Source organism: Artemia sp. Qi Xiang Cuo, chromosome 17 (genome assembly GCF_049724085.1).
Source record: "Artemia sp. Qi Xiang Cuo chromosome 17, ASM4972408v1, whole genome shotgun sequence".
NCBI lineage: Eukaryota > Metazoa > Arthropoda > Branchiopoda > Anostraca > Artemiidae > Artemia > Artemia sp. Qi Xiang Cuo.
In genome coordinates this window covers 48,558,659-48,619,606 of record NC_142810.1, presented here as the reverse complement: position 1 = coordinate 48,619,606, position 60,948 = coordinate 48,558,659, and the positions used below count along the sequence as shown (strand labels likewise).

General features: G+C 34.6%; 1 protein-coding gene across 1 annotated transcript; it reads right to left on the bottom strand.

Moving 5' to 3' along the window:
- Window positions 1-3,854: 3,854 nt before the first annotated feature.
- inc (BTB/POZ domain-containing protein inc) lies at window positions 3,855-33,580 on the bottom strand. The gene is made up of 5 exons (XM_089102983.1): window positions 33,385-33,580; window positions 24,112-24,220; window positions 14,057-14,244; window positions 9,323-9,448; window positions 3,855-4,102 (listed from the first exon to the last, which is right to left on the bottom strand). Exons 1-5 carry the CDS (start codon window positions 33,556-33,558, stop codon window positions 4,073-4,075), a joined length of 627 nt encoding a protein of 208 aa, XP_088959109.1. The 5' UTR covers window positions 33,559-33,580; the 3' UTR covers window positions 3,855-4,072.
- Between the last annotated feature and the right edge of the window lie 27,368 nt (window positions 33,581-60,948).

Here is a 60,948-nt window from a genome sequence, read left to right as displayed (position 1 = left end):
TTTCCAGGGAGGAAGTTTTCATGGGGGAAGGGACACTGCTATGAAGGCGGCGCCGGATTTCCCAGCATTATTAAAAAAAAAGATCAGAAATTAAATAAAAAAATAAACAAGTGTTTCAACTGAAAGTAAGGAGCCACATCAAAACTTAAAGCGAACAGAAATTATTAAGTATATGATTGGGTTCGGTCCCTAGTCAATACCTCGCTCTTTAAGCCAAAGTTTTTTTTAGTACTTTCATAAGAGCTATTTATTCTAATTAACGGCCTTTGTGATTAAGGGGTTATTTTTAAAGATTTGGAAAATAATTCGAACTTTAGCGTAAAAAGCGAGGTATTGACTAGAGGGCGAACCCCCTAATATACGTATTAAAAATATATGAAAATAGAAGTTTGTTACGTAAGTTAATTCGTAAGTTATCTATGTTTATTACCAATAAAAACCTTCGTAAATAAAATTAAACAACTTTCGAGAAAGCCATTCAACCAAATAAACCTAAAATTAATATGCAAATTTGTTTTTATAATTATTCATGTACGGTGAGCCAAAATCAAACCATTAATTCAAAAACGTTCAAAAATTAAATTAAAAAAACAAGTTTTTTTTAACTGAAAGTAAGGAGACACATTAAAACTTAAAACGAACAGAAATTATTTCGTATATGAAAGGGGCTGTCCCCTCCTCAACGCCTCGCTCTTTACGCTAAAGTTAGACTTTCTGACAACTCAATTTTTTTAAACAATATAAAACTTTAGCGTAAAGAGCGAGGCGTTGAGGAGGGAAATCCCCTTTCATATACGGAATAATTTCTGCTCGTTTTAAATTTTAATGTTGCTCCTTACTTTCAGTTAAAAAAAACTTTTTTTTTTTTTTTTAATTTAAAGCAGAGACGGAGTTTGTAGAACATTATATGGCTGCTTTAAAAAAAAATACAAAAGAGACTGTGAAGGGAGGTGAGAGACTTTTACAAGAATATGACAGTTTGGTTGCTACCAGTAGCTAGCTACTAGGTGGAGTATCCTATGAAAGTGTACTGTCAATCAGTAGAGAAAGTAAATTTGTAAGTTTAAGCTGTGATTTGAGAAAGACTGATGAAAACATTAATGTTTTGCGGTCAATATTGGTCGTGCCGACGGCGCACCACCGCTGCTGTTTTTGGCCCCGCCACCACCAGTCTTCCCTCATCGGCGCTGCGCCGGGGTCTACCCCTCCCCCATCAAGTATCTTTGGACGTATCACCAAAAATTGCATTCCTCTTCAGTTAGAATTTCTGTTTCTATGTCCAAAGTACATAGGTGTAGGCACCCCTCTTCCCTAACTCTCTCAGACCATAAAAATGAAAAAAATGAGGGAGGGTTACGACAAGTTTGAGTAAAATCAAAAAGCTTTAGCAGATAAACCCCACAAACTCCCTATCAAGCATCCTTGGACGTATCACCGAAAATTGTATTCCTCTTCAGTTGGAATTTCCGTTTCTATGTTCAAAGTACATAGGTGTAACAACACCTCTTCCCTAACTCTCTCAGACCATAAAAATGAAAAAAATGAGGGAGGGTTACGACAAGTTAGAGTAAAATCAAAAAGCTTTAGCAGATAAGCCCTGCAAACCCCCTATCAAGCATCCTTGGACGTATCACCGAAAATTGTATTCCTCTTCAGTTGGAATTTCCGTTTCTATGTTCAGAGTACATAGGTGTAACTACACCTCTTCCCTAACTCTCTCAAACTATAAAAAAGAAAAATGAGGGAGGGTTCCGACAAGAGTAAAATCAAAAAGCTTTAGCAGATCAACCCCATCCCCTATCAAGTATCCTTGGACGTGTCACATTGGAAGAATTACGACAAGTTTGAGTAGAATCAAAAAGCTTTACTTAGCTCACCTGTTTTGTTTTAGAAAATTTAATTTGTGCACTAAAAATTACTAACATTACATTCTGAGCATAAAAGATCCAATTTAATTAGGACCGCTTGTTTAATTACGACCGGTCCAATATATAGGATTATAATGAGATATCTGAGAAATAAACATACCATTCAAATCAGAATTCAATAAACAGAATATTAAGAGTCTTTTACATTTATATTTTCTGCAGCCTAGTTAAGGAGTATTCCATTCCCAAAGGATACCGTGCTGTTTTTAGGTGGGTTTTGTGTTTTCAATAAAATATTACAGTATTTCCTCAAATGTAGGGAAATATGTTGAGTCAGTTTGCATGAGCTAGTTTTGCATAATCTGCGAGGCAATAATATTTGTTGGTTTTATGTCCCAACTTCACTCTACTATTAGAAAAACTTTTTTTTAATAAACCTAATCTTTAAATTGTTAATGTTTACCACTGTATAAAGATAATTAGAAGTAAGTTTACCGCAGATGATTTCTGGCTCTTCATTGTCGGTGCGAACAAACAGCTCCTCCCACATACTCTTTCATTAGCGTGCAAACAGCTCCTCTCATTTGATCTGCCATCAGCGGTCCAATTACCCTGGAACACGTATTTTGGCAGAAACTTTCTCAAAATACCTTTGAAACCAACTCGAGACTTCGAAACCTACTTTTAATTCCTAAAAACATCTAATAATAACATTGTCCTACTAATTACCGATTTTCATATATGTGATAGAATAAATTAATTTAAAATTAGATTCTTTAAAAGTAAGTGTTACAAATGTGAAGCCAAATTTTGCGTTCAAGAGAAATCTGACTTGTCTACCCGTGAAAAGATCTAATGTCGCTTATGTTTTTACGCTCTCCGGAGCACTCGTACTTCGGTCCGCATTTTTATAATGGGTGAGATAGGGGACGATCATACTGTCTAATACCTATATACTGTGATGTTTACTTACAATGCTATTTTACAATAGACCAAATTCAGTAAAAGCGTAGGATAAACTTAAATATGCCTTATTTTGCCGTCCAATCATCACAGAATGCTGTAAGCTCGCAGAAAAAGGTTTGTTAACTAACAGAACTTTGTGCTAGCGCTTTCTGAAAACGTATTAATCAGGAGAAAAATTTATCCCACAATTACCCCTATTAATTGGGGAAAATGAGACTTGTAAATGTAAAATAAAAAGAGACAAGTCCAATAGATTCCTCCTTGATGCTGTAAGTCTGTGTCGGTATTGCCTCGTGGATTGAGTCACTACCGGATCATACGAGGGAAAGAACCTATTTTGGGTATTTATAGACCCCCTACCTAAAGAAGAACAGAAAACAGCATTTCAAGCTTCAACTATAAAAATGCAATGCAAAACCCATTTCTCATCCACAGTTACTTCTTATATCTGTTTTCATATTGCTATTCCCTATAGCAAACTACCTTAAAGTATTCTCTAAGTCTAAAGTAAGCTACTCAGTGTAAGAATGTAAAATAGTCTACGATTGGCCAGCTGTAAATAATCCGCCAATCAGAATAAAGTTTATATTCTTACGGACCTTAAGTAAACTTCTCTTAAGGTCCGGCAAGTTAAAAGGACCTTAAGAGCGCAAGGTAAGTAAAAACCAATGATAATTGAAGAAATTTAGAAAAATTAGAATTTTATTGCAATTTTATTTTTATTCACCAATTATTTTTAACTTTAGGATCTAAATCCATTAGCAATTTCCTCCAACAACATTTCGATATCTGCTTACCATTCTTAGCAACAATTTTCTGTAAGCTCATAGAAACACAATTATTAGGAAAATTCGGTACTAAAAAACGTTTGTTGGGATGGTAGGAACAAACCTTTAGGAAAGTCCTATATTTTCACGAACCGAAACTACTCCCACAGACATATTAGTTGCAAAATATTATTCTTAGAGATTTTCCTTACATACTTTCGTATCCAAATCATTAAGCTTAGACAAGTTTTACACAAACACTTTATTAAAAAACAGAGATAAATAAAACGTCAACTTAAAAAAAAGGCATGAAAATGCATAGCCTCAGCAAAAAATTACTTTAAAATAAGAAATAAAATTGTCAAGAAAAAAAAAAGACTCGAAAGCCTGTCACAGACGAAAGCTCACTCAACACAACTACGTTCAAACATCATAAACCAACTTCAGCACTGTTGACAGACATTAGGTTGACTACATCCGTGATCCTTTTAGTTGCAAAATCTGGAAATAGAAATAAACTACTAAGCGAAAATATTCAGCTGAAGACTATATCAACCTCCAAAATGTATGGTGAACATTGGAGTAGAAAAATGGTTTATGGCTCAAAAGAAAGCCCCAGAACTGCAGCATAAACTGTGATTTTTCACGAGTTTTTCTTTTACAGCTTGAAGAAAAAAGAGGGGTGTCCCTGCTTATACAATTTGTCCCACTAAGTACCGGGGGGTGGTTAATCTTGGGACACGAGGTGGTATACTCTGGGACATATGGGATATAGTAAAAAGATTCATCTATTTGTAGAAAACTTTGACTATTCATCACATAAAAACTATATTAAAAATTCGACTAAAAAAGTAAAAATATCTTAGGCACAAGACTAGACTACCAGTCAGCAAACAAAAAGTATGACACTGCTCGATGGTCAGAGGCCTAAATTTACATTTCACTTACAATCTTTGGGGAGGGCGGGGGTCTTGGAAATGCCCCTAAGACCACCCTCTGGATCGGCCCCTGTTTCTAACAGGAATTTGATTGCATTTGAGTATGAAAAGGAAAATGGCATTTGTAATTATTTAATTTTTTCATCCTTTTCTTATCCAAAAATCTATCAAGTCTTTGGACTAATATCTGTTTATATTACTTCATCTAGTTATATTATTACATACTGGTATACTGGTATTTTACAATAATGTTTCATGATATTTTCTTACAATTAATCTTTAATTAAATTAGACATTAATCTATTTACGTTATTTCATCTAATTATAATATTACACCTAGTTATTCAATTATTTTATAAAAATGCGTCATCTTTTCTTGTTGTTTTAGTTACAAAATAATTAGATGTTTTATCTAGTTGTCAGGGACGGATCCAGGATTTTTCAGGGGGGGGGCAAAATAGGTTGATCCGATAAACTTGCGTTACAAGCAAGTTTAATCAATGCAAACTTGAGTTAATTAAGTAAATTACACTACTTTAGACTACGCTAGGGGGGATGCCCTCGCCCCCCCCCCCCTGGATCCACCCCTGCTAGTTGTATCAATAGATACCAGATGTTCTCTGTCAAAACATACACAAATCCAATTATAGTATAGCATGGACTTAACCAAATCTTGAGAAAAGGAGTCAATTGGTGCAGTCAGAATTTTTCTACAATCTCTACTTTCTGAGATATAACCTCAGAATACAGGAGTAAAGGAATCCTGTAGATACATAGTATCTACTAGATTAAACCAGTTTCACTGGTTTTCAATAACTTAAGCTACACATATCAAATTAATAAACTAAACATATTAATTTGCATATTAAATTAATTAATCATTTACTGATTAATTATTTATTACTTAAAAACTTAACTATGCAAATTGTCATTTACAATACACATATTAAACTATTAAAATACACATAATAATTACTTATATTAGGTTAATTAATTAATCAATTAATTATTTACAAATTAATTAATTAATAACATTGCAATTTACAATTACACGTATTAAATTACTACACTACACATACAAACAACATATATAACTTACTAATTAATTACTTAAGTTTATCAATTGTTAATTAGTTAACTATTTATAAATCAATTATCATTATTGTAATTTACAATTACATATATTATACTACAAAACTTAATATATCTACGTCCAGCAAAAACAAGAGTGGCAAAAACAAGAAGAAGACGGACTTAGAAAAAGTCTATTCGGAAAGTGGCAGCTGCACAAAGCTACCACTCATTTGCCATCTTCAAAAAGAATGCTAGAGAATTTCTAGCCAATAATTACGTAGTTTTTATCTCGAGTTGTTCGCAAATGAAAAAATATATTTATAAGATAATTCCTTGTCAAATGTGGGGAATTAAGAATGATTTTCTAACCCGTCTGTTTCAGACGGGTTAGAAAAGAGCGGATTAATTGATATGACTCGACCAGATAAATATGATGGTACTTATTCTTGGTTTCTATCACATTTATCTGGTCGAGTCATCTGGGTTAATCCATTCTACTCTAACCCGTCTAAAATAGAGTTTGGGGTTCCGCAAGGACTTATGATTAGGTCGATAATCTTTTTAGTTTATGTTAACGACCTCATAAATGCGGTTAAAAATTTAAAACCTATCATTTGCTGTCGTCTTTGTCAATCGGCATCTGTCACTAACTGTGACAAGAGTTTGTCTTTCTCAAATAAACTTTTAGTTTTTCTGATGACAATACTCTTGGCACAGCCGATAGAACTGAGTGTGATCTCCTTTCAGAGATAATTACCCTTTTTAAGAGTTATTTAGTAGTTTTATATTAACCTTGTCATGTTGGAAAGCCCTGTTTTCTTATTTTCACAATAGTTTCAAGGGCTTACTCTGCTTTGAATGAAATACACGTATCAAGGGATTCCCTTAGCAAATCAAGGGATCGATTCCTGGGCATTTCGCTTGATAAAATTCTTTCTTTCAAACATCATATTGAACTCATTAAAATGAGAGTCTCATGAAGCCTTGGGATCTTTAAAAAACTTTAACACATAATTTTAGGGTCAATTCTTAGTATCCTGTTTTCAGTCTAGTTCAGGCTTATGACTAATACTGTTCTATTATTTGGATGTAAACTTTTCCCTCGTCACTGAAGCCACTTTCAAAACTATATGATAAACCAACGACTTTTTACAGGACACAAACCGTTTCCTACTTAAACCCTTCCTTGTCTTGAATCTTTTTATTTTCTGTCTTGTGTTTCTTTCAATTTTTTAAAGTTACATGACCAGCTTCCTGCTGCCCAATGTAATAACATATCTTGTATTTCTGAGCAATCGACTTCTTATTTCCACACTTCCAATAGCTTACAGATACCTTATACTCCATCGATACGGCATAACTTCAACCATTTGATAGCTTGCAATATGATATGCAACATTCTCCCAGAGTCTGCACAGAGCTACTACTCGTTTGGTATCTTCAAAAAGCATGTTAGAGAATTTATTACTGATAATTAAGTTTTCCCTTTGTCCTTGAAGCTGATGTCTCCGGATTGGGTTTTCTGTTTATTTAAGTCGGGGGAATCATGTACTACTCCCCTGCCTAGCTTGCGATTTTTGGGATTGTTTAGACTGGTGACCTGAATACCTTATGTTAAAAACATTTATTGGATGTATTTCTTTCATTTTTGTTTCTACCTTGTTTTTTCCTGGCCATACAGCCTGTGGGGGAGACTAAATTGAAGTGTCTGTTGTAAATTTATTGATGATAAATAAAACTCTGAACTCTGAATTGATTTAGTTTTAATTTTGGTTTGATTTATGCTCGCACTGGGGTGGATTTTTAGTGCTTGGTTTCGTGATTTGACTCGCTTTTTTCTGAAAGTATTCATGATACTTTGTGCGTATCTTCAGTTATGCCTTCATAAGGCTCTGCTCTCCGTTGTCACTTCATAAGCATAACAAAGATAACTTTGACCTGCCATCTCAAAAAAACAGAAGAGAAGAAAACCAAGGATGGTATTTTATAAGGCCAACACAACTACTTGATGCAACAAAGCAGATAATTCAAGAAGACAACTGCTTCCCTTCATCAGTAATATTAGAGGAAGTCTAAATAAATCAAGTTCACATTTTCTGAGCAAAATTGTGAATGGGTACTTGTATGATAAACGCCCTACCGCTAAAGTTGTTCAATCATTGACGCACTATAGAATCGGCCTTTTTTCGTTATTTTTTTTCTGATTAGCGTGAGACAAGACAAAGAGAAACGACTGAATAGATGGAAAATATATAATTTGGGCTATATATTTGCACATTAGGGGGGGGGGGGGGTAAAGTATTTGTACAGTGTGAAGTTAGAAAAAATTCTTACTACATAATATGCAGAATAACTGTACCTAACACATTACGTATGCAGAACCGCTATACTTAACCCCCGCCCCCCTAATGTGCAAATATATAGCCCAAATTTGTTTCTAAAGTATTATATGTTTATCTTACTTTGGTATATTTCATTAGAATTGAGCGTCAGAGAAACATACTATACAAGAAAATTTTTAACAATTTAGACAAGAGCAATTATGAACAATTTAGACAAAAAAAAAAAAAAAACTGTAAACCCAAATTAAAAAAGGACATCCCCTCACCCAAAAACTAATGATTAACAAGGTTCTCATTTAGAAGCAAGAAAACCAACTAAGATTCTTTCACATGGAATAAAATAAAGTAGAGAACTACAACACATTTGTCCAATTTTAAATAAAGCTTGTGTGCCACAGGACCTAAAAATCTGAGTGGCAGGAATTTTAATTGTTTTGGGAATGTGGAAGTAACATAGAACTGAGCTCTGCTCTCCGTTGGCTGGAGTTATAGTTTTATTGTAACTATTTGCATTAATAAAGATCTACTTACTTGCTTGCTGATTTTTTGGATGTTTATTTCAGCTGGTGAAATCATGCCCTCCTCCTCTGCCTAGCTTGTAATTTTGGGTATTTGTGAAGTCGGCAACTAGATTTTTTTTTTCATATTTTTGTTGGCCCTTTTTCTCCCCCTGTCCTTTCTTGGTCATGACAAAGCCTTACAAGTTAGACTATGTTGATTTTCTTTTCTGATGATGTAAATTAATGGTTAAATAAAAAGGACTCAAAGTTCATATATTTCTCCCACTCCACAAATGAGAAAATAACTATTTTCAGATTTTCTAAATAATTAGAAAAATACAGATAATGGATTTTGGCAGAATACGCGTGATATTGTATCTAGTACTAGTTACATTATTTCACTAATCTATACCAGTTTAGGCACAAGTTCTTAGCCGTATTCCAGCTTAGACACAAGTTCTTATCCCTCTAAGTACTATTTCTACACCAGTTCTTGGCCCTATAAGTATTAGCCATTGCAGCTTAAGCACGAGTTCTTAGTCCTATAAGTATTAGCAATTACAGCTTAAGCACAAGTTCTTAGTCCTATAAGTATTAGCAATTGTAGCTTAAGCACAAGTTCTTAGTCCTATAAGTATTAGCAATTGTAGCTTAAGCACAAGTTCTTAGTCCTATAAGTATTAGCTATATTGCAGCTTGGGCACCAGTTCTTAGCCCTATAAGTATAAGCTCTATTGCAGCTTAGGCAGAAGTTCTTAGTCCTATAAGTATTAACCCTATTGCAGGTTAGGCCCCTTTTCTTAGCCCTATAAGTATGAGTTCTATTGTAGATTAGGCATAAATTCTTAGCCCTATAAGTTTACTTACTTTAGCTTTCTCTGTTGGTTCTACTTCTCCATTAGACTGAGTTGAGGTGGACTCTCTCGAGACAACACAGAGATACTCATTATGAAGCTCATTTCCAAAGGAGTAACCAGGTCCCACGTTGACCAGCTACAGAAAACAAAAAGTAATTGAAGATAAACAAATACAAATAGGATAGATACAAAAATGAGATAGCAAAATCCAACAGACAAGAAAAGGAAATAAAAGAAAAGTAATCAAAGTAATCACAATTTTATTTGGATGGAGGCGAGGGGCCGCCAATACCAATTTCATTCAGAAAAAATGCCATCTACCTTAAAAAAAACAATTATATGACACGTTTCAAAGAATTCAAATAAAAATGTTGACTAATAAAATATTTGGATGGAGGCGGGGCCGCCAACACCAGTTTTATTCGGATTATTTTAATCAGTAAATATGACCTTACACTAAAAATCATTTAAAGTTGATTACTCAGAAAAGTGAACAATCCTATGTGAGAAGATTGCTTTAGGAAGAAGAAACAGGAAAGAAGAGTGAAGTAGTGGGAAGACTAGTGTGAGACTCGTGATTAAGAATAAGGGGATGGACAAAAGACAATTGAAGATAAACAGATACAAATAGGATAGATAAAAAAATGAGACACTAAAATTCAACAGAGAGAAAAAGGAATTCAGCGAAAAGTCTCAAAATAATCACAATTTTATTTGGATGGAGGCGGGGGGCAGCCAACGGTACTTATCTGTTAGCCAGTACACACTTGAGAACTTGGATCTATAAAATCACACAGTAACCAGTTTATTGCTATTTGTATACGGAGACAATTATCTCCAGCTCAGAGGAAAACTACATTGTAGCTATATTTTAATAAATATTTAGTTGGTATTTTAGTTGGGTTAGGTTACATTTTGCATGCAGTCCCGCTATACTTACCCCTCCCCCCTCCCCCTAATGTGCAAGTAAACAGCCCAAATTATATATACTATCTATCTCCCAAACGTCTCAATTGTTTCAACCCCGTTCCTGTAGATCCAAATTCTCGAGTGTGTACTGGCTAACAGATAAGTACCCAGCCAAAACCGGTTTCACCCAGAAAAAAATACCATCTATCTTGAAAAAACAATTATATGAAACATTTCTAAGAATTGAAATGAAAATGTTGACTAACAAAATTTTCACGGTCGTGAATGACAAAAGCATGCTATATACAGAAAAAGGGGGAGAAGAAGATAGAATAAAAAAAAACCTGAAAGCAGTCTTTAAAAACCTCATATAGGGTGAAAAACTAATGTTGATACCAGGACTTACACTGGTTTTTACGAGTCTTTTTCTTGATTTGCCAAGTAACTTTAGAGCTTACAGTCATTGTGTATGCATCAATAAATGGAGAAAAATTAGGGATCAAAGGGAATCAGTAAAGGAAAAGAAAAGAACTTAGGGAAAAACATAAGGAAGAAGAATTCCCGTATCAAAGCATAGTCAAGCAATACTTAGTCGCTCAATACGTTTGTTAGATACATGAAAATAAAAGAAAAAAATTCTTCTGCTGTGTGTAAGTCATGCTAACAAACCTTAAGAACGTCCTAGTAGAGACTGGCTGTGTTTTGACATGGCTTAAGGTGTTAAGTTTCTTAAGCTCTATTAGAAATGTGCAGCAAGGAAATCTCCCTGCTGTGTGTAAGTCACGTTTTTCTAACAAACCTTAAGAACATCTTAGTAGAGATTGGCTGTGTGTTGACATGGCTTAAGGTGTTAAAGTTCTTAAGGTCTGCTAGAAATGTGCAGTAAAGTAATCCTCCTGCTGCGTTCAAGTCATGTTTTTCTAACAAACCTTAAGAACGTCCTAGTAGAGATTGGCTGTGTGTTGACATACCTTAAGGTGTTAAGGTTCTTAAGGTCTATTGGAAATATGCAACAAGGAAATCTCCCTGATGTGTGTAAGTCACGTTTTTCTAACAAACCTTAAGAACGTCCTAGTAGAGATTGGCTGTGCGTTGACATACCTTAAAGGTGTTAAGGTTCTTACGGTCTATTAAAAATGTGCAGCAAGGAAATGGCTGTTATTTGACACACTCATAGCCTCAATCTGGGGCAAATAAAATCGCATAGCAACATAGTTTATATAGTAGTAATATATTTCAAAATTCCAAGTGTGTGCTCTAAGCTGCAACTCAAATTACCATGTCTTGATTTCAAGTTTTACCGCATCTTTAACAGCTGGTATTTTACGTTACTTATTCAAACTTAATATAATATATATAAAAATTAATATAATATAAATAAAGAATATCGAAGGTCAAAAATGTTCATTTAACATGATATATAGGGTATTTAAGATCACGTTATATATGAAATCTCAACCTTTCAGGTGTATGTTTAAGCAATTTGGACAATACCAGAAACATATCATTATCAAATTGTTTTATATTTCTTAATATTTTAAGGGAAATTTCTTTAGTTCTTTTAGCTGCAGAACGTAACTGATTGCTTCTCAGAAATTAACAATGAAATTAGCAGAAAGTAAATTTCTAAAATACTAAATGGCGACATTTAAATAATTTTGGAGATTGTTGTCGAATGGTTAAGATTTTACGTCACTTTGTTGCAGTTTTTTTCTCTAAGTAACTGCTATCTGATACACTCATAGCCTCACTCTGCGGCAAATAAAAATTGCGTAGCAACATAGTTTATATAGAAGCAAAATATTTAAACACCCAAAATGAGTGGTCTAAGTAGGCTATAAGTCAAACTTTTATATCTTTATTTGAAAGTAAGACCTAAACCCGAACTCGCAAGCCATGAAAAAAACAAGAAGAAAACGAAATCTCAATATGAAGAAATCTCAAGAAGACGAAGAAGATTTTTCTTTTTTGTCTTTTTCTTCTACTGGCCGTGGTTTTCCTTTACTGGTGCGTTTGTTTTCTTCATATTGATTTCTTTTTCTCTTTGTCTTTATTTGAAATTTAATCAAATTTTTAACAGCCAGTCTCAGGTACTTTATTTATCTTGTTGAAACTTCCAGCCATAAAATAGGCCAGATTAAACAATTGTTACAAATAAAACAATAAAAATTATTAAAATTTGGTAGAACAAAACAAAAGTATCATATGATAAAATCTTTCAAATATCATAATATAAACGCTGCTTACCTCAGACATGGATTTTCATGCTTTCAGATGCATATTAAAGCAATTTCTCGAAACCTAAGCCATCTCGTTATCGAACTTTTTATCCATTTTTTTAAGAAAATTGGGAGAAATAAACCACAAAACGAAAAAAAGAAAGGTGGAAAAATGACTGAAGTCCGGTTGAAATTTTCACTTAAGAGTTCCATCTGAATAACTCAAAATCCATAGCTAAGGTGAGTCCAAACCATTTAAATATTCTGATTAACTTCATCTATTTGGAGAATTAAATCTTCAGTGATCAAACCTTTGAAAATTAATTTATAGGTATAGCATTCATAATATACAAGTAACCAGGGCTACTGGTTCGTAAGCAAGATTTGCCAGTGTAATATATGAACTCTCAGAAATACGTTAGGATGAAATATGAAGATGTTAATTTTGGGTTTCAAGAGACTTACTCAAAAATAAAGAGTAAAATCAAAATACCAGGGAAACCCCGTCTTAAAAACACTTTTATCTTCAAAAGTTAGTTCTTTTTCCTTCAACTACAAAATGCAAATTTTATAAAACTACAAAATAACAGAGGACAATCACGACATATTTTACATCTATTCTCGCAAGATTTTATCTGCTCTTACCACCACCATTCTAGATTTTGAAAAATATTTTTTTTTGGTATTTGCATTGAAAAATAGCTTTTCCAAATTTTTAATAAAAAAAAAAAAAAAACAGCACACAGCCAAAAGTTTCTATATATTATCCGTCCCCGGCTCTCATTTTTTAGTCTTAAGTAATTTTTCCTTTTCTTCATAGCAGGATTTTATATAGCTGGAACTTTTATATAGTTCCATAGCTTGAACTTTTAGCATATTTGGGAGCTAAATGCGTTTTTATGTTTTATAATCATGTTGAATAATTAGGATGGCCCAGGGCAGTGCTGACTATTTGAGTAAGCTTATTTGCTTCAAGCAAGTATCAGCGACACTTGAACTGACAAAGCAGTTTTGCTGCGATCAGTTCAACTGTTGCTGAACTGATCAGCAAGACTTGAAGTGACACTAGAGCAGTCTCTTCTCTCGCCTTTTTTTAAAGTTTTTACCCAAAGCAAAAATTCAATTAGTTTTATATTAGAAAATATTTTACTTCACACTGATTTAATATTTTGAAAGAAAAAAGAACAAAATTACTTAAAAATAACAAAAATAAGGCATAGAACAAAATAAGGTAAACAAAATAAGGTATAGAACCTCCAATTCCTCCGATTCCAAAAATCCCATTTTCCATTCGTAAGTATTTCAAATAAATTTTATTGAATTTCAAATAATTTTTTTAAAGTATGGTGAAAATACTTTAAAAAAATCTTTAAGTACTTAAAATACAGTACTAAAAATAAAATAATTAAATAAAATACAAATAAAATAAAATACAGTACAGTACTTAAAATAATTAGTACTTTAAGTACTTAAAGTACTTAGGTACTAAAAAATCTTAAATACTTTAAAAAAATCACTCTCCTAATGCTTCGAAAATAAACGCAAATGGTTTTATATTAAGAATATTTTCTTTAAGACTGGTTTGATATTTCTTTAAATAAAAAAGAATAAATTACTTGTTCAAATTTCCAGCCATCCGACATGGTAGAGATCATTTGAGTAAGCTCCTCTTCGTGGCACTGAAGCACTCTATACACATAACTTCTGTGATCATTAGACTCTGTAAGTTTTTTCCCATTAATTCTATCTTTGACTAGTTGAACCAGATCTGCAATGTTGTAAAACTCAGCCTCTTCTAAAACACCTTTAAAACAGAAAGATAATTAACTTTGACAAAAATCTTTTTCTCAAAATGTTGGTGGCAGTGTCTAGATTTTTGTGACTTTCGTTTTTCTTTCTTATTGGTATAACCATTTTCGGTTGTTTTTCGATGCTGAATCTACTGGCGAGGTCAAAATGTATAAATTATTCACCTGACTAAGTTCATAAAGGGATGAAATTTCTCTAAGGGGAGCATCACGTGGTAAAAGATATGCGGAACGTCTCATAAAGATATGCAGTTAAAAGTAGAATAGCGTCTAGTTTCGGGGCAGTAATTTGTCTTCGCGATCTTCTTTCTCGGAAATCACTGGCTCGGGTATATAATACAGTCGCTTTGCCTCAAATTTTAGTTTTTTTTCAATGCTTCTCCCGTTTTTTATAATTAGTAATATTGCGCATGTAAAAACCAAATTTTTTAATTTTGCTAAGTTCCTTTTCCGCTTTTATAAATCTGAATCAAATCCTTTTTTAATGAATGCATATAAAATAAAAAACCCTGTTGATGTTTTGGAGAAAATGCAAAAGAATTTTTTATCCAAATTAAATGTTTTTTCTCATAATTTATATAGAGCTGCGCACGAAACTTAATTTATTTTATTTGATTTAATTTTTGAATGAAGTTTTAATTTGTGAAGTGTTAATTTATTATCTATTGAATGAAGTGTTAATTAGTGTGGTAATTTCGATTGAAGACCTGTGCGTATTTGTTGTTATATAGTTTAAAACAATTTTATGGCCTGTTGATTAGCGGTTATTATTTTTATTTATTTCTTTTTTACTCTTCGTATTCGGAGGAAATAAAAAGTTTGAATTGAATTGAATTGAATACAAGGTATATTATGCAATGAATGAGTTGACTCCGAATTTTCAAAATCACCCCTTCCAAACAATGTGGCCAGGAAAACTAAGTTTTTCTTATCCTTTGTGGAGCCCTATTTAAGGGGAACCAATATATTTCTCTTCTATCTGCATTGGGTCTCCCTTATTCCAAAGAATCAAGGATATAAGTTTTCAGCCTATCAGGGAAATAGTACTGATCTTCACATCAACATCATATTCCTGAGCCAGCATCATATTTGTGGATCTAAACTGGGTTAAAATGCAGCTTTCTTATTTGCAACGTAGCCAAGATTAGCCAAGATTATTTCAAGAGGGGTAATGACTGAATTTTTCATCAAGGCGGCAGAAAAGTGGCAAAGTTGTAAAACTAAATTTTCAACTTCATTTTTTCCTTTTCAGCACCTATTTCACAGATTTTCCTATGCCCCCCTCCCCCAAATATACTCACTTTATTCATTGTATCCCAAGGATATTCAAATTCCTGTTATATGCATGTCACTTCCATTTCTTTCTCAAAACTTCGATGTTCACCCAAGTGTTTTTATTAAACTAAGGGCTTCTGAACTTCTCTTTAAACATATTCAGGGAGCATACAGTACTCATATCCAGGAAAAATAAGTATTTCTGTATCTCTTCAAGTGTTATCAATTACTTTCTCTTTCAATAGCTGTTCTGGGAAATATGAGCCCTTCTCCTGAAATGCACCTTCCACCATCTAATTTAAGTTTCTATGCATAATTTATGATTTACAAGAATTGTGAGAGAAAACAATTATCAAAATATAAAAAAAAAATGAAAATCCTCTTCTTTTTGGAATTATATTTGTTACCTTCTTTAAGTATTTGGGGCTGGGAACTAACAGCCTAAAGATCTAGCTAGTATAGCATAATTATGCAATCTGTGAAACAGGGTATTTTCGAAGATTTAATTTTACAAAAGGTCTTGAGCAAGGTCATCTTCACAAGAAATTTCTACTATTTTGAACAAGATGCTTCCAAAAGACTCATCTGGCCGCATATTAATCATGCGTAGCCATGACCATGCGTTTACCATAGCTATAATAACACCATAGGCTAAATACAAAAAAATATACAATAAAAGAAAATTTAAGCATGTGAAATTTGCTTACATATGATCATACAAAGCAGTAGGTTAACAAATTTTACCGTACCCACCCTGAACAAAAATAAAATACCCCCCCCCCCGGCTTTCGGATTATAACTAAACATCTGCCAAATAAATATATTCATAATACTGATTCTCGCTCTAACCTTAACCATTGTATCTGCTCAGCCGATCTATCGACATCTAGCGTTCACGTTGACGAAGAAGAGAGGGACCATGACCTCCTGCCCTTATCGTTACAAGTTTCTGTTTCTGCTACTTTGGTCCTCGTGTAAATAATTCTAAAGCAGGGCTCCCACGCCGTCAACAAAGTTAATAAAGCTGTCCACAAAGTTAATAAACCGTTTTCCTCGTATAACTTTGTTGACTTTATTGCAGTCGGAAAAAAGCTAAACTTTATTTAACTTTTTCAAGAAAGTCCTCAAAGTTCAACCAATAGCAAAAGACGTGTGAAAAATTTCAAATAAACAACATACAAATAAGTTTCTACAAATATAATCGTGTATACTTGTTTAAATATTTAGCTTGGTAAAAGAACCAAAAAAATATTTTCATTTACTATTAAAAGGAAAAAATGCTTAGAAAGATGGTTTTCTCAGCTCCATGTCTGAGTATTTCAGTTACTTTCTATGAAAAACTGCTGTTAAGTCAAAAAGATGATATCCTTGTGTGAGCGGGACAAACTTTATGGTTCGTACTTTCCTGACAAACTTTATTGACGCCGTGGGAGCCCCGCTTAAGTGGTTTAAAAATCGTAATTGGAATCGCACGAATTTGCCTTTATGTCTGGCTACTCTAGCCTCCCTGTTGCATAGTATTCAAGTACCGTATAACCTTTTATGTTGCAGTGTTTTTCATCAAACGCTCGAGTCCAATTAAACACGTATTATTATAGCATTGTAGATTGCATGAAGAAGGCTGAAGAAGTCGCAGTTCCTATTGAAATGGGTCGTTGCCGTACTCGTAAACCTATGTGGAATACTGACCCTGAGTTAAAGAAAATTAAAAATCAAGCAAAATTGCGGCTCCAAAGTTGGGTTGCCTGCACGGAAAATTAAAATTGCTTTCATAGCGTCGAATACGATCTGTTCGGGAATCTGGTGCCGAATTTCCGAGAAGTTCCAATGAATGAAAGCGTGTTGTTAATTCTTCGAGACTTGATGGTTCGCATGTTGACAATATACCGCAACGATCCTGGATTCAGCATTATTCGGGTGTATTTTCCGTAGTAAATTATGCTGTTCACGCTCAGTTTCGATTCTTTTGTCTCGTTGTTTACCCCCTAAAGTGTCACAACAAAATGTCATTTCCGTTTCTATGGCGTCGATTAAGCGACTGAAATCTCAGTCCTCTGATATAGATGGTATTTGCGCTTTTCATTTGAATCCACACTCAAAAGAGTTGCTATCTCATTTACAGCTTTTGTTTCAAATCTGTCTTTGTTATTCTGTTGTTCCTGATAGTTTCCTTGGTGGCACGGTTACTTCGATTTTGAAGCGAGGTAAAGATCCTAATAAGTGTGATTCGTATAGGCCTATAACTGTCGCATGTAATATTAAAACGTTATTTGAGTATATTTTATTACCTCATGTTATTAATTTAGTCAAGTACGATGCAAATCAGTTTGGGTTTAAAAAACTAATTGGCTGCCAGCATGCGCATCGAGCCCTTTCAGTTCTTTTAAGAGATGCTAGCGTTAAGGGACAAGTTCTGCATATATGTGCACTTGATGTGTCCAAAGCGTTCGCTTCATTCACAGGCATTTTACTCTTTATATGAGCTAGGGACAAACGACTCTATTCTTTTGGTTTAAAAAGTTTGGTATCTTAATTCTTTTGTAAGATTCAAATCAAATGATCAGATTTTCGGAAGTATACGTGTTCTTTGTGGAGTTAGACAGGGAGGGGTGCTTTCTCCATGTATTTTCAGTGCTTGTTTATCTAGTATTCTTTCTAAGATACCCTCTACCTGTTTTACCGGGTTTTCGGACGTGTCTTACCTTGATACGCCGACGATCTGCTACTTATTAGTCGGTCGAAAGTTGGGTTAGCATAGAGTGTTAATAAGGTCCATTATTCTCTTGAAAAAACTGGTTTATCCCTAAATATTGCCAACTGTGAATATTTGTCGTTTAATGTACGTCGTTTAATATGTTTGGTACGGGGGATTTAAATTGCCCTTTTTTCGTTATTCCCCGTGTTTCTGGTCTCAGGTGGCTGGGGATTTCGGTAAGTTTCGGTAGCTCTGCAGCGAAAAAAAGTGGCTGATATTAAAGATAAATTAAAAATGGGTTATGCTAAGATAGTTGCTAATCGTGGCCGTTATAATAGACACGGTCTCGCGAAAGTTTACTCGACTTTTGATGATCATGCTGTACTTCTTGTGTCTGGACTTTACCCTCTGTTTCGAGAAAGCGATCTGAATCTAATCCGCATTTATTGTTTCCGGTATTGCAAGTTTCCTCTTTATTTGCCACCTTCCTACCCTAATAGAAAAATAATCGCTCGGTTTGGTGCTACTGATATTATGCGTACTCTGCACCGTCATCAACATGTAATTACTTCTGATGCGACCTTAAGGCTGGGCCCTCATCATCGCCTCATCCGGTTGCTTAGTGCTGTTTAATATTTTTGTTTAGTTATTTATTAATCATTTTTGTATCGAATTTTTTCATTCTTTCTTTTCTTTATTACTCCACTATTTTTCCATTACAATTGGGTTATAAATAAACAATCATCATCAAAACACAACCAAAAGCAACTTTGGCAAGAAGCCAAAGTTGGCTTCTATCCAACTTCTGTCTTCTTGGCTAATTTTGTATGTGTAAGAAGAGGAAGGATAAATTGCTGCCCTTTCTTAGAAAATGGAATTTCTTACAAGTAGAGCCTCTTAAAAAAAGTAAAAAAAAACACTCACACAATGAATTAACCAATATATACAATTTAACTTAAGTCAAACTTTCATCACTTGCAACAAAAGATTTGCTATTCAGTTGTAGTCTTGGGGTAATTACAGTTGCTTTTAATGTGAGTTGAGTTGCATCAAAAAGGGTTGGGTTGGATTTTTGGGGTTGGGTAAAATGAAATTGGGTTGGATGGGAGGTCAAGTTACATCTACGTTGACCTAAATCGGGTGCAATTAAATAAGGATTGACAAGTACCAGGGTTGTGGCTAATGAGATTGAGTTACAATGGATCCAAGTATTTAAAACAATCACCATACACAATAAACAATTCCTGCAGAAGGATTGGACTAAATCTCTAACTCTCGAAAATAACAGTTTAAAATAAATTCAAAGAGAAAACTGATGCATCAAAAAGAACACTGTTATGCTCAAGGACAAATCTTAACATTTAAGAAATGGTTTGAAAGTAGGACTTAATCGAATAATTACTTTTGCAGAGGACTATTTATCTCAAAAGGACTTTGGGAGACCATCCACTGTCTGAATAAAAAAATTGTTTGTACTTCTTGCTCAAGGTCAGCTAAACACCAGTTTCACTTATTTTAATCCCCAAAGAAATATTTTTTTGTTAATTCTAAACTTCATTTTTACTTACCAGTATAGTTGCAGGCTGTTAGACATAATGATAAGGCAGATGCTGAGTTTCGCAATTTCAGATACATGAAAACTGCTTGTTTTATTTGATCTTTTGGCTGTAATTAGCCTACAAATCTGGAATTTAGTTTGAAGCCCGTAAAGAAATACGCCAACCTATGGCAGTCCAAACTATGGGATTTTAATACATGATCGTTCATTTTTAGGCTACGATAGAAAATATACATCTTAAATGTTTTGATACTTCAGCAAACCTAATAACTTTGGTTGACAGTTTCAATGCTTGGTCTTCTGTTGAGATAAAGATTTTATTTGTGATGAAATATTTTGTACTTCACCGTAGAAACAGAAATTAGAAATATCTTGATCAAAATGTAAGATAATAGTGTTATTTCATCTTTAGAATCTAAAAATATCATTTGTTCAACTGACTCCAAATCTGCAATACTTCTGCTCCAAAATATTAATAGAATTGCCAATGGCAATGACCTATATAATATTAGAAGACAGCCACTGAACCTTCAGGCTAAAGTTAATCAGATATATTTTCAACACGTTCTAAGCCATGAAGGCATAAAATATAATGATACTGCTGATTTACTAGCAACCAAGGCCTTCCTCTGACCTCAATGCAAGGGACAAAATTAGGCAAAGATACAAATTAAGTTCTTCCTCGAAGAACTAAACTCCCTCAAACTTCTCCCTCGGATTTACCCTTCCTCTGATCTTTAAAATGATACTGTAATAGCTCCGCTGGATCGTATTGTGGGTAAAAGTAATCTTTATTTAGCGTATTCTGCCTTTCTAGGTACACTTCCACCGCCTCTGCAGCAATTTTTTTCACGGAAAGCCTCAGGTAGGTACTCTACTTTTTTACGTAGTTCTTCTCGTAGACTTATTTTGCCCAAACGTTCATCTACAGCAGCCCAGAGGTCTCCTATTTATAAATCAATTCAATTATGGAATTCAATCCCACCGGATGTCCCGTTATTTCTGTCTGCAAAGGCAGTATTTCGTCTGGAAAACTGGAAATGCCTTTCCAGTTTAGTACTTTCTCTCTCTCCTTCGTTTATTTTCCCTGTTTTCTCTTTTCCTAGTGTTTCTCCTTTTTGTGTTTTTCCCTTATATATCGTTATTATTATGCATATATATACATTTTTTTTTTACTGCATGCTAGTGTTTATTCTCTTTAATCCTTGTTTACTATATATTGTTTGATTTAGGGTAATATTTGTGGTTCTTTTAGTGCTTTATTATTGTGTTGTATGGCCCACAACAAGCCAAGCTTCTTGGGCCAAATAATTTTTCTTTACGTTTGTAATAGAATTTAGTTTCAACAAAATGATTGATGATGATGAAAAAAAGAAGGAAAAAAGTCACAGTAAACTTATATCATCACCCTTCCAAACAAGACTGCAGGCTGTGCAATATTTCCAAGTGAAATCAGGTTTTCTTCTTATCAACAGTCTGCTATTTAAATTGGGATTACATCATTGCCCACTGTTGTATTTGCTTCTCAACAGATAAAACAATCCAGCATGTCTTGTTTGAATGCCAGCAACAGTGCGAGGAGGCCATTACCCTCAAGCACATGTGCTCCATGGCTAAAATACCTAACACTTTTATTGCAATTCGGGCATTCACTGGTGAATGTCGACATTACACAAAGTTCGGACATTCACAGTAACAACTAAATTGTTGCTGTAGGTGTATGACTCCTGATTTGCCCCTTTCTTTAATTGGTCATAACTATATCCCAGTATGTAGTATGTAGTATGTATGTATCCCAGTATGTAGTATGTATCCCAGTATGTAGCCAGTATAATAAAGAGGAGAAAGAACCTGCTTTTTGTGTTCATGGACCTCCTGCTTTACGAAAAAGAAGAAGAGACACTATGCCCACTCAATGCTCTGCTCTATTGACCTCCATGGTTGTTCCCAAGCCACAACTGAATATTGTCTGCACATAATTATAATGTTTTACTCAACCATATGAGGGCTATTCCATACCCACCAGCAACCCTGTCAAACACAAGGGTAAGTCAAACTTAACACCTAAGTTCAAGATACTAAAGGGGTTTTCCGCTGTCCAACTGTTGGCTAACAATGTTAGCTAACATGTATTTGTTTGGATGGCGGAAACACAATTGTTAGCTAACAGAAATAAATACTCCAACAATTTTCTCAACAAGCATTTTATTTGTTAAAGATATTCTCTAAAAATGTTAGCTAACAATTTTTAGTTGGACTGCAGAAATTGTTGGGAAAATTATTAGCTAACAGTTTTTTGTTTGGACAGTGGAAAAAACCCTTAAGTTGATACTTATTTTAGATATTAAAAAAATCAGAGACATTTAGATCAATAATGCAGCGATGTTGTTTTGTGATATTTCAGGTTCTCTCTTTAATGTAGTTGCCTTCTTGCATTATCCTTCCCTTCTTTTTTTAATTTGTGGTTTTTCATCAATTTACATTTGTTATTTCAAGCATGGTAAATTTCACTAGGCTCTTCACTTTGTTTTAAAACACTGAAGCAGTCTCAAGATTTAAAATTAGAAAGCCATTAGAAATGTCTAAGACTAAGATGAATAACTTTTATCATAAATCTGAATATATCTTCTCTATCCATAATATTTCCCCTTTTTTCGAGGATTAAAGAAGCATTTGAGATTTGAATTATCCTCCGTTATTTTTATTTGATGCATTTATTCAGTTACTTTGTTATACTCATTGTTTTCCTTTCTCTTCTAAAATTGTAGTTTTTTTTATTTGATGCATTTATTCAGTAATTTTGCAACACTCATTGTTTTCTTTTCTCTTCTAAAATTGTAGGTTTTTTATTTAATGCATTGATTCAGTTATTTTCCTACACTCATTGTTTTCTTTTCTCTTCTAAATTGTAGGTTTTTTTATTTGATGCATTTATTCAGTTACTTTGCTACAGTCATTGTTTTCTTTTCTCTTCTAAAATTGTAGGTTTTTTATTTGATGCATTTATTCAGTAATTTAGCAACACTCATTGTTTTCTTTTCTCTTCTAAAATTGTAGGTTTTTTTATTTTATGCATTTATTCAGTTACTTTGCTACACTCATTGTTTTCCTTTCTCTTCTAAAATTTTAGGTTTTTTGTTTGATGCATTTATTCAGAAATTTTGCAACACTCATTGTTTTCTTTTCTCTTCTAAAATTGTAGGTTTTTTATTTGATGCATTGATTCACTTATTTTGCTACACTCATTGTTTTCTTTTCTCTTCTAAAATTGTAGGTTTTTTTATTTGATGCATTTATTCAGTTACTTTGCTACACTCATTATTTTCCTTTCTCTTCTAAAATTGTAGGGTTTTTTTATTTGATGAATTTATTCAGTAATTTTGCAACACTCATTGTTTTCTTTTCTCTTCTAAAATTGTAGGTTTTTTATTTGGTGCATTGATTCAGTTATTTTGCTACACTCATTGTTTTCTTTTCTCTTCTAAAATTGTAGGTTTTTTATTTGATGCATTGATTCACTTATTTTGCTACACTCATTGTTTTCTTTTCTCTTCTAAAATTGTAGGTTTTTTTATTTGATGCATTTATTAAGTTACTTTGCTACACTCATTATTTTCCTTTCTCTTCTAAAATTGTAGGGTTTTTTTATTTGATGAATTTATTCAGTAATTTTGCAAAACTCATTGTTTTCTTTTCTCTTCTAAAATTGAAGGTCTTTTATTTGGTGCATTGATTCAGTTATTTTGCTACACTCATTGTTTTCTTTTCTCTTCTAAAATTGTAGGTTTTTTTAATTGATGCATTTATTCAGTTATTTTGCTACACTCATTGTTTTCTATTCTCTTCTAAAATAGTAGGTTTTTTTTTATTTGATACATTTATTCAGTTATTTTGCAACACTCATTGTTTTCTTTTCTCTTCTAAAATTGTAGGTTTTTTTATTTGATGCATTTATTCAGTTATTTTGCAACACTCAATGTTTTCTTTTCTCTTCTAAAATTGTAGGATTCTTATTTGATGCATTTATTCAGTTACTTGGCTACACTCATTGTTTTCTTTTCTCTCTTAAATTGTAGGTTGTTTTTATTTGATGCATTTATTCAGTTATTTTGCTACACTCATTGTTTTCTTTTCTCTTCGAAAATTGTAAGTTTTTTATTTGACATAGTGCTTTCGCAACTTGATCTAACTTCTATAGCGGGAAGGGATTTGAAATTCCTTCCTCTTCTTTCTCAAAACTCACCTTCTTCCTTGAAGAACAAAAAATGAAAAGAAGAGGAGCAAGACTTATTCAAAGAAACATGACCATTTAGAATTTTAAAATATGTACTTTACCTTCTTCTGCTAGATTTTTGTCAATCACAAGCTTTCCATGTCTCAGGTAATTCAAGATTGGTCCAAAGTATAATGGGTCCCTGTCAATCAAATATGCTCCGGTTTCATCCTGCAAATAATTTTTAGTTGAAGAGCCTATAATTGATCACAGCTTCAAGGGGAATTGGACATCTTAGATATACCCAAGAGCTGATAAGGTTTTAGGGCCAAATTTAAAAAGATGGCTTAAAATGGTCTTCCCAGAATATGATTTAGACCCTGAAATTTGTTCTTGAAAGTTTCTTTTACCTAACTTAACTATTTTTCAAGATAGCAAGAAACCCCTTGCTATCTTGAAAAAAAATATATATATTCCATACAAATAATCTTAAACCTATTACATCTAACTTATTGTGCATTCATGCCTGCAAATATACTATAATGAGGAAGCAGTTCATAATAAATTCTACAGCCAGGAAGAGGTTTTTCAGGCCCCCCCCCCCAAAAAAAAACACTGAAACAACAAACCCCATAAGAATTATCTGTTAAGCAACACCCAGCACAATATTGAAGTAGGCTATAGTTTTCTCAATTGTAACCCAAAACAAAGACAAAAATTTGTAAAGAAAAGAAAGCAAGGATAGAACCGCCAGTGAAAAATAAAAGAAAACTATGTAAATATTTTAGTTGAAACCTCTGCAGTTCAATGCAGAGGTTTCTCTGCATTGCGGAATAAAAAAAACTGACCATCTTCAGTGCTGAATAAAAAAAAATAGTACCTGACTAACATTATTGGGCCAATATGGGGGCCAGTGTCATTATTGGACATCCAAAAAAATATCAGATATTGGCTGTTTTTTTTTTTGTTTTTGTTTTTTTATTTGCCACTTATCAAGAAGATGGCACCAGATTTCCTCAGGTAATTTTTGCTTGTCCAGTCCTTGGGGGCAGAGGCACCAGCTAAGTCGGACCATGGTGGAGAGAGCAGCAGAGGTAAGTAAATGAAGTCTATGTAAATTTGATGTCAATAGACACCTGGTGCTGCAATGTTCAAAATGTATGGTGAGTTCAAGAACAAACAACCAGAGGTTGTTCTTGCTGGTCTGCTGGATCCCAGATATGAGCACCAACCACTAAATAAAGAGGCACTCAGTAACAACAAAAGAAGGCTACAAGAAGGAACACAGCGTCAGACATTGGAAGAAAAAGAAATTAGCCACTTCAAGTTTGATTGACTGCCTTTTTGATAAGATGCTTGCAACTTCAACAAGTGAGGAAGAAGAGTCAGCACATAATATTGATCATGAACTGGAAAGGAACATGAGTGGAGCTGTCATTGACAGGAAAAAAGCTGTCCATTAGAGTGGTGGCAAAATAACAGCATTTGTTTCAAGAGACTGGCACAACTGGTTCAGAAGCATCTCTGTTTCCCACCTTCTTCTGTCCCAAGCAAAATAATTTTCAGCACAATTGGGAACATGTATGATCACAAACCAAGATCTCTGAAAGAAGAAAATGCTGAAAAGTTATGCTTTCTTTATTAGAAGTTGCCCCAGTAGGACTGGACTTATTAAGCACTGTCCAGACTTGAACTTTATTTGCTTTAATTTTTTTCTAAATCATTTCTAAATAAATCTTTTTGCATTGGAATCCATAGTGAATTATTGAGACTAATATTTGCTGTGTAACAGACCAGGAAGAAATGTGTGAGTATGAACATGGGCAGAAAATGCAGGGTTTAAATTTTAGGTAAGGTTTTTTGTCTGGAGGGGAATTTATTGAAAAAAATATTGGTACAATACCATTATATTGTACCATTATATAGTATTGGACCCAAAAATCCATATTGGACAGGCCCTAAAAAATATACAGATAAAACTCCACAGGGCAACATAAAAAAACAAAACCTCAAGGGTACCTGTAACATATTCCCTCATCAGACTTCAGGTTTAAATATAATCATTTAATGGAGATCCACTACCTATAAATGAAGCACATAAGCAAAAGCAAAACAAGCAAATAAACAAAAGCAAGCAAGCAAAAGCAATATATTTCATCTTCCTTCTCATGTAGAAATATTTTGGATCATGGGCAGACTAGCTGGCAGTCTATGCTCAAGTTCATGCAAACAGGTGGTTTGGAAAGTCTACCAGAGTGAGTGGTTCTTCCCTGCAGTGGTGGTGCTTGTGTTCTAGTTTCAGGGAGTATTCCTGTGGAAGGAGAGAGCTCGCCTCTTTGACTCAGTACTTCCCTTTTGTTCTTTTCCCTAATGTTTGGTATTTCAGCCTTGTTGCTACTGCTAGGCATTCCAGCATTGGTACAACCTGGAACAGGAATTGCTCCATCACCCTCTATCCCTTTGGGTGTATGTCTTGTTCTGGGTTCTGGTCAAAATATCTGGCCTTTGCTAGATATGTTGGTGTAAGTGCTGACTCAGTTGTAAGTGGTTCCAACCTGGGATGTAGGTGGCACCTGTTTCTACAAAGCAAGCTACTGTCTTCCATACATACCACATATGAGTGCTCTGATTGCTTCAACTTCTTTTCTAATACACCTTTGTGCCATCTACTACTCTCATCAAATTTCACCCACACTTTTTCTCTCTAGCATTCTCAAAAACATGTTTTGTGATTATTTTTGGTGACAGCTGTGATGGCAGTGCTGGGATCATTGACCATGTCTTTCTGCTCATAAGCAGCTGTACTGGTGAATGTGCTCCATCAATTGGAGTGTTTCAGTACTCTAACCATGCAATATGTGGGTCAGTTTGACTTTCTGATGCTTTTTCAATATCATTTTTGCAGTCAGGACTGTCTTTTCGCTCATCCCATTCAATTTGGGGTATTGGGGACTTGCTGTGATGTGGTTGATATCCCAAGTTTCTGTAAAAACTTGAAACTCTTCCAAGCTGAATTGTGGCCCATTATCTGAAGTGATTTGGTCTGGTATACTGTATCTTGCAAAATCCATTGTCAATTTTGAGATCACTTATTATGAACTTGAAATGGCAAGCTTATCCACTTCGAAAAATTGACTATAATAGTCTATGGTGATGAGATATTCCATGCTGCTAATGTAAAAATATCCACACCCACACATTGGAATGGATACTGGGGGGACTTCTGAGGACACTAGTGGCTCCTTCTGTTGATTCATCTGATGTCTGACACATATTTCACATCTAGATACTATTTGCATAACATCTTTTGTGATGTTAGGCCAAAATACCAAACTACAAGCTCTTTCTTTGGTTTTCACAATTCCACTATGTGAAGAATGAAGCTGTTGCAGTATATGTCTACAGTGTCTTGGGCACTACAAAACGTTGGCCTTTCAGTATAATACCATTGTTTGTAACCAGCTCATCTCTGTAGTTCCAACATTGTAGAATTATAGACGGTACATTAGGCCAGCCAGATTCAACGATATCTGATAGTGTTTTTAGCTCACTATCTCTCAGCGTTTTCTCGCAGTATTCTCTAGTTTGTTTCTGATCATAGGAATATCTCTAAAGAATGCATGAATAGCTACTCCTCCTTTGATTTGGATTTCTGGGTCTTGATCTGGTAAGTACATCCATGATAAAGCATCTGCTACAGGAATCTCTTTGCCAGGGTGGTACTGAAATGATAGTTCATATTGCTGGAGCACTACCATCATTCTTTGCAATTTAGGTGGTGCTCTGTTTATAGGTTTGGACAAAATTGCCTCTAGTGGTTTGTGATCTGTTGTCACAATGATGTTTCTACCACAAATGTACTGGTGGAAATGTGTACAGGTGAACACAATGCCCAGCAGTTCCTTTTTGATTTAAGAGTACTGTTTTTCATATCACTCAGAGACCTGGAAGCAAAGGCTACTGTTGTGTGATCTGCACAATCACCAAGTCCATACTGTGATGCATCTGTTATCACTTCTACCATAGTGCTTTCAGTACCAAAATATACAAGATTGCTGCAAATGGCTTCCTGAATTCTGGCCTGGTTGTGTACAGCTTTCTATTCAAACTCCTTGGCCTTTTCTAATTCCTGAAGTGGTTGGTTTAAGGTAGAGAGGGCAGGAATATATCTTGACCAATAGTTAAACATGCCTAAAAATGGGGCTGGAATTTCCCTGATTGTTCTAAGTTTGGAAGGATCAGGTTTCATACCTCCTTTTGTCAGTATATGACTAAAATAAGGAATAGCTTCAGCATCAAAGAGACACTTTACTTTATTGAACTTGATATCTTTCTCATGAGCCTTTTCCAGAACTATCTTCAGCTTCCTATCATACTCTTTTTTACTACTAGCCATTCCAGCAACATTGTCAACAATCAGTCCAATATCAATATCTTCAAATGCCTTTTCCATCCACTTTTGGTACTCATCCTGAGCTGATATGAGCCTTAATTACCTTAATTTGCACTTCAGAGCGAAATTAAGGTCCAAACTGGATCTGTTGTGCTCCAGGTCAATGATGGCAAAATTTCGTCACTGTGTTTTGGCCAGGTGACACGCCATAGGAGAGGTCTGCTGGAGAGATGCAATTTAAGCCCAAAGCAGCATCAGCCTCCTAGCAAGACACTCATTATGATGAAGTTGGCATCAGCTGGTAGTTGAGTGGGATGGACAGTCCCAATCATATTTCCATGGCTTGTCATTCCATTCCTTGTCCAGTCTGGACTTGAAGGATGCAGCCGTGGGTGCAGTCACCATTTCAGCTTGAAGGCTATTCCAATCATTGACAACATGCTCAGAGAAGAAGTGTTGCTGCATTCGTGTATTGACAGAATGTTTTGACAGCTTTTGTGAGTGTCCTCTTGTATGGTGCTGACTTGAATATTTGGAAAAAGGGGGTTATTTGGTTGTGCATTATACTTGTAGGTCAGCGTCATATCAAAACAGCAGCATCTGAAGATGAGTATTGGTAGCTGCATGTGTTCCAGTCTCTTGTTGTATGGGAGATCTTGCAGGCCAGGTATGCACTTTACGGCATGCCTCTGAACTCCCTTGATTAGGCTGGTATCATTTTTATAGGAAGGGGAGGTGAGACATGTACCAAAATCCAAAACAGGCCTAACTATAGCCTTAGAAAGACTGTATGGGAGCAGCTGGTTTTGGTGCGTTTGAGGAGACTGATGCTTGAATTTGTTTTTGAAACTGCTTGTTGCCATGTGGCTGTGGAACTTCAATTGTTCATCTATCAGCACTCCTAGATCTCTTTCTTCAGGATTTGTCTTAAATACTAAGTCAGCCAGCGAATTGGGATCGGACATGTTGTACTGGTGACAGGGGTTGTTGCTTCTAAAGTATTTTGGGCTCTTCCAAAGTAAGAGCCCAAAAGAATATCTCCTAAATCTATATCTTTCAAATGTGGTATTTAAAGTGCTTAAATTAGGTTTTGGGCCCAAGTAAGAGCCCAAAAGAATATCTCCTAAATCTATATCTTTCAAATGTGGTATTGAAAGTGGTTAAATTGGGTTTTAAATGGTTTTGGATGAGGGACTCCTCATCCAAAACCATTGACCAGTAGCCATTTCTAGCATCAGCCTTGAAAAATCACTTTGCTCCTGCAAATTTTACTGCAATATCATCAAAACTAAGAATTGGGTGATGTGGACATTTTATCCATTTATTCAAAGCTACTGGATCCAGGCACATCCAGATTGTACCATCTGATTTCTTAACCAGAACAATGGAACTGACCCAGTTTGTTGGTTCCTTCACCTTCTCTATCTGTCAAGTTCTTCTTTTAATTTTGGTTGAAGGGCACAGGGAACTCTTTTAGGTGGCTGGACAGTTGGTACTGATCCTTCCTTTAAGTAAATGTGACATTTTCCAGACAATGTACCAATACCATGGAATATATCATCATACTCCTCAAGGATCTGTTACACTTTAGGTCAGATTGAACCCTTATATGGTACCTTATTACATGATAGGCTGAGCACAAATTTTTATCAAGTTCATCTGTTCACTTGTTTGTCTACCAAGTATTGGACCTTTGTTGGTTTCCACAACATGAAATGCAGGAGCATGTGGTTCTTGGTCCTTATACTGAAGCACCATTTGTGCAATTCCACCATTAAGTCCAACCCAGGGGTAACTCCAACACCCTGTCTTATCTGGCTTAGTGATTAAAAATATCTGTGGTTCCATATACCATCTTCTTCCTTTTGCTTGGGCACTCTTAATATTTCCACCATTCAATTGCTTTGCCATAAAGGAATTTCAAAATTTTGTGGAAGGCATTTTTGTTGGCAACAAGGTAGGTAGCAATTTTTAATTGATAGTGAGGAAGAATAGAGAGATGATAAAATGATTCTAAATGGCTGATAAGTTAATAGGATAGTTTAAGTAATTACTGTAATTTATTAGTATTTTGTTCTCAAATCAGTCAAGAGATACAAGGGGTGTCAGAATTGCCCCAGAAAACACAAATTTGGGGTAAATCCAACATGTCAGACTTACCCCATACAGGATAAATGCAACCACAGGGGTTGAATTTACCCCATTTATATAAAATGTGGCTAGTTTTTTGCAATTCTAGCCTAGACATTAGTATATTTGCCAACAATTCATAATGTTAACAATACAAAGTAATCTGACCAGTTGCAGCATTCATTGTGGTTGTCACTCTTGTTAAATTCTGACTCTCTGATTTCTTTGTCTCAACATTTTGTTTTAACTTGGCTAGATCAAACTTTGCCTTGTCAATCACATTGCAGTTGATACGTGCTGGAATATATATATTTACTATATATATATATATATATATATATATATATATATATATATATATATATATATATATATATATATATATATATATATATATATATATATATATATATATATATATATATATATATATATATATATATATATATATATATATATATATATATATATATATATATATATATATATATATATATATATATATATATATATATATATATATATATATATATATATATATATATATATATATATATATATATATATATATATATATATATATATATATATATATATATATATATATATATATATATATATATATATATATATATATATATATATATATATATATATATATATATATATATATATATAGCAAACCACCCTCCTCTTGATGTCTCAGCACCTGGGACATCTGGTAGGCAGAGAATTACTTGGGAAGCTGAAATAATCACTTCTGTAGAGGCATTGAGAGTGCTTGAACAAAAAGAAAAAGAGGAAAAAGAAAATCTCATGAACAAAACAGGGAAAGTAAAAGAGAAGACAATCAAGCCAAAGCTGAAAAAGAAAGATGATCTTTCCAGTGAAGACTCTGACATCTCTCTGGGTTCCTCAACTGACCAAATGGACATAAGTTATACTGTTAATAGTGAGAATGAATAAGAGCAGAAAAAGAATCTAAACATACAGCTAAATGAATATGTAGCAAACAATACCAAACTTGATCAACAAAGAAAATCTTGTTTGTATAAAATATCTTTGCTGCCTAAGCCTAGCCGACTATTCATATGACTGGCCAAAAAAAGATTACATTGACAAAGTTGAAGAAGAATACATCTTTGCAGGACCATTAAAGCTTTCTGGACCTGGTCCCTTCACACCACCATCATTCCAAATTTGGCATGTCGTCACTGTATACAAGAATCACAAGTGATCAAAAATTTGCTTTGTTGACTCCCTCCAATTCTGATTTAAATTTTTTTTTCAATAAGAATTACTTTTTTCAACTAAAAAAAAATCTTATACTAATTGAAATTACAATTTTTCCCCATTATTTGAAGTACAGTGTTATCTTTTTCACATTTACAATAAAAACTTGAAAAATACACTTCTCAGGCACCTCTTCTATGTATGGGGTAAGGCCAACACTGTTGGAATTACCCCATAGTAAGCAGAAAACCTATGTTCCTCTGTGGCACATACAAATTATTAACAAAAGTTTTTGTTTCATACAGTTTCCCTGTACATAGAGGTATCCTCTATCATATCTTAAGGTGACAGAATTTTTATCTTTGCATACATAGGATCTGCCCAGGGGTGTCAGATTTACCCCAGACTAGGGGGCAAGTCTGACCCCTCTGAGATGGGTGCAGTAAGTCATGGAAACAACAAAACCTGTGAACTTTCTAGATTGTGACAAATATTACTACTATGACCAAGAACAATGTCAAATAGTTTTTATTGTGCCAGAAACTCCAGAAAAATTTTGGGACCAAATTAAGCTGAAAAAAACTCAATAAGGGGTCAGAATTACCCAAATTCACCCTACCTTTAGGCTGCATCTGCTATAGCTTGTTTGGATATCCTTACTGGGAATCAAAGTAGGCCTTGGCTTCAATTACCTAAATTTTTTGCTGGAAGAATGTTTGTATCAGGTCCTGTTTCAATTTTGAAGTTTATGTCTTGGTGGTATTCAGGTAGGGTAACTATAATCATTGGCTTTTGCCCTGAATCACTTCTAGAGTCAATAGATTCAATGAGGTACTGGTTATTTTCATCATTCTCGGTGAGAAAACCTTCAATTTCATTGACTGCCAAATGAGAGGTAAAGTTAAAACTTACCTCTCATTTGCATAAGAAATAAACTTTACCTCCACCCCCTAATGTACAAATATAGGCTATACCCTGAATTGGTATATATAGGGGTGGGGGTAAAATTCATTTCTGACAAAAATGATTGTTATATTTGGGAAAGAACATAAAAAAGGCAGTAATTTTTTTGTTGTTTATATTATTGACTTATGAATAAAGTAAACATACCCCTTGATGCCTTTTTTTTTACGCTCTTTCCAATATATTAATCATTTTTGTCAGAAATGGATTTTACCCCCACCCCTACCTAGCCTATACCAATTCAGAGTATATATTTGCACATCAGGGGGGGGGTTAAAAATTACCTCTCATTTATATCAGAAATAAAATTTACCACCCCCCCCCATAATGTGCAAATATATACCCTGAATTGGCATAGCCTATATAAGGGTGGGGGTAAAATTTATTTCCAACATAAATGATTAGCCTATTATATTTCAAAAGAGTGTAAAAAAAAGGCATCGAGTGGTATGTTGACTTTAATCATAAGTCAATAATATGAACAACAAAAAATTTACCAAAAAGGCATTGAGTGGGCTAGGCTAGTAGGCCTATGTTTACTTTATTTGTAAGTCAATAACATGAACTGCCAAAAATCTACCACTCTATTATTAGATTATTCGATTTGTCATAAAAAGTTCTAAAGACTTGATAATTAGTACAAGAGCACTTATAGGCACAAAATTATTCAGCTTACTTGATCTGAGTTTAAATCTGGCTCCTCCTGTACAAGCCTGCAGAGAAAAGATTGTGGATCCTTACATAAAGTTGATTTGGTAGAAAGGAAGTAAGTTCCACCGACACAGAGCCTGATCCATTGCGAAGTCGTGCTTGAAGATCTGCTAGATGAGGAAATCGGATTTTTGGTCATTACTTATATTTCGAATCTTCGATTTCTTTTCAACAATTAACAGTATTGCAGCAGCCAGTGTTTTTTTCCCCTTTTGGAAAAATCTATTGGCAATTTTCGATACAACTTTTTTTCATTTTATGTTGGGTTTTGGGGAGTTAGGGCGATTTGCGAAAAGATTACAAAAATTTTGAGTGACTGAATGTAATAGTTTTTCCTTTGCATTTCAAAGTTATTTTGAATATTTTTATAAATTTAGCAAAATTTTTTTGTAGACATAATTTTTATTTTCATTCTTTTCATATAATTTACCATTTCTGAAATTGTGGCTCATTTTGAAATACACGCCCCTTAGAACCTAGAATTTTGCTTATCTGCCTTATGAATGCTCTGTAAATTTTATTTATTCCAGACGATTCCAAAGCTTGATGAAAAAGTATCAAAACAGTCCGCGGTAGAAAAAATTTTGAGTAAGAGTGACAATGGCTTTCAGTAACCAATACTCAAAAAAAGTTATTTTTATATAAATAAATAGGTAAATGATTGATTTTTTATACTAATTCCAAATATATATAATTTTTTCTTCAATGTTATTCACTAAAATATATAATACTTAGAACAATTGCCTCATTTAAAAAAAAAGGGCAAAACATTTAAAAAAAAATTAATCTTAATGGAAATTTATAGCATTAAATTCAGCTTTTTGCAGAGCCCTGATTTAAACGCTCAAAGCAGTTATCTGTAAAAAAAAAAAAATATAATTTCATATGTTTGCCCAGCAGAAAGATTACGGATATATGTTCATTTTTTTGTTGTTGTCTTTCCACGGGTGATCGTATTGAATCAATGGTCTTAAAAGATCGGAAGAGGGTTCATTGAACGGTCTTGCCACCAAAAAGATTTTGCCACGAGAAAGTGGCGTTTTTTATCATCTTGTAGCACCAAACTGCGACTTCACTTTAAAGAGAACCAAGTTGGTATCGGTTGAGGATCCTGAGATAGCCCATTGATTCGAAAACTATAAATTTTTCCTCTCAGATGCAGAGGAAGTATTGCACACGTTGGCACATTCGTTCGTTAAAGTCACGTATTCAATACAAGTTATTTGGTTAACAAGGGCATTTGTCTTAAAACTTAATTTAACTTAATTAATTTGCCTGATTTCTAATGAAATTATTTTTTTAAATGTATAATTGCGCTTCAGCTACTAAAAAATAGGGTACCAAATCGTGCGTTTTAACGGCCAAATATCTTAACTCTCATTGAGCTTTCAGATTAGTATACAATGAGTTCTGGGGAAGGACGGGGAGGATAAAATTCACATCTAATTGCTGTTGAATCACTCGTTATGTTTTTCTGTCTACCCCTTTATTATTATTGGTTGGTGGATAATATTTTCCCTCCTGTTGATGGAAAATGCCAGTCAATAATATTTCCCCCGCAACATCAAGAGCCTCACCTGGGAGTTTTCTTGAGGGGGGCTGTCAGTTTCTACCAGGAGCTTTATTTTTTTGCAATTTCAAGTGGTTTTCTGTAAAACTCTAACATAAGTACACAATTTATTTAAACATAGGGAAATCCTATTGAAGAGGTCATAATGACTTCCGTCACATAGAAAACATAAAGTCAAACAAAATTTGCATCCATAAGAATAATAATGTCCCTCTCTGTTCACCCGTAGCTCTGCAGAAAAAATATCATTGAGCACTTCTTTAACGAAACTACTTTTCATTTGAATTTTTAACTACATATTCATATTTTGTTCAAATTTAAATTACATTCCAACATTTTAATTCTTAAAAGGAAAAACTGAAAAAATGGGACACTGCCAATCAGTTTACTAGCATTGATATGTTCAACTTTAGAGAAAGAAATCAGGATTTATGGGTCGGTAGCTCACATCATACTTCGGCTAATCCTCGGCATGACTTTAAAAACAATCAAAATTAGATAACCAAACTTTTATTTTCAGCTCAAAATATGGAGCAAAATCAAGACCAAAAAGTAAACACATATCATTCCATATATGGAAACGACTGCCACGTCCTCAACTCTCCGCTCTTTACGGCAGACAAGTCCTTAGATTAACATTAATATAATTTTTAAACCTCATTGGCCTGTTATAATATAAGAAAAGGAAACGATCAAAAATGGGACTTTTAAGGTCAAACGAGAATACTGAATAAACACACAAAGCGAATATTTCGAGAGCATAACTGCCTCTGTTCTTCAGCGTGAAAAGAAATAATGTATTCAAGAGAATTGCCGAAGAAAAAAAAAACAACAACAGAAACAAACGCGGAAAGTCAATGTGAAAAGAAACCAAAAAACCAATGAAAAACCAAAAATTAAAAGATGAATAAAATTGTCATCTTAAAACGAATCCAAAATTCAGGTTTGCAAAGACTTTTTGAAATAGCCCTTTCTTCAGTGTCTTCCATGGACACATCAGCCTCTATTGGTGAAAGCGGGGTGCCCATTGCAAGTCCATATTTCTGTTTATAAAAAACACCTCTATAATGGGAATAAAAAGAAGTTCTGTTGCACAGGGCTGTAAGTGAAAGAAGTAGTAGAAAGGGAAAGAAAGTGTAGGTTTCACAAAGTTTTTGTAAAACCTGAATTTTGGGTTCGTTTTAAAGATGATATCTTTTATTCATGGGAACTTGATGAAGAATCTTTGGGGTCTTTCCTTCACTTGCTTGGCTCTTTGGATCCAAAACTCAATTTTTCTCAGGAATCAGAGGTAGATCCGCGTCTTCCTTTCTTGGATGTTCTGGTGCACCGACATGATACATGTTTCGAGTTTGGGGTTTATAGAAAACCTACGCATAGTGGCCGTTACTTAAATTATTCCCTTAATCATTCTCCTGCGGTTAAAAGAGGGGTGGTCACTTTTCTAGTCGATAAGGTATTGCAGGTTCGTTCACCACTTTTCCTGGATTCAGAGCGCAACCACCTTAGGGATGTTATATTTGGAAATGGTTATCCAATTAGTTTAATAAATTCTTTTTATTGAAAAATTTATCAGAATGCTATCAAGTGGTGATACACCTAATACAAATCAAAGGGAAAGTTCCCTTTACCTTTGTCTCCCGTGCGTAAAAGGTGTTTCAGAACATATTTCCAAAGATCTAAAGAAAAATAATATATATACTTTTTATAGACCCAGTAATACTATCAGTTCCCAAGTTTATAAGGGTAAAGTCCCTATCCCACAAGGAGAACACTCTGGTGTCTACAGAATTCCATGCTCGTGTGGTCTTTGGTACATCGGAAGACCTCACCAACGACTTACGGATAGATTAAATCAACACTCTACCTCAATTGTTAACACCCTTAAAAAGCGGAAACAAAACGGAAAATTTTGACTCTGCCCTTGCAGAACATATCTATAATTTTCCGGAACATACTATTTTATGTTACCAAGCAAGTTTAATTTCTCACGACAAAGGTATTGTCCAGCACTACAGGGAAGCGGCTGAAATTTTTAAATACCTATATTTAGGTTTAGCTTTGAACATAGATTCCGGTGATTTAAGAATAAACTTGTCATATTTCGGTTTTCTCAAAAGAGAAGCCGATACTTTAGTAATTCCTGAAATAAACCTTGAACCACTTTCCCAATAATATAATCAAACACGTGAACAACTCCTTAGATCTCAAAGAGTGTCACCAAGAAATACAATAATTAAAATAAGAAATCAGATGTCATTGTCCCCCAACTTATTTGATTGCTGGTTCGTTTTGTTTTTGAGTGAAGGAATTGTTTTCTTTCAACTTCTCAGTTGTTCGCTAGTATCCGGCGATGGCAGTTCATAGTTTTGATGATTTTGTCCAAATCGCGGATATTGGCGACTGATTCGCTTTTATGGTTGTTAGGTATTTGGTTTTTATTCTTGTAATTTTTGGCTTTTATTGAATTTTATTCATATTTTAATTTTTTGTTTTTTTCCTTGTTTTTTTTTGTTTCTTCTCAAATTGACTTTCCGCGTTTATTTTTGTTTTTTTTTTCTTTGACACTTTTCTTGAATACTTTATTTCGTTTCGCCCTGAAGAAGAGAGGCGGTTGTCCTGTCGAAATATTCCCTTTGTGTGTTTATTCAGTATTGTCGTTTGGCCTTAAAAGACCCATTTTTGATCTTTTCTTTTTTCTTATATTAGATTAACATTTTCTAAAGATTTACACTTATTGGTAAATTTTTGGTGGCTTAGCGATCTTCCTGTTCTGTCCGTAACTGGACTTTGAATTTGGTAGATCTCCTGATTTATTTCTATTTCAGCCAAAGTGGGCTTTTCAGTCGAGACTATTCAGCCCTTTTAATTTTGACCCACTCTGTGAGTTGATATGAGCTACTGCAAATGGTTGCTCCTCATTTAAATATAGTTAAAATAATCAGCTATATAATGATTCCTTTTATTACTTCAGTTATTATGGGCTACATTTCGTTCCTTAATGTAATCAATGCTCCAGTTACTAATAACGGATGATCCGACAGAGATGCCAGTCGTTTGAATTTCAACAAAATTTCCATAGGAACCCATCCTTCATCATTTTTCTGAATCTCTTCTAAAAGAAATTTGTCCCTCACAATGTTGGAGTCACCAAAGTAGAACTCAACATGTCTAATAATCTTATTCTCGAAATTACTAGCCATTGTTTTCTGCTTTATTTGGTCCTAACTAAAGTCAACCAAGCAATTAGTTGCTGTTGTGTTTCTTTTTAAATTCTTATTAAAACTTTCTTACTCGTGTCTAAATATTATTTTCATGTTATGTTTATAGAAAGCTTGAACATAAGTTATTTTTGCTATTGCAAAGTTTATAAGTGAAGAAAAGATAAACTGAAGATTTTAAAACTCAGAAACCATAGGTGCATGACGTTATATCGTAAGAAATAAAATCTGTGTTGGAATTAAATAGGCGTCGATTACCCCCTAAGTGTATGATGATATTTGTCTGAACGATCACCCCTCGGGGAGAATATAAACCTTATACGAGTTATACCTCATAAATAAATTTACCTTAACATTTTATTTATATAAGTTAATGTACTTCATTTGTCATAAAATATGAATTTTATAAAAATTTCTAATGTCATGTTTAGTGAGGATTTTTATAAGATATGGTGTCATTAATGTTTCTTTAACGACGGACTAGCTAGTGAATTGGTTCTGTAAGCCTTGTGAAAGTATTATTGACCTTAACCTTGATGATTGCTGAGAATGAAACCGCATATGATCTTTAATATAACTATCTGTGGAATTACTAACCTATACTTTATTTAAGTGGCGTGTAAAATTTAGAGGTGGTTCTTTATTATACTTTTGGAAAATTTCATTTCCTCGGAAATTTTTCAGGCTTTTTGCTTTAGCTGTTCGGGTTTATTTCAAATCAAATTTAACCTCGTATGACGTCACATACACCACAGACCTCTTTTTCTTTTCCCTGCTGCAACAGTTACTTTGAGATAGACTTCGGTCCTTATTCTAATCCTTTATGTAAACTATGAGCTAAGTTTCGTTCTTTATTATATTGACAACCCAGATTATGTAAACTCTGATTACAAACAGGAAAATTGGAGTAGTAAGAGACAACTCTCAAAGAATCAGGCAGCTAACTAAGTCCAATGTATGCAATGGTTTGTTCTTCAAATGATCGTCTTTTAATATATCTAGGTTACAGCTATATCCGATGAATCTTATATAGTCCCAGCTTATAATGAACTGTATCGATCCTTTATAGATCATATGGTTAATATTACAACTTTAAGTAAAAATGTTGTGGTGCTACTGGCTAGCATGATTGATCATTAACCGAAAGGTTACTGGTTCAAGGCCATTCAGGGTCAATTTCTTTTAGTTTGTAATTAAGTTATCAATAAAATTATGATATCGATGTTACTTAGAGAATTCCCATTTACAGTATCGATCCTTTATGTAAAATTTATTTTAGTTACAAAAGATTTTTAACCCAATTAATTTCCTTTAAAATGAGCCATTGAACAACTCTCTACGATGTTCCAGTGCCAAGCTATCTGTGGAAAAGAAAAAAATACTTTTTTTTTGGAGTTATGGGTTACTTTAGTTTTTACTATGGGGCTTGATCATCTCTTACTAGGTTGCTAGCTACCGCTGCAACCCGAATATTGACAAATACGATTTATGATGAACTGTATCGATCCTTTATGTAACTCTTTTAGAAATGATTTATTTTAGTTACAAAATATTTTTAACCCAATTAATTTCCTTTAAAATGAGCCATTGAACAACTCTCTACGATGTTCCAGTGCTAAGCTATCTGTGGAAAAGAAAAAAAAAGAGAAAGAAAAAAATATGCCGTTTGGGAGAATAACATGGTTAAAGTCAATTTTCTTGATTTTCAAGCCAATATATTTCCCTTGCTGTTCAAACCAAGTGACAGAAAGTTTCCTATACAGGGGTTTCAGACATGGCGGTTCTAATGGTGTACTTTTTTGTTTTTATCTGACCTTTTTCTTAGGAGTTATGGGTTTTTATATATCTTAACATTGGACGTGATCGTCTCTTACTAGGTTGCTAGCTACCGCTGCAACCCGGATGTTATCGGTCTGATCTGGTCTGTTCTTGGTCTAATCTGATCTCTTCTTTGTTTGATGTGAAATTACAAACAGGAAAAAGCCTATAGCTTTTTCTTAATTGGAATAGTAAGAGACGACCTGGCTACAAACTATGATTATGACATCATTGATCAATCTTAAACATGAAATATTCTTTACTGTAATGGTTTGTTCTTTACTAGGTTTGAACCATCTCTACAGCCATGATACTGTTGGAAATTACATAAACCCTTTTTATGTTTCAGTTAACATGGGCTAGGTGTCGTTCTTTATTGTAAATTTTAGAAATAATTAATTTTAGTTACTATAGATTTTTAAACCAATTAATTTCCTTTAAAATGAGCCATTGAACAACTCTCTAAGATGTTCCAGTGCCAAGCTATCTCTGGATACAAAAGAAAAAAAGAAAAAAAAATATCCCTTTTAGGCAGAATGTTGTAGTAGCTGCCACTTTTATTGACTTTCAAGCCAATATATTTCCCTTGCTGTTCCAGCCAAGGGACAGAAAGTTTACTATACAGGGGTTTCGGACAAGGCGGTTCTAATGGTGCACTTTTGAATTTGATCTGACTCCTTTTTTAGGAACTATGGGTTTTTATATTTCTTAACATTGGACGTGATCGTCTCTTACTAGGTTGCTAGCTACCGCTGCAACCCGGATTACTAGGTTGCTAGCTACTGCTGCAACCCGGATTCACATATATATTTATGAGAGGCAGCCTGGCCGAGTGGTCCAAGGCACTGGTGTTAGCCACCAGTCTCTTCGGAGGCGTGGGTTCAAATCTTACCGCTGGTATACGATTATGTTTGAAAGACTGCAGTGTGAAAAGACATCAAAAATGCAGTTTTTGGTAAAAAAATTTATTCTCTTTTAGAAATAATTTATTTTAGTTACTATAGATTTTTAACCCAGTTAATTTCCTTTAAAATGAGCCATTGAACAACTATCTACGATGTTCCAGTGCCAAGCTATCTCTGGATACAAAAGAAAAAAAAGAGAAAAAAAAATATCCCGTTTAGGCAGAATGTTGTAGTAGCTGCCACTTTTCTTGATTTTCAAGCCAATATATTTCCCTTGCTGTTCAAGCCAAAGGACAGAAAGTTTACTATACAGGGGTTTCGGACAAGGCGGCTCTAATGGTTTACTTTTTGTTTTCATCTGACTCCTTTGTTAGGAGGTATGGGTTTTTATATTTCTTAACATTCGACGTGATCGTCTCTTACTAGGTTGCTAGCTACCGCTGCAACCCGGATACAAACAGGAAAAGCCTACGGATTTTCTTCTTTTAAATAGTAAGAGACGTACCTCAAACAATCAAGTATCTAACTAAGTCCGATGTATGCAATGGTTTTTTATTCCAATGATCTTCTTTAAATGTAAAATTTTAAACTAACTATCGCATTGCTCTTTTGTAGAAACGTGGATTACAAACAGGGAAAAGCCTATGACTTTTTCTTAGTTGGAATTGTAAGACATGATCCTCAGTATGGCACCATACCCCAGATAAGCAACATTTCAAAATATGCTTGTATTATCTTATTTTTACTCACTATACGCTGTAGGTTTTTCTTTATTGGGTTTAAGCTATATACGTTGAAACTTACATAGTACCCAGTTATAGTGAACTATATCGATCCATTATGTATGTCTTGTATTATCTTGTCGAAAGATAAGCGCGTATAAATATTGCATTCACTTATTACTTCATATATAGTTACTACCTGTGTTTATGACGTCATTCATCAAGATTGGCCATAAAAATGCAGTTTTTAGTGGAAAAATTGATTTTATTTAAAATAAAAATAAAATTTTAGTTATAAACGGCACTAGATCAAGTAATTTTCTTTAAAATAAGCCATTGAGCAACTCTCTACGATGTTCCAGTGCCAAGCTATTTGCGGGAAAGAAAAAAAAACGCCGTTTAGGCAGAATGCTGTAGTAGCTGATAATTTTTTTGATTTTCAAGCCAATAAACCAGTTATACCTGAGTGGCTTGGAACATACTGAAGGTATGTTCTTATGTCACTTGAAGCAAGATTACCAAAAATACTAGGACAATATAATGTGTCTATATCCATCATATACTGAGAGGCTGAATACATCCGGTCTAGGGTTGACAAAGAGTCAGAGTAAACTAAAATACCTTATAGTGAAACTATCGCGAACACAGACGGGGCATTTCATGACTCTCGTGCGGATATTGGAGAGATTGCTGAGGTTAGATTACAATTTGTTGAAAGTTTGTTGGATTCGCCTTCTGTTAATAATCCAAATTTAAAAAATGTTAGTAACAATGAACACTTGGTCTTACACGCACTACATAAAGATCATTCCAGGATTATTACGAAAGCCGATAAAGGCAATACTGCTGTTGTATTAGATTCAGATGATTACGACAAAAAAGTCAGAGAAATTTTAAATGATTCTAACACATATGAACAATTAGCTACCGATCCCAAAGAAAAATTCGTCCAGGAAGTCCGAAAAGAGCTTTCTTATATAAAAGGAAAAGGTGAAATCACAGATCAATTGTACAAAAGGTTTTACCCGCGCGGATGTACGTCCCCTCGCTTTTATGGTCTTCCTAAAGTTCATAAGCCCGGTAATCCACTTCGACCCATTTTTTCTTCTTTTAATTCTCCTACAGCAAAAATAGGGAAATTCTTATCAGTTGTATTTCGCCGACTAATTCAGGCTCAAAATCCTATATTAAAAATTCCGCTGATTTTTAATCCAAGGTAATGCAAGTTTTGGTTAAACTAAATACAAGAATTGGTAGTTTTGATGCAGATTCAATGTATACCAATTGTGATCCTCAAAAGGCCGAAATGATTTTGGAGCATAAACTTAATTCTAACCCATCTATATCAGAAAAATCTACTCTTTCGAATCAGGCACTTCTTTCTCTTACAGCACTTTGTAACAGAACTTCTTTTTACTTCCATTATAGAGGCATCTTTATAGACAGAAATATGGGCTTTCAATGGGTGCCCCCCTTTCTCCAATACAGGCTGATATCGTCATGGAAGACCTTGAAGAAAGGGATATTTTGCCAAGTTTTTGTAAGCCTGAATTTTGGGTTCGTTTTAAAGATGATATTTTGTATTTGTGGGAGCATGGTGACGAGTCTCTGGGTTCTTTTTTTCACTTGCTCAACTCCTTGGATCCAAAACCTAAATTTACTCACGAATCAGAGATAGAGAGGCGTCTTCCTTTTAGATGTTCTGGCGCACCGAAATGATACATGTTTCGAGTTTAGTGTCTATAGAAAACCAACACATAATGACCGTTACTTAAATTATTCCTCTAATCAATCTCCTGCTGTGAAAAGAGGAGGTGTCACTTCTCTGGTTGATAGAGCATTGAAAGTTTGTTCAACACGTTTCTTGGATTCAGAGCTCAACCACCTTAGAGATATTTTATTTGGGAATGGGTATCCAATTAGTTTAATAAATTCTGTAATTGCAAAACGCATTAAAAGATTATCAGATAGCTCGACAGAAAACACAAATCAAATGTAAAATTTAGTTTATCTTGGTCTCCCATACGTTAAAGGGGTTTCAGACCACATTTCAAAACATCTAAGAAAAAATAACATTTACATTTATTATAGACCCAGAAAAACTATCAGGTCTCAAATTTATCAAGGTAAAGACCCTATGCCGATAGGTGAAAAATCCGGTGTCTACAAAATTCCTTGTTCGTGTGGTCTTTGGTATATCGGAAGAACTGAAAAAAAAAACAGAAACAAACGCGGAAAGTCAATGTGAAAAGAAACCAAAAAACCAATGAAAAACCAAAAATTATAAGATGAATAAAATTGTCATCTTAAAACGAACCCAAAATTCAGGTTTGCAAAGACTTTTTGAAATAGCCCTTTCTTCAATGTCTTCCATGGACACATCAGCCTCTATTGGTGAAAGTGGGGTGCCCATTGCAAGTCCATATAACTGATCAGCGACTAACGGATAGATTAACTCAATACTCTAGTTCAATTAATAATACACTTAAAAAGCGGAAAAAACAGAAAATTTTGACTCTGCCCTTGCAGAGCACATTTTTGAAAAACCAGACCATACTATTTTGTTTAATCAAGCTAGCCAAAATTCGCATGACAAAGGTATTGTCCAGCACTACAGAAAAGCTGTTCAAATTTATAAATACCAAAATTTAGGTCTAGCTCTGAACAGAGACTCTGGTGATTTAAGAATAGACGAGTCCTATTTTGGTTTTCCCTAAAGAGAAGCCGATACTTTAGTAATCCCTGAAATAAACCTTGAACCACTTTCCCAGTCATATAATCAAACACATGAACAACCCCTTAGGTCTCACAGGGTGTCTGCAAGAAATGCATTAATTAAAATCCGAAGTCAGATGACATAGTTCTCCAACTTATTTAATTGCTGGTTCGTTTTGTTTTTTTAGTGAATGAATTGTTTTCTTTTCTCTCTCAGTTGTTCTCTAGAATCCGTCGATGGCAGTTCATAATTTTTTGGATTTTGTGCAAATGGCGGATATTGGCAAATAATTCGCTTTTATGGTTGTTATGTATTTGGTTTTAATTCTTTTAATTTTTGGCTTTTATTGAATTTTATTCATCTTTTAATTTTTGGTTTTTTCTTTGGTTTTTTGGTTCTTTTCACATTGACTTTCCACGTTTGTTTTTGGATACATTATTTCGTTTCACGCTGAAGAATAGAGGCGTTTGTCCTCTCGAAATATTCGCTTTGTTGTGCTTTTTTTCAGTACTTTTATTGGGCCTATAAAAAAACCCCATTGTTGCTCGTTTTTCTTTCTTAATGCCAAGGCAAAATTTTTCATTGGTCGTCATTATTATTCAGTCAAGGAAAGCATTTTAAAGGGTAGTAACTGAACTGGATTGAGAACTGAATTTACTAAAATTAAACTAAAAATAAAATATCTGGGCTGTAAAAAGTCCAAGACACAAAAATTAGGTGGAACGTAAGTTTAGAAACTGTTTTTGAGAATTTATTAAAGTTTAGTCTATGGTTGAAGCTTTTAAGGCTTATCAGGCAAATAATAAAATCGGTTTAAAACAGAAACAGAGAGATAAGCACACAACTGGTCAACTTCATAAATCTGATGGCAAATAGACTTGTAAATGTCTACTTGCCATTTTTTTCACTACTGGTTGTTACTCTTTTCATATCAAGTTCTTTTCTCTCCTAAAGATAAAAGGTTAATTAAGCAATTTCAAACTTATTCCTTCAGTATTAAAAACAAGGTTTGAGAAGCAAAATAACTTTTAATTCAGATAATAATAATTTGTGGGTTTTATATGCAGTATGCAACAGAAAAATTTTACGAGACTCAGAGTAAAACGTGGATGCGCAAACTGTATTGAGATTCAGGCCAAATCTTTTATTAAAAGTTATCCCAAATCTTGGTTAATAATCTTCAAGTTATGATGCTTTGGTAAATGTAAGCCAGAAGAACATGTTTTTGGACATCTACTTCCTTGAAGCTAGGCTACTTTGCCTTGTCTTGTAACAGAACCATTTAAGTATTTGGCAAATGGTGAATGAAAAAAACTACAACTCATAAAATGTGCTTAATTTCTGTCTACATATCTTGAAAAAAAAATAAAAGAAATTGTTGCTAAACTTAGTACCACTTGTATCTTGCTCTGTTGAGGTTGTTTATTTTATTTATTTCCTTGCTACTTTAGCTGGTCAGTGATGAAACGTAGATACGTATCCCACAAAAAGAACACGTTTTGGTAAAGATTGTGTTTAAACAAAATGTTTTTCTACAATTTATTGTTGTGTCAGGTAGATGCAGGTGTCTGAAAATATTTCATTTTCTAGAGTGTTCATCCATTACTGGCTTATAAATTTTTTAAGTGCATGGAGATCCAGGAGGAAACAAAACAGAAAAAAATGCGTGTTTTCAAAGACACCCATGACGGTGATGAGTCAAGAGAACGTGTCAAGCCTCCAAGTCAACCTGAAAATTGCAGCAGTTTGGATTCTGAAGTTAGAACAGAAGAGCCTCCTAGAAAAAGAACTCCGAGCAGAGATTTTTTGAAAAATAAGCCAAGTAAACTCTATCAGAGGCAAACTGATGATCTCATAGTGGACTACATAATTGAAGAAATGTGACCTCTTGTGATAGTGAAAAAAAGCTTTCAAAACCTTGTGCAAGGCTTGGATCGGTGCAATTCTCGACATGATCCTGTGAAAAGGATTGTCGACGTGCGAGACCACACTGGGCAGGTTTACACCAAACTAAACCTACCAAAGTTGAAAGCGATTGAGCTTTTGCTTCTCGAAGAGCATGCCAAGGTAACTTTTGTCAAAGCAGTTAACATACTACAGGGGAACAAGAACTGTTTTTTGGAAACGTTGTTGCCCACGTTGATTGCACCAAGAAAGAAAATTTTTGATATGAAACAAAAGTGCTCTATCAAGCACGCATAAGTTCTCGTGGAAGCGACCTTGGATAGTTTACAGAACCAGTTTGCACACACTTTTACAATGCAGCTAAGTGAACGTACTTTTAAGGATCTAGAAATAGCTAGTGGAAGACACCTGGTTTCAAGGGAAGATGCATACTGGAATATATCCGTGACCAAATGATTGATGCAATTTGTGACGAAATGAAACATATTTTGCTAGCCAAATCTGATGATCAGTTTACTGATTATGACATCGACAACAGCAAAGTGATTTTGATCGATTCTGATGACTCTTTCGCTTTAGAAAGAGATGTTGTTGGGACAAGCACGGATTCTTCATTTGACTGTAACATTTGAGAAACTTTTGTTGTGAAAAGTAAACTCCCAACTTTGATAATGAACCTTTAAGAATTTTCATCACAAACGGTACACTTTGAGAAAAAAGTGTTTTGTAGCTAGAGTAATTTGTATCTTAAATACATGTTTTGTAATTGAATACAAATTACTTCCCTGGAAATGTATTTCCAATTACTAATTAATTACTTTATGGTATGAGTAGTTTCTATTTGTAAATAACTACATTTTAAAAGTATTTCCCACAACACTTGGAGGAAGTGGGTGCAATATACTTTGCTGGCACTGGAAGTTTCTTCTGGCTACTGGCAAACTCATTTGCAATGCCTCTATACAAGGATGGATTTCTTAACCAGGTATGCAGGGTATGTGAGCTACTGGCTTCAATTTTGTCAGATAATTTATTACAAGAAATCTCCTTCTTTCATTTATTGTTGATAATCCACTCTCAGTAAGCAAAAACTTAGTACTTGTTGGTTTCCCAAGACCAAATATGAGGCGGATTTTATCATTTTGTGTTATTCCAGTTTTTGTATCTGGGTCTTTGCGCAAGCACCATAAGCAATAAGCACATAATCAATTTGGGGTCTCTATAAAAGAGACCCCAAATTGATGCGATCTATAAAATTGGCATAGTTTTCTCATTACAACCCAGGGTGTGGATAGTAATCTTTTTATTATTCTAATTTTCCTATGGCATCTTTTTATTGTATTTGTTTTGTGAAGGTATAAATTGAGTTTTTGGTCAAGCATAAGACCTAGGTAATTTATTTGATTATCCTCTGGAATGATTATGCTATTTAGCTTTAGTTTTGGATGAAATTTTGTCACTTATGGGGAAATTGTAGGATTTTTGACGTGGTAGGTGCAATGGGCAAATCAGATTTTTGAGCAAATTTTTCAAATTGGAATAGTGACTTTTGCAACTGTTAAAGTGCAACCTCAAAGGTTCTGCCAGCTGCCCATAATATTAGATCCTCACCATATTGTAAATTGGTGTGTGGGAGGTTCATGTCCCAGAAAAATAGGTAGAAAAGGAGGCAGCTCAAGACGTACATCTTGTGGAAGACCTTAGGTTATTTTGGTTTGGGGCGAGGAGGCTGAACTTACACAAACAAGGAAACATCTATTTTCAATAAAAAAAATTATGAAGGACACTAGCTTTGGAGGTAATTCCAGACTTGCAAATTTAACTAAAAGGATCTGTAAGGTTGCCCCTTCTATCAGGGCTAATAAATTTGGTAGCGTGTTACAAACTGAGGCTTGGGTAAGAAATCGGTACTCAGAATTCAGTGACAACTAATTTTTATTACAAAAGAAGATAAAAAGAAAAATATTCTAATTCTGATTATGTTGAAGATTTCTAAACCTCTTCTAGGTATAATTTCTATGGTCTACTTTGTTCAATCCACCAATGTTTACCGAAAAGAAAAAGATTAAGTTAATTCTAGGCTATCGAATGTTTCTACTTAAAGGAGTTACACTTAAATACTTGGTCAAGGCCTGAGTTCTGGGTTATCAAAATCCTTTAGTTCAAACTATTGCTGAGCTAAGGTAAGAATAACAATACTTGATTTTGTTTCAATTTATATTAACCCAAACCAAGAGATCCTCTTATTATTTCTTGAAAAGGGTTGTGTATTCCTTGGACCTTTAGTAAGCTTTAACTTTAGCAGGGAAAACTCTTAATTGAAAATATCTGGAAATAAAGGTTTGGAAATTCTTAAATCGACAAAATTGTTCCCTTTTCCCCTAACCTACCTGTATAAACATTAAGGCCACCTTTGTATAAACATGCAGTACGGGTTTAACGGAATGAAATAATGATTAAAAAGGTAACAGTGTTCCTCTCCGTATAAACGTCTGAAGATTGCACAAAGGGGGGGGGGCAAGTAATTTTATTGTCTGATAATTCCAATTTTCGGATATAAGGTCTTTATAAAGTCAAGCTAAGTCCCAAGGAACTATAGGCTGAAAAGGAGACCACAAAGGGCTCGTTTAACGTTGACTTCTTGGTTAAGGTTCCTTTCCTCTTTAAACCTTCAGTTATTCGAAGCTTAGATTTCTGGGAAGAAATTTAATTTAGCTTATTCTAACCTTAAAATGCTGTTTTGTCCAAATGGCTCAAGCCATGCCTAAGTGGAAATACTGCCGAAACTATAAATTCAAAATCGCCAATTACTCGTTAAATGTTAGATATCAGAACTAGATGTTATTAATTTCTCCTACATACCTTTTAAGGTTATTTCCAAGTGACAGAAATCTTTAGAGGTTTTCTTCTTATTTTAATTTTATCTTCAAACTTTTATCTCCAAGTGACAGAAATCTTTAGAGGTTTTCTTCTTATTTTAATTTTATCTTCAAACTTTTATCTCCAAGGGGAATTCAGACAGACAGTAGTAGTCTACCTTAATTACAAAGTAAAACACTTACTCCTTGGTTGATCCAACAAAGACTACCCTGTTTCCGAGGCAAAACTACCCCGATTTGTCTCTCATTCGTAAGTTATATTCTTTTTGCTACTTGATCCACTTAGCGACCTTCCCTCTCTCCTAGCCAGTCAACCACTTTTCGTTAAAAGTAGTTTCTTTTCCAGTCTTTCAAGACCTTGCGGTCTTTTTTGTTTTGTAACCAAACTGGTCTAAATTAGGTCTTAAAATATTTATCACGGGTTCAAAGATCGTTTGAGTCTTGGACAAAGAAGTGTCACTACAAGATTTATGACTGGTTACGCAAAGTAAAGCTATTTTCAAATTCAAGCTAATTTGAAATTTTCGCTTTTATTTCTGATCTATTGAAGCGAAAGGGAATTCCAAGCTTTACTAAATTGAGTTACCAAATTACACAAATTTAGGGCCTCCTTACAGATCTATCTGTTGGCTTACATTGTCATATGCCCCTTCAAAATCTAGGAATCCAGCAACTAGGACGTTATTTTTAGATAGAAATTCATTTATCGCATTTGTTAACAAGACAAAAGCATCTGTCGAGGAATAGTGTTTCCTGAAACCAGTTTGAGTATGAGGTATTCATATTATTCTTCTCAAAATATCAAAGGAGTCGATTGTAAATCACTTTCTCCATCACTTTTCCCAGCACAGGAATAGTCACTATAGGCCTTTAAGGCACAGCGTCATATTTGGGTTTATTTTTCTTTAAGATTGGTAGGAGGGACGAGCATTTCTAAAACTTAGTGAATGTGGATATAGCCCATGCAAGATTATAGCAATTCAGGAGTTCCTCTTTATAAGAAGGGATGATATTTCTTATCCATGTAGGGTGTATCTTATTGTAGCTACTTGTAGCCTTAGCCTTATTGTGATGTTTTGCATTATATAGTTCATGAACGGACGGGTTATATGACTCTGAACCTGTGTGAGGCTGGTATATGGGATTGATGGAAATTGGGGTGGTGTTCCTGATGTTATTTAATGTTCGCTTATTGCAGAAAAAAGGTACAAACAATCTTGTCTTTTCATTATCATAATGAAACGATCATAATGAAATGATCATAACGGGTATTATAATATAATAGCTCATACTGGAGAGGGTTGGGAGATGTTTTTTCCACAGATATGGCTTATGAGTTTATATATGATTAGCTCACATGTTTCCCTGGATACACTATTTACAAAACCATTCCAGTAATTGTATTTAGCATTCACGATAGTCTTCTTGAGATTAGCCTCAACTTGTAGTTTATTTTAATAGGTAGCAGAAGAGGTTTATTTTCGATATGTTCTCTTTGCTGCCTTTTTTTTATCCATTTATTTTGGCACTCATTTGACCACCTTGCATTAGGACTTCGTTTAGGGATTCTTTTCCTGGGTGTTGTCTTGGAGATAGTATGATTAGCTGTATTTGTTAGTATGGATGCCAAAACTTCAGCGTGTGAGTCAGCTTTTATAGTTGAAATATATAACCCCTGGGTGTGACACAGAATTTCGTCATTAAGTTTATTGTTCAACATAGTCTAATTTGCAGAAAAGTCGGTAAAAGTGGATACACCTTCTTCTTCTTGAAATGCCAAGCCTTCCGGAGTCCACTTCGGTCTCCTTTTGTCTTCACGGCGATTTTCCATCTGCAGGAGATGATGGGTCAGGAATAATTTTTGTTATTATCTGTCTAATCTACTTAGAAATAATAATAATAATTTACTTATATCTCACTTTGAAACAAAACGGGGGAAAACTCACTTTGAAAACTCAACAACCTCTGTCTATCGGCAACAACCTGGATGCTCGAGTTCAACCCATGCAAATGCAAAGTCCTGCATCTCGGTACAAACAACCCCTGCTATGGTCATCACATTGTTCACTCTGTTGGTGTCAATATGCCCATTCAGAGTGCCGAGGATGAGCGTGATCTTGGGGTAATCATTGGAGATAAGCTTAAATTTCATAGTCACTATCGGAACCAAGCATCTAAGGCAAACAAGGTCCTCGGTTTGATCAAGCGTTCAGTGACAAGTCGCCAACCGAGAGTTATCAAGAATCTTTACGTCCCCATCTTGAGTTCGGCATGTCGGTTGCCAACCCACACTTTAAGTGTGACTTGGAGATACTTGAGAAAGTCCAGTGTAGAGCAACCAAGCTCCCTTTTGCCAAAAAACAAATCTCCTACGCGCAATGACTAGAAAAGCTTGACCTGCCTACCCTAATGTACCATAGAAAGAGAGGAGATGTCATCTTCGCATTTAAAATGATGACCAGTGACACCATTAAGCCCGCTTTTGATCACAGTGAATGCACCAGAACACGAGAAAACCCTATAAAATTGTGTCAAAACTTTAGCAGAAAGCGTGAGAAATTCAACTTATTCACCAATCACGTTGTTCCACTGTGGAATTCACTCAGCGAATCTACCGTGTTGGCCAGATCAGCTGAGAGATTCAAGATTGTTGCAACTGTGATTAGAGCGGCAAATCATGGAAGACGTAGTGGGATGAACAAGCGTCATCTATCAGGGTATATTAGGTGCCACCCACCCGTTTTAGCCCGCAAAGACTCCCGGCCGGCGATACACCTAGTGACACCCAACGATGAAACCAAACTGTCCTGTATGTATGCAAATAGTGATGATCCACTCATGAACTGTGACATGAATATCGAGTCACGGTTACCTGGTGACATCTACAGGTTCATCAACCTTATTTGCTAGAAGATACGATTTAAGATAATTTAAGGTAAAACAAGCGAAAGAAAATTACACTAAAAGGAAAGAAAAATCAAATACAGAGACACAGAGACAGCCAAACCTTTATCTCAGACAAAAAAACTTGGAATAACCACATCAATTGGTTGTGAATTTCTCAGTAACCCAAAACAAGGTATTTTACAATTATTTATTGTAGAAGGAATCAGTGTTCCTTAGATCTCGGGCAAATCTTAAACTTCAATAGGATCGATCCTGGATTGAATTTCCCTCGACTAGAAAGATTTTAAACTCTCTGCCTGTCCAATAGTACTCTCTTTTCTTAGTCTCTCTGTATAACATCAATACCGCTATTTGTATCTACAGCCGGGGAAGGATTAGGTAGGTAAAGGACAAGTTAAATATAGGGTTCTCCTCTCGGATTCGGACTGCCATATAACGTTAGAAGGATCAAAGTAAGGGATACGCAAAACTGGATTCCAGGGAATTCCAATTTCTGGGTGTGACACCTATTACAAACACTAGGCTTAAGTTCCAAGAAACACTAGGCTGGAAAAAGGGAGGCACAAAAGCTCTTATAGCTTTTACCCCTTGTTGTGGGTTTTTCCCACCTTAGGCTATTCGAAGTTTATTCCACGAATTTTATAATTCTAGGAAGAAACTCATTGGAGTTCTTAAATTTAATTAATCTTAGATTGTATTATTCTTTAATAAACTTTATCCCTTATTTAGACATACCCAGCTTTAACCAAAAGGAAATATACAGACGAAACTATGAGACCCCCCAAATGGAATAAATTCTAACAAAAATCTTGAGTTATTTACATGACAAATGATATGAGTTCAAAATGTTCGAAAGGTTCAAATTTTCATAACTCGTATTTTTTCAAACAGAGAACGGATATAAAAACTTTTTTCTTCATAGAATATATTTTTTATTTGTATTTTTTTTCAAGTCTTCCATTATTACGGGACCTTTTGGCACCTTTGAATAAAATATCTGCCTTAAAACTTCAATCACCAAAATTGTGAATAAAACTTGAAATGGCCCAAATATAAAAATAAAATTCAGCTGTTCGTAAAGGTCAAGTAATATATCTTCCTTTTATTAACGCTATACTCAATGTTAACCTTAAAGTAACCGCAGAGTCGATTTATCTCTGTTTGGCAACACAGGAGCTCAGATGCCGCGGAAACGACAGGGAAAGAAACCTTAGGTTAAAAATATCCACATAAACTCATAAGGATTCTGGCTGAGAGCTTCGCTTAAGTTCTACTACATTAGGAAGACAAAATTGAATATTTACTTTCTATTTACTTTCAGAATAGGTTTAGTTCAACCGTTGGCCTGGCAGGGGCGGACCCCGGATTTTCTTAGGGGAGGGCGCAAAATAGGTTGATCCAAAAAACGAATTCAGGGGGGGGGCAAAATAGGTTGATCCAATAAACTTGCGTTAGGATCAAGTTTAATTAACATAAACTTGAGATAATTAAGTAAACTACAGTACTTTATACCACGCTAGGGGGGCCCCTCGCCCCTCCTCTGGATCTGCCGCTGTGGCCTGGATGAAGTGAGCAAGTGCGAGTTTCCTTGCAAGAAGAAAAAAGGGAAACATTTAACAACACATTGGACACTGAGTTTCAATATTTTTACACTCTATATCTATAATAGGAATCCTTTCAGTAGTATTGATATTAAAAAAAAATAAGAAAACTATGGACAGATTGCCGAGACCAAAAGTTTCAGGGGTTCCATATAGAATTAGCACAAGGAAAAATTGAGTTACAATGATTCTTAGTAAATCGTTTTTAAAACAAGAATTATGCTAAGATTTTAAGTGGGGGAGATTGTAAGCAGGCCTTATTTTCGTGTAAGTTTCGTAACTCAGTTTCAGTAAAATTTGGAAACCCCTTTGCCCCAATAGATTAAAAGTAAATCGACTATTTCAAATATTCTTAAATTAGAAATACCTTCTCTTTGTATACCTAGTTGTAAATCTTGAAAAGACATTTCTTTGTTTAAGTTTTGAACGACATTTTGAACCCATCATAAATAGTTGAAGACCCAATCTAGATCAGTTTTGTGTACAACAGAGTGGAGTGCCCTAAAGTCTTACGAAATTTCAAGCTTTTAAAATCAAGGCCCCAAAATACTGAAAAAACTACCTTTTAAGAGAAAGGTTGGGGTTTGGCTAAAATTTAAAGAAGGGACGACACAAAGAACTAGTCTCTAGCGAATGACAGTCAAGAACGAAAAACAACGCTAAGCAAATAAAAGACAGAGATTACGAAAAATTAAGTATAGTTTTTCTCTGGAACTAGGAAATGAGTAAGTAGACTTCTCTTTAACTAGTATAATAGCAACCACTTTCCTGTGACAATTTATTTGAATGTAATACTCGGATAAAATTGTGAAACCGCGAAACTTTTCTCTTGCTCGGGCAAAACCCAAAAGATCCTCTGGCTGTGTTGAATTCAGTTAACAATTAAATTACTTTTCAAGATTTACGACTAGGTTTAGAAAGAGAAAGTATTTTCAAATTTAAGGTAATTTGAAATAGTCGGTTTAGTTCTGATCTATTGGGGCAAAGGGGATTCCAACTTTTACTAAAATTGAGTTACTAAATTTTCAAAAAAATAAGGCCTGCTTACAAAATGACAAACATAAACAGAACTGAAAAAGTAAGTTGAACTGAGTGCGTAATGCCGGAAAATTACAAAGCAAATGATGAGCACTAACTCCATCAAGATCACTCGATTGAGACGTAAGTTTAAGCATATAATTAAAATTACTTTTAGTTGACACTTGAGTTACATGACGATGCAAAATCTTAGGTGGCAAAAATTTAGAAACGTAGCACCGAAAAGTAAAATGAACATTATACTCAACCTTAATAAGAATATTTGTGTAATGACTAAGCTAAAACGAGTCTGAAACAACATCACTTGTCCCTAATGGATCAAATTTAGACACATTAATAACTTTCCTCCATTATACTGCACTTTTAGGGAGCTCAGCACCATTATAACCAACGAAACAAAGATACCACTTAAAATTTGCTTTCGTCTTACTTTTCATATCAAAAATGTGGCTTCACAAAGTCCCCCACACGCAATCCAGATGAGAAGCCAAAGCTTATCACGATTTTTGACTGCTTTAACTCCGGTGTTTTCTTTCCAAATCAGGCTTCGAATTTTGAGTTTAACCCGGACAAAGGGGACTGTCACATTCTCAGCTTTTTTCTTGGACTCGAATAAGCAAAGGTAATAAAAATTCAGTTGCACTCTGGCTTTTGGCAAAAAAACACTTGTTTAAAGTAGATCAAAAGAGATCTTGACGGAAGACACCAGATCTATTAGACTAGAAATATATAAAGGCTAATTGGCTTTACTTCACTTTATTTTCATAAACCATTTTTATTAGGAACAACACAACGATCATTGGATGGATCATCGGTTTAAATCACAGTAAGAGAGAGGGGAAGATGGTCAAATTCACGTTCATCTTCGTCAACATAAACGACAGAACAACGAACATCGCGGAGCAAATACAGTGGTCAATATTGGTCATACTGCCACTATTTAAGAATATAACTGTAATTAACAGCTTTAGGTGTTATGTGATAGCCAATCGGCAACGAATCTAAGACTAAGTTGGCACGAGTAGAAGAGCTATGAACATCACAATTGAAGTCATATATCAATAGCCACCAATGCTCGTGCTTTTCAATATTGCATTACAGAGTTTCAAAGGATGAGCAGGCATTATAAATCTCAGTAAGTGATGTTATTGAGTTATCACATTAGGCTTTCACGTGGTTGAAACATTGGCAATTATAACAGCAACGGGGCGGGTGCAGGAATTAGAGGCCCGGAAGAACTCATTACCCACCCTGAGCCCAAGTCGTAGGTTAGTTTTCAGGGCTACATTATCAGCAAAGGTAATTTTCACTGCCATGGATTTTCACAAATGTTCGGCGTCGATAACACCTTAATATTCCTCAAAGATCACCTCATCGTAATTAGTTGGTGCTAAAGGCGAATTGGCTTTGCTCCACTTTCTTTTCATAAACCATTTTTATTAGGAACAACACAAGAATCATTGGATGGATCAGTGGTTAAAATCACAGTTAGAGAGAGGAGAAGGTAGTCAAATCATGTTCATCTTCGTTAACATGAACGACAGAATAGCAAACATTGGCGGAGCAAATACAGTGGTCAATATTGGTCACGCTGCCACTATTTAAGAGCAAACTATAATTAAGAGCTTTAGGTGTTATGTGATAAACAATCGGCAACGAATGTAAAACTAAGTTGGCCCGAGTAGAGGATCTACGAACATCACAATTGAAGTCATATATCAATAGCCACCATGTTCATCTTCGTCAACATGAACGATAGAACAGAGAACATCGGTGGAGCAAATACAGTAGTAGTAATAGTAATTTATTAACACACACAAGGACAATACATTTTACTCACTACCGACCCAAGAACCTGGGGTCAGGTTGTCCTAAGGGTAGGCATATATCAAAATTTCATATTCACAACAGAAATATACAACCTAGGCCTAAAAAAAAATAAAATAAAAGAAAAAATCATTCCCCTTCGCACGCAGTTCCTACCACCAATCACAAAATCACCATACTTGTCCTCCAGGTACATAAAAAAAAAAAACATTAAAAAAAAAAAAAAAAAAAAAAAAAAAAATTTAAAAATCATATTTCTCATATAACATTCCTTTTATTTTATTTTTAAATTCCTTCAGATCCCCTATTTCTCTTAACTCTTTATTAACCCCATTCCACAACTTTAATCCCCTATAAATAGGCGAGAATGTCGACCTGGCAGACACCACGAGCGGGGCATGTAAATTTTCCCTTTGGCGAGTTTCATGATCATGAATCGAAGATCTAGCTTTTAGCATTCCTGAAAAGCAAGACGGTAATAATTCATTATTATATTTGAACATAAATTGAAGGCTATAAAAATCTCTAAGGCCTGCAGCAGGTAATACTTTTACATCAATATAGGTAGCTCTAACGGATACAAGATTTGATTTACCAGTCAACACACGGATTCCATTATTTTGGATCACTCGAACTCGATTAGTAATTGATGGAAACGTACTCAGCCAAATAGATGAGCAATACAATATATGTGGATGTATAATAGAAAAATACAAAGTGCGAAGAACAGAAGGGGGTAATACATGTTTCAATTTACGCAGTATTCCCAGATTACGGCACAGGATTCCTGACACCTTTTCAACATGTTTCCTAAAAGATAGTGTTTCATCTAGCATAATACCCAAATATCTAACACACTGATCACGCTTAACTTTACCTTCCAGGTAACTCACTTCTTGGATCCATGGGTAGTAATTAGATGTACGCGAAAATATTACAAAACTGCTCTTTGATGGGTTTACTTTTATTTTATTAACTCTTAGCCAGCTAGACACTTGATCTAAACACTGTGTCATTAATTCAACTAAAAGGCGTTCTGTTTTTGCAATGCAAATCAATGAAGTATCATCGGCAAATAGAGGTACTGTAACGTCACTGTCACTGTGAAACATGTCGCTCATTTTAGTTTTCGCATCCTTCAGGGACAGTACAAGATCATTTACAAATATCAAAAATAGCAAGGGGCCAAGAACGGACCCTTGTGGCACACCACATTTCATATCTACAACGGAAGAAGTAGATCCATTTATTCGCACATACTGCTGCCTATTAGACAAAAAACTACGTAGGAAATCAAGAGCAGGCCCTCTAATCCCATAAAATTCACATTTTTCAAGCAATATACCATGGTCTACAGTGTCGAAAGCTTTTATAATGTCCAAAAAGATGGTAGACACTTTAAAACCAAGGTCCAGGGCAGTGTTCACAACACCACAGAGATAAGCCACAGCTTGTTCGGTCGTGCGTCCATTTCTGAATCCAAACTGGGTGGATGTTAGTATTGAATGGCACTCTAAATAATGGTACAACCTCCGGGAAAAGCACTTTTCCACAAGTCTTGACATGACCGGTAAAACGGAAATCGGGCGATAGTTACTTACCTCACTGTGATCACCCCCCTTATGAACCGGTGTAATTCGTGCCAACTTGAAACAAGATGGAAATACTCCCTGTTTAAAACAAAGATTTATTAGGTTAACTAATACATGCGATATAGCTGGCCACAGATATTTAATTATCCGTAGAGACAAAATGTCACTACCAGCTGCACTATTTTTCATGTCGAAAATTATTTCTTTTACTTCACTCTCGGTCACCGGTTTCAGGTAAACTGAAAATTCTGTTTCGCTATTTCCAAGGTAATGTTGGAAAGGGCGGTCGCCATCCACTATTCTTACTCCCTCAGCCACATTATGTCCAACTGTAGCGAAGTGGTCAACAAATTCTTGGGCTATATCAGACGGGTCACATAATTCTGCACCTACTCGACCAATAATCTGATCCGGGGCGACTGTGTGGGGAGGATTTATGAGCTGTTTAATTATCCGCCATGTTTTATTGGGGTTTCCAGCTGCATCACCAAACTTTTTCTTATAATGAGCTTCCTTTGCTTTTCGCAAAAGTCTATTTAATGCATTTCTGTAGTTTTTGTATATCCTTTCATTAACATCACTAGGTTGTAACATTTTCTTTTTAAACAGCAAATCCCTTCGATTTATTGATCTGAGCAATCCTTTTGTCACCCACGGCTTCTTAGGCATTTCTCTGCGAGCTCTTTTCCGTACCTCTTTAGTGCAACTAATCAGCAGATTATGCAGTTTATTATAGAATTTCACAAACTTCGCATCAGCATGATCAGGTAGAGCTAGCTCTTCATCCCAATTAACATCCATTATTTTGTTTTTACAATCACGGAGGGCACTAGGATCCAGTACTTGTGTAATCTTATTAAACCTGCCATTTACCGAAGGAGAAGTCTGCGTCGATGTTGAATATGAGCCAAAAACACCAAAGTGGTCCGAGGTATCACTAACCAGGACACACGGATTAGAAAACGGTACATTTGTAAAAATGTTATCAAGGCACTTCGCAGTTGACGCAGTTACTCGAGTACTTACATTAATTGACGGAATCAGGCCATAAGAAATCATCATATCTAATAGAAGATTAGTCTTTTGACCAGGATCAATTAGGTCAACGTTTAAATCACCCATCAAAAAACAAGGGGTCTCCACTGGAATCTTCTCTAGCTGCTGCTCATGGAGGTCCACAATTTCATCAAACGCACTCTATGGAGGGCGTTATGAAACAATAAAAAAACTTTGTATTTTATAAATCTAAAACTTTAACAAACACGACTCAAATACCATTTCTTTATAAACCGACATATCACTTTTTACCGTTACCTTAATATCCGAGCGAACATACGCTGCCAATCCCCCATGTTGACGAAGCTCCCGATTTTTGGTGAATAAAGAGTATCCAGGAATCCGCAGCAATTCAGAATTATGCTTGTTAAGCCAGGTTTCCGTAAGGCCTATTACCTGAAATACAGAGAGACTAGATATATCATTAATAAAATCAAAACTGGAATTCAACCCTTGGCAATTTATATGGAAAATACTGATCTGCTTCTCATCCCCCGGCTCTCCGAAGGGACATCACTCAAAAACACATACCTTGAATCCTCACATGCCAGCCGACAGCATCCACCAGGATCAACGTTCTCACTCAAAATTTCATTATATCTTTCAAAACTTACTTTTTTACTTTCCAACTCCTTAAAATCAGGTGTACCTGGAGGTGATTCATTCATTCTAACCAATTCTTACAAGAAACCTTGCGTGCGAAAGAGGGAACCAATAAAGCATATAAAATGTCCACGGCATTCGGTTACAAAAAACAACACATAAAAAAAAAACAAATTCCAATTTACTCCCAACCATCTGGTCATTCATAAATAATGTCAATATTCTTTTCCAAAATAGAACTATATTATCGAACCAAATTCCGGTCGCAGTTAACGGGCATTGGTAATTTTCACCAAAACACATACAACAAAGAAACAAAAACAAAAACACGTATTGGGTTTCTGCATTCGCAGTTTCGCCCATTACATTCCCTAATACTAGTGGGTATCGTAGCTATTTCAAATCATCACATTTATTAACACACATTTCATAACACACGAAAAAAAATAAAAAAAAAATTAAAATGAAAAAAAAAAAAAAAAAAAAAAAAAACCAACAAAAATAAAAAATAAAAAAAAATCTTTATAGGAAAATAACGAAAATAATATTTAACTGGAAAAAAAATCATAAATAATAATATAAATTAATAATTCAAATAAAGAAAAAAAAAATACCGAAAAAATAAAGTAAAAAGAAAATAAAATAGACTAAAAAAAGAGAAAATAAATTCAATTAAGAGCAATAACAATCAATAGCTATCACTAATCAGCCATCACTTCACCAGGTGCGTCAAACCGTCCGCCACTTCTTTCTCCTCGCATACGCTCTGGACTATCATTATTGCAACAATTTACTGCGAAATTCAATTTCTTTATTAGGAAAAAAACTAAAATAATATTTAACTGGAGAAGAAGAAAGAAAAAAAAAAAAATCATAAATAATAATATAATTAATAATGCAAATACGGAAAAAATAAAATGAGAAGAAAATAGACTAAAAAAAAGAGAAAATAAATTCAATTAAGAGCAATAACAATCAATAGTTATCACTAATCAGCCATCACTTCACCAGGTGCGTCAAACCGTCCGCCACTTCTTTCTCCTCGCATACGCTCTGAACTATCATTATTGCGCAATTTACTGCGGGCAAACTGATCTAATTCAGGAATAGAATCTTCATGTGAGTATTTCGCCAGTGAACCATTAAGTCGGTTAAAATTCAGCATTGGT

Bases quoted from the DNA above. Each gene is read 5' to 3' on its own strand.
- inc (XM_089102983.1), bottom strand. From the start codon at position 33,558: ATGACCAAAAATCCGATTTCCTCATCTAGCAGATCTTCAAGCACGACT. The intron at 24,221-33,384 runs GTAAGCTGAATA...AATTATTTGCAG, and splicing joins CAGATTTAAACTCAGATCAA to GATGAAACCGGAGCATATTT. The intron at 14,245-24,111 runs GTAAAGTACATA...TCTGTTTTAAAG, and splicing joins CAAAAATCTAGCAGAAGAAG to GTGTTTTAGAAGAGGCTGAG.